This window comes from Ischnura elegans, chromosome 1 (assembly GCF_921293095.1).
Source record: "Ischnura elegans chromosome 1, ioIscEleg1.1, whole genome shotgun sequence".
Taxonomy (NCBI): Eukaryota; Metazoa; Arthropoda; class Insecta; order Odonata; family Coenagrionidae; genus Ischnura; species Ischnura elegans.
In genome coordinates, this window is record NC_060246.1 from 118,520,024 (window position 1) to 118,592,112 (window position 72,089).

A 72,089-nucleotide genomic window follows, 5' to 3' on the forward strand; every position below is an offset into this window, starting at 1 on the left:
TAACAAACGTTACTTACGCTGCTTGAAATTATAATAATTCATTGAAGTATGCCTCATACTGTCCGTTTTTGAAAGAATGAATTTCTTCAGCTGCGGGAATAGAAAATTGCAGAAATCGCTATAAAAATGTGAGGGTAGTGAGATAATGTGGGGTTTATGTACTTAAAAATTACATTCTTGGATTTAGCTCTTAATTAGTGGCTAACCGAGGAAAATCAGGAAGTTTTTATGGTTGGTATATGTGAAATTCAACATAGGTCACAGCATAGGTGATTAAAGATTAGCAAGACTTAGAATGAGCATTAGACAAATATGTCTTCGAAAAATAGGTAATATTTCAGTATCTTCGATGAAAGAGGGAAAGCGGTAGCAAAATATAAACAACGAAGAGAAATGCGAAAGCGACCGTGGGATATACTTTGTGGATAGTAGGGTTGGTAGACAAGTGATTTTTTTCGGGATCAAATTTTTCGATGCGTAAGAGTGATCAACAAATTTCGAGTGCAGGCAACTCACTACGGCCCAAACAGTGTGACTTCGTATCAATCACATTTTGCCTTTTGAAAATTGAATTTGCGGCAAATGTACTACTTAAAAAAATATTATCCATCTGTGAATGTCCCAATGATCATGTAGATAGAAATAATTTTGCCACCCCCAGAAATCTGCCACATGGGGCACTTGTCCTGTCTGCCACACCCCAATTCGGAGCCTCATTATTTAGGTCGATTGTTGGCTAGTTGACTTGGAAGATGGGGAAGAGAGACAGGGACAGGATCGGGGCGTTTGAGATGTGGTTTTGGAGGAATATGGAGGGAATACGGTGGACGGATCGAGTTAGGAATGAGCGAGTGTTAAATAGGATAGATGAGAAAAGAACATTGATGGGCAAAATAAAGCAAAGGAAGGGTAACTGGCTGGGACATTTGATGAGAGGGAATGGAATTTCGAAAGTAGCTTTGGAGGGAACGGTGGAAGGGGTCAGAAGAAGGGGAAGGAGAAGGCTGAAGTTCATTGACAACATAAAAATTGGAAGATATGGAGACTTCAAGGAGATGGCCGGATACAGGAGGGAATGGAGATAGCATTGGCGCGGGGGACCTGCCGTCGGGCAGATGATGATGATGTTGGCTAGTTCAATTTTTGGGAATTAAATGCAATGAGATTAAAACAGCTGAATTAATTTTTCCACAGTATTGTTCACAATCGGTTTATATGTTTACACGTCATTATCAAGAGTTGCCTCTCTTGAAAATGACGCGTAAATGTTGAAACCAGTCGAGTGAATAAACTAGGGTGGAAAAGTACTACAGCTGTTTCTATCTCACTGCCTATTTAGTTTTCATCACTTGAACGCGGTATCTGCCTATTTGGAAGTGTGAGGAGAGGAATGCCGTGTTTAAAGGGTTTTGTGTCGTGCCATGGCATTGTGGGACGGTAGCATGCAGTGCACAAATATGCTCACACTACGCGACACCCATGACATAGATGCGGCCGCGGCTCCCGAAAACCGACCGACATCGCGCCGTTGTCCCCTCCTGAGGACTGGCCGACGCTGAGCTGGTGTAACACTTGATTTATCAGTCTGCGGCCTTTTGCACCGCAGACTCTGGCCTCGAAAGCCCCGCAAAAGTCTCCAGAGTGTCGCAAAGAATGATGGATTGCCACCGAGGGGGGTGCGTTTACTCCCTCACCCCTCTCAAACAATCGGTCCACCCTCCCATTATCCTCCCCTTTCACGCTCCGGGCGCCATCCTCCCCCCCCCCCACTGGCTCTCCCCTGCACTGTTTATCCAGTTATCCCTGGCGGAAGGAGTCGAAATCCCTGCTTTAGCTCCCGATATCCTTTTACAGTAGGCACCCCTCGTTCGATCGCGGAATTGGAGAACGACAGCGTTATAATGTGCGAGAAGTAAGAGCTTGCCTTTAAGTATGTTTTACACTTGAAATTTTTTCATTAAGTTATTTTCGTAAAGACATTCGGAGGACTTCAGTTGAAGGAAAGTTAGTTGTACTCGGTTTCTGTTTACTATTTAATTTCCACGGTCTTTTAAAACATCACCCGCAATTTACGTCGAAACACGTCTGCAGAAGTTGGCTTGTACAAAAATTACTGGAGTAATTCCAGCCTCAATGCTGAAATATACAATTAGTGTCGGAGAACTCAATCGAGTTTAGTTATTTCAGTCATGGACGTACCCAGCGAGGGGCAGCAGGGCGTAGCTGCCCCCCCTAGAAGTAAAAGTAAATTTAGCTCAAAACGAAAGTATTTTTAGACCCAAGAAAAGTGATATTAGTACATAAGTACTTATAAAACACGTATGTAAAATAAAACTATTTCGACCAAATACTTTCAAAAACTAATAAAGCGCTGTTTTAATTAACTTGAAATTTTGGTTTCCTTAACCTTTTCTGTGTTAGAACTTCAACGACCAAGTCTTGCCCCCCTCTAGTTTTGATGCTGGGTACGCCCTTGATTTCGTAATTTTGTGATTCAGACCCACCCTGGGAATTCTGATTAATTTCCTGGAAGCAAGCGCTCTGTTCTCTAGTGGTAGGTGTACATGCTCACTTCATTCGGTAGAATTTGAAAACATACGTTGAACTGCCACGTTTGCTCTCATTATATGAGCCGTGCAGTCAAACCATTGACATGATAAAAGAAATGCTACACTTCGATTTATTCACTTTAAACACAAAAAATATAAACCTATGGTAAGTCTTTGGCATAAAAAGATATAAATGTCTATCCTAGAAAAAATTGGAGTGAAAACCACTGACCCGAACATACTTCAGTGAAAAAGATTTTGCCAGGCCAAATATTCATTCTACCACACATGAATAAGCGCGAGTCTTGGCAGTATAGCCCTACGATCTCGGGGTTCAATATATATAGAATATCCACCCCTTAGAATATTAATGCTCGAGTGAGTATAAAAACGCCCTGGTCTACAAATTCAACACTTGAGCCAGGTTTTGCGATGAAAATGCAAAACAGCGGGAGATGCGGAAAAGTGAAGTCACTGCAATAACATGGACTAATTTTTGTAAAAAAATCACTGAGATAAATAGAGTCATCATCCTGCTTCCGTGCAAAAACAGTATGGTTTTAATTTCCAATCGTTAGTGCACCAACTTTGGTTACCGTAGACGTTGAGACGAGCAGGGTACGGCTGAATTTTTATGCTTTCGTTGTTGAACACTGTGTCCACTTCGAAGACCGCTTTACCTGGGATGGTGACTATGCTGATGTCGAGCATTCTAATACCATTTTTCTCGTCGTCTTTGTCTGAGGAGAGCGTGCGGTAATTCGCGGAGAGTATCTTGTCGAGTTTGAGCTTAGCGCACTTGGTTTCCTCTTCTAAGACATCATTTAGGTGTTGCACGGCCGCCCGCGACGCCTCCTTTACCTCGGTGTCGTCCACGGAGGCCTTTTTCTCATCGACGCAAGTGCAGTACTGATCGGGAATCTTCGCATCCTCGCAAGTCCTCGAGAGAGGCACTATCTCGTGAAGAATGTCGTAGCACTTTTCGCACGTCGAGTTCATGACGGACGTACGATTTTTGAGGAACGCGGCGAGGGTGAAGTGGAAGTCGTAGGGGGTGATTAGGCGGTCCCTGTTGGTCAGCAGGTGCGGATAGAGCGACTTGATTATCCCCGAGAGATCGAGCGCTTTTCCCTCGGCCTCCGAATCTTGGGAACTGCCAGAGCTCCCCCACGTTCGGCGTGCCAGAGCTTCCTTCGTGAGAGGTGGTCGGATATACAGGAACGGGAGCCTCTCCTCCATCCAGCCGGCCGGGGATTCCCTCAGCGGTCCCCACCTCATACCGTGGTCACTGAACGCCGCGAAGAACAGCCCGCTACCCCCTTTCTTCGTGTCCTCGTCAGCCGAGGTAATGACCCACCTAGCGAACTCTGCAATTTCCTCATCGGCCAGCTCAATGTTCGAGGCCAGAGCGTGTCCTATGCCGACGAAGAAAGTCAATGCAAAGTAGGGAACTCGTGTGGAATATGTTTCCACGAAAGATTTGGCGTAATCGATCATGAGACGGTGGGTGAACGTGTGAGCGTAGCACCAATAGGCGTTGCTCATCTCGTATTTTTCTGCATGCTCCTCCCCGAACATGAAATAGTGCCTCGAGTAATGGTCTGTCGGTTGATACCGGAATCCAGGCTTGTAGTAATGGAATGTTCCCTGCGTTGGCTCGTCCTCAGTGTACATAGTTACGTAGCCTTCCGTTGAGAAATTGCGGAAAAGGAGTGGACAGGTATCGAATGTATACTTTTTGTTTGGCCAGCAGCCATAGCCATTAGGTCTCGTTGTGGAGTTGACGTCACCGTTGGCGTCATCCAAAGATATTCCACCGAGTAGCGGAAGAAGGTTTGGAAGAGTGTTTTCCCCGACCTGAAAAGTAAATAAGAGGTTTCTTAGAGACAACAAGATTAAAATATTGATGAAAATAATGATTTTGTATCGGAGTCGAATATATTCTTTCCCTAATATTTAATGTGTATCATAGTGTTAAAGGGGATATTTAAATAGAGAAATGGTGGATAGATATTCTCAATTTTAAATAATGCCAACAATCGCTGGGCCCTTGCATGCTTCCATTTCAAAGATGATGTTGCTTAAGTTTCCCAAAGCGGTTTTCACTTTTCGAGTTCGTCATTGACACAGGTGAACTTAAGATTGTAGTACGCTGTTAATAAAAGTTGTGGACAATAAGATATCTTCGTTTATCATTAGTTTTATTGTCCATGACATCTCTCCGCAAAAATTTGACTTTATTCGATGATCATGTGGAAATTTTATGTCAAGGATCAAGAAGGAGGAAAAGGGTTGAGTAAATATTTTTATAACGTCAAAATTTAACGCGGAATGAATCATGAGAGAGATTTGGTGAAGAGCGAATTAAAATTTAAATACCCCTCACCTTGTTGTAAGAGGTCATGTCGACGGCCCCCGCCTCCTCCAGCACGGCTCTGAGCTTAGGCATGGCCCGGAAGAAGTTGAGCCTGGACGAGGAGTCGATGGTGAGAAGGAAGATGCTGGGCGGTCTATTGGCTCCATTGGCCGCTGCAGCCTCCACTTTCTTCAACGTTTCCTCGGTGGGCACCACGTGGGCGTGCATCCCGATGTACATGGACTGATCATCCTGAGAGCAGTTGACCATGGTGAAGTCGGACGTCGTCGATATAGTGTCGTTGAACGGAATACACTTTCCTATCCTTCAAAAGGAAACGAAAAATGAATGAAGGTTTGAAATTATATCTAAGAAGATAGATTAATTTAATATAAATTATGGTTTGATGGGGAATTCCAGTAAAACCGATTATTTAATTCTGTTTTGTAGTAAATTTTATGTTCATATAGTCTATATAGTTCATGAGCGAACGATTTATTTTGACAATATACCAGGAATCATGGAAGGCATGGTAAATGATACATCCAGGGAGTTATGGCATTAAATAATATGATGTACAGTTTGGCGGCGATATTTTCATTGATGTTCTATGGTTTGTTTTGCTCCGTTGATTATTCTGGTTGACCCTAATGTCTCTAAGTGCAATAAGAAGAGATGTGGAAGTACTCGAATATTCGAGTGGAGTAGTTGGTACATGACTCGAGTATTTCGAGTAGCATTACGAATGTCGAGTCGAGTAGTTTTTGTTACGCAGCTGTCGAGGCCAGTAAGTTTAGAAATCTGCCGACAGGAGGCGCTATCTAGAAACTCATGTTATAATATCCTTCTTTAAGTCGATACGTCGTTCTAATGCCTTGGCCTGGGAGTTTCAGCATGCGCAGCAGTCAACCACCATAGCAGTCGACATGGGCGCCGAATACGTTTCCGTCAGACGCGGCGACCGACCGTCTTCCGACCCGGCGACGGCGCACAGTGGTCCCAAATCGAAAAAAGCTGGCCAAAAGTCGTTTTTTCGAAAATTTTCAAGGAATTTTTGAACCTTATTTTCGGATTCTACAGGATATGGTCTACAAAATACACTATTAAGTTAGTATTTTTGTTCATCAGAGCGGCTGCAGTGATCCGTCAAACATGGAGCATTCACCGTAAAAATCACAGTTGCGTGAAATCGGTCGATTTTGAGGAAGTTCAGCGTCATGCAGGACAACCTTTACGCGATATATTTGGCCAAAAACATTTTTAACTACAAATATAAACATTATTACATAGTGGGACATAACTTTTATTCGGATTTTACTATGTTTACTATTTTATATATATTTTGTAACTTTTAGTGTTTTTTACCCAAATTTTCAAATAAAATGTACAATATCGTTTAGAAAGGCACGTGAATGCACGGTGTCTTTTGCACCAATACAAAGGGAAAAGTATATGCAACGCAGTAGTGAAGAAAAGTTTTGCTACTAGTTGCTACTCCGACCTCAGCATTGATTTAACTATAATGATGCAATGCGCTGACGCGGGCGGCGGCCTGGCTGGCGCGTGGTAGGGCTCGAGGAAATCCAGTATTTATGGGTGTTATTCAACATTGTTGGATATTTTATTTCTACAAAAAATATTTACCCTATGAATAAACATCTCTTGTCATACGTAGAACGTTTTATCATTAATAGTTTCCATTTGACCTTACCTTTTATTTACGCGTGCCCATGCTCTCATAAAAAATGCTTAAGGACTCGAGCGGAAGGATATATTTATGGAACGAAAGTTCGCAGCTGTGCTTATAGTAATCCTCAAAAACATGAATGCATTCAAAACAAAAAAGAATCCCTCAAATGCTACTCCACCCTTTCCTTCCGTTAGACGGGTTAGTTTTCGCCCTCACGCGGCACATTGTCCCTCTGTCGCCTCCTTAGCGGCCTCCTCAACCACATGCAGGGCAAACGACGGCCGAAAAGGCCTAGGCTATTGATTGCGCCCATCGGGAAAACGACACCACCGCTCTCCGTACACTTGTTATGAATTGCACTTTGGCCACCGGGGATGAACGGAGTAAGCCTTTTCACCTTTCAAATGTGATATTTACTAGAAAATATAGATAATAGCATCGCGAACCTCACACTGTGGAACCCCCAAATTACTTCTAGACATCGCTTGCCCGAAAATTTCTCACCAAAACTCAGTTTTACTCAGATTTTGCCAAACGAAAGACGTGAAAGTTAGTTTCCTCAAGCGTGAAGATCGAGTCTTGAAAAAGTCGAGTATCCTCGAACTTTTTAAAGAAGACTTGTGGGGTAAAAGAAGAGTGCCCATAGTGTTTTAGTTCGATAACTCTGAAAATTTTCACGCGTCTTGAGATGCATGAAAAATTTCTTGAAAGTGGAAAAGGGTCCGTATCGTTTAAAAACCAATACTTATTGGATTGCTGGAGCAACAAGATAGAGTTAGATGAGGACGTTAATTCAAAAGTTATCCTAAAAAAATTGCGGAGAAGTGTTTTTTCTCTCAAATTATCTTCGCCGGTGGAAGGAAAGAAAAATAAATGACAGGTTTTTTAGAAGAAAGTTCGCTGACTGCCTAATGAGAAGTTGAAATTTCCTCCGCCTTTATTTAACCAATTTGAGAAGTCCAGTGAAAGGGCCTAGAGATGGAAAACGGAGGATCTTAGAGCTAGCACATCGCCAGTAGAGCATCCATGAGTTATCGAAGCAAAGGTGATGAGTTCGTGGCGAAAATAATAAATGAGGTGACAACAACCACTCTCTCAAGAGCGCGGCGAGTGTTATCAAAATGGAGAGCCAAGGATGTGAGGCAAAGTAAAATCTCCCACGAAGAAGCCCTTTCCATGATCGTTTCTGGTAATTTCACGAAACATCAGTACTTGCTCCTCCGACGCACCATGCAAGGAAATTTTCCTGGATAGCAACGAATGAAGACCTGTTTAAAAGATTACTCCTAACTTCAGATACAATGATATCAAGTATTTCTAAGGCTCAAAGAAGGAAATTACTTCAATTACCAGTTGAGGTAAAGAGTTTATTAATCCTGGAAGAATTGAGTGGATGACGACTGTGATGAGGATTTGTCGGATAGTGATCATGAATGTATTTAATTTTTTTTCGTAACAATGACTGAGAAAGATAAGGAGAAATGTTAACTTATTTTTTTGATAGTTAAAAAAGCCCAAATTAATGGAAAATCTCATTTAATTTTTCGTACCAAATCATGTGCTCGTTAAATTGATGCCTCACTTCGTAAAGAGCTTATTGCAAGCGTATCAATAAATTTGGCGTTTAACTTGAGTTATAGGAGTTATGAAATATTGTTTATAACATTTTAATGATTGTAATAATGCCTCCGTTGAAACTTGTGAAATACGGAACCCCGTTTAAAATTGCTTCCAAATCCATTGGCACGTTACAAGGAACTATAAAATTGTCTACTTAATTAGAATTAGATATTATAATTTTTAAACAATTAATGCAGTACAATAATGTTAATAATATACTTATAATATAAATTTCCAATTAATATTAACTTATTTTTCTTATCAAATAAGATCAAACAAATGAGAAAGTAGAAAATGTTCTCTTGGTTCTTTCAAAATAAGTTGTTCAAAATTTGTCCAAAAATAAACAATGCAGTCATTTTATATGCATTTATGTATGTTTTAAATAACTAATTCAGTTTTATGATATGTATAATTTTAATTTACTATCACCAGTATAATCTCAAATTCCAATGTTAAAAAAATTAATTGTTTAAACAAAATGTGAAATAGCAATAAAATTATTGCAAATACATAAAAAATAGTTATAAATTCAGAATAAGCGGGTCAAAAACAATAAGAATAGACCTTTAGGTCAAATATATACATAATAACAACGGCGTAATTAATTTTGGCCAGCTTTTTTCGATTTGGGACCACTGTGCGGCGTACCTATTCGTAGAATTCGGAGTACACCGTGGAATCGCTCATACTTTCCTATGTGGTGCTTTTATACCCTACCATACTGTCTTTACTCTAACGCCGAGAGAGTACGTAAAAATTGTTAAGATTTCCATGGAAAAATGTTTTTTTTTTTTTAAGTGTTTAGCGGACAATGCCGATTTACTTGTTTAAATGCACAAGTGATGATACATTTTAAGTTTTTTGAGTATCGCGTACGTCCGAACTTAATTTTCGTTTATTCCTTTGTTGCGTTTAGTTTTCTTCTTGAACTTACAAAACAAGAGTTGCTGAAGTAGGTTAAACGAAGTGGGAAATATTTTTGGGCCACAAAGCTAAAGCTAAGTTCTGTATTTTTCCGAAAAAGTAAATGACTGCTAAATGAGAGATAAATGCACAATGGATACATATGATAGCGCTGGGTGAGAATATAAGGTCTTTTGAGTTTTTCACACCATAATACATGTTTGAGGCCGTGATTGTGATAGGCAAGTAAATTAGAGTAAGTATATAGGTTACCTGCATAAATTATGACTACGAGGCACAGTTTGATGGAAACGTCGGAAAATCCAACTAAATCACATACAAAAGCGATTTTATAATATTGCACGGAATATCAAGTTTGACGTCGCCTGGACTCCTATCAGGCTAAGTGCTGGTAATTTTGGCATAGTCTTAGCTATCGCTGTCTCGTTGAATGTATATTTTCTGCTATCTTTTGAAATTATGCGGAAGCTGAGGAAGGGCATGAAGACTACACGGAGAAAGTTGTGGCTATGCCACTATAATATGAGGTGCAAATTAAAGGAAAAGTTTCTAAAATCCAATTATTTTATCCTAATTCTTAGTTCGTTTGCTTCACGTACGCTATTTGTTGACCAACTAGAATCCTTGAAAGAGCACCCAGTGTTTTAGTTTTCCAGAGTACGAATGTGCGATGGCCGATTTTGGTAATCAATTTACCGTGAGAAAACTTATTTGAAATACTTCAATGGGGATGGATTTCTTCAAGTAGTGTACAGTAGGGCGGATCGGAAAAATCGATTTTTTTCAAATCCATCTGGCCCATTGAAAAAAAGTTGTGGGACCGATCAAAAATAAGGCCTGAAAAATTTGAGACCTGTAGGTGAACCCCTGACCCTCGCTCAAATGCAATTTAGGGGGGGAAGGTCGAAATTCGAAAAATATAGTATTTTATGGTCATTTCCTATAGATTTTGCCGAGTTACTGCCCTTATAGAGGAAAAATTTCGTGCATTTTGACGTATCTGCCACCGTTTAGCCACAAAATGCCTAATTTGAGTCCGCGCCCGCGGAGATAATGTTCCAACGCCCACGCAGCGTCGCGGATACAAGAGCCGCAGGCCGATCCCCTCCCCTCCCCGCTCACTTCTACCCCTCCCACGCCTCCAATACAGCAAAATGCATCCCGCGTATACTGCTAGGAGGTCATTTATATTTGATAATATAAATCGGAAGATGGTAGAAGGTAATAAAGGAAGCTTAGTGAGACGACTTGTCCCTTATTAGGCGCCTCGTCGGGGTTAAACAAATCGATGTTACCAACTTTTAGAGAAGTGATGAAATATTTTTAGATCCGAGAACGCAGGAAAGGAGCCTACGGTCCGTGAAAAGGCCTCTCGAGTGGCTATAAAGGTGTGCGAACTATGGTGACCCTTCCCTTCCATTATGTGTGTGACTAAATGATTTAGCGGTACAAAAGGAAGTACTAAAACTTACGGAAAATTCGAATAGGCCAAACGTAGGGTTTTTGCTTAAGTACAAACCTGAAGCACTTTGGAAATAACATTTGAAATTATGCGATATTTTTGCGTGTAAGTGCAAGAAGGAGCATAATGTTCCCCCCAATGAATAAGTATGTTGAGAGACCAGCGGACGAAACTAAAGATGATGGCTGCAGAATTGAGTCCTAAAGAAACTCGACAACTGAGGAAAAAAAGAGAATCGCCGGAGAGTGTTGAGTCAACATCGTCAATTCTTGTATGGGAAAATAGTATCAAAAATTTTCTTCATCAATTCATCCGAAGAAAATTAAACTGAAGAGATATCATCCGATTTTTATCTCTACTTTCCTCATCAAATAAAAATTCAGGACTAAACTCAAACTGGAACTTCTGCGAGGAAAATGCGTCTGCCAAATGTGATAGAGGTATATGCAAGAACCAAGAAACAGCAATGATCGTCCCCGCAACTTTAGTTGATGCAAAAATCATAACTTCGTAAGAAACATCCAAGGTAGTTTGCAAGAATTACTTACGTAGACAGAAAAAGATGCTAATTATTGTGAATACGAAAAGAGAGGTATCAAAGGGTGTCATCAAAGGGCTACATTTTTATGGAGTGAAAGACTATACTTTTGTCTGATGAAAAAAGGCAAGAGCACTTATCAATCCAAGTTTAGAGGGGAATGTGTGATGTTAGTTGAAGAAACAGGGTCCCACTTTTGGGTTCGCCTCCCCAGTCGTAGGATTAGCAAAAGTTATAAAATCTGCGATTCTCGATTCCTTTCCGAGTGAAAATTAGATACACGAAAATAAAAAGGATTTGAATGCGATGGTGAATACCGCCCAAAAAGGAGGCATCATCCCTATGCTACAAGCATAATTCCAACATCCCTTGCTATGTGAGTAAACTCTTCTCGGGATTCCCACCGGGTTAATTTTTCCATAATGGCAAACGTTTTAAGCTCCGACTCGGGACTCATCATCAGGGATAAATTTCGTTGAATCCCGAGAAGAGTTTACCCACATCATTCGCCGGGAAAGTATCCAATCATATTTCATCCCTTACGAGACGAGGAATACGGTAAACACAAAAATCGCATTTAGTAACAACAACAACAAACTGAAACATTTACTGGGGAATACCAAGGACAAAATTGACACAAATAAAAAATCTGGAATTTATCAAATTTCTTGTTCTTCTTGTGAAAGCCTCTACATTGGTCAGACACGTAGAAATATTATGACCAGATTCAAAGAACACATGGCCCACTTCAGATACAACAGGTCAGAAAAATCTAGCATGGCTCAACATTTAATTGATACTGGACATGTAACATCAGAAAACCATCTTAAATTACTAAAACAAACACCCAACCACTTACTAGACGCCTATGAAAGTCTATTTATATACAAAAACAAGAATAAAATCGTTAACAGCGACCATGGACCTATCCCTCACAGCTCCCTTTTTTCCATCTCCAAACATGACATTTTCAACAGTTAAAATTTAAAACTTTTTCCAAATTTTTCATATTTGAATATTTGCCAATTCTCAACGACCGTTAAAAATTTCCCTCAAGCTCCTCACTCCCCCCCCCTTCCCATAGTCCTCCCTCCCCCCTCCTCCCTACTCTCTCCTTCACTTTAACCCCTCCCCCCCTTCCTTTCCCCAGTACGCCACTAGCCAATCACTTCACTCCCCTCCCCCGTTCCCCTCGGACCCCTTTTTGCCATAGGTTCCCATCTTCCGTTTAACACCCATTACTGTTTTCATCCTCCCCCTAGCCCCTCTATCTTCACCCCTTCTTTTTCTTAGTTATATATTTTGGTTGTCCTCCCGTCCCCTTCACTTTCAACCTTGAGTTGTAAGTGACTTTGGTTCTTCCTTCAGCACGCTGAAGAGGGCTACTTTGTAGCCGAAATACGTATACGTGTGTTTTCCTCGTCCCCTTGCCGAACTCCCCCGACGACGCTCTTTTGGAGCAAACCTTTTCTCCCGGAACATTGAAGCCATCCACAGGTGAGTGACTGCTTATCGAGTGAATGTGTTTCCACGGATCACTGGCTGTCTTTAACAGGCCCATCCTGTGAAGATTCCCGGTTTTCTGTGGAGCAAGAATCCTTAGCGGAGGTCCCTACAGCCCCACAAAGGATCTTGTTGTGTATGTTTGAGTGAGTGATTGTGTGAGTGTGTGTGTTGTTTGGGCCTTCCGGTTGAGAGGCTGGTGTTTGGTCCCTGCGGGGAATTTCTCCCCCTTCCCGCACACCAACGCAGCAAAATTTTTCGACTTGCAAGGTGGACGAGCAGGGAGAATTATACGGCCATTTGAGAAATTCCTTTTCTTCTTTAATCCATTGAGGCCGTAGAAGCTCAATCCCCATTTTTTCCATAGAGGTCTATTTGCTAATTGCACTAATTTGACTTAGATTTGCGGCATAAATATTGGGAGGGCAATCTAAGGACCGAATTTGCGTTGTTGCAAGTATGCATTTGGCGGCCGATACGAGATTTTTTAAAGTGCTGGATTTTAATATCAACTTTAAGGACTACTCGCTGATGACATATTGGAGAGAGACCACAGTACCTCCGGCTAATTCTGACCTTAGGGCTGTGGATTTTCAAAAATCTCTTGATGAAATTTCAGATTTGAAGTTAAATATTTCTTTTTGTTATAGATACGGACGAGAGATTCGTGAAGATATTCGAAAAAACTTTGTTGACAACAGCAAAAGACGAGGAATGACACTGATATAAGAAATACAGATTGGAAAGCAGGTAATTGAAAAATTCTTTCGTGATTGTTCATCCACAGACGATACTGAAACATTAAATATTTAGACTAACGAAGTAAGACGCACTTGGTGTGAATTTTGGTGCATTTGGCGCGTGGGAGAAACTTGCGGGGAGGGACGCGAGCGGCTTTCGCCCAAAATCCATTTAACTGTCGGACATCATATCTGTCGGACAAAACCGAAATTGGAGCGCATATCCGAAGGTAGCACACCTTTATAGCCTCTCGAGAGGCCTTTTCATGGACCGTAGGCTCCTTTCCTGCGTTCTCGGATCTAAAAATATTTCATCACTTCTCTAAAAGTTGGTAACATCGATTTGTTTAACCCCGACGAGGCGCCTAATAAGGGACAAGTCGTCTCACTAAGCTTCCTTTATTACCTTCTACCATCTTCCGATTTTATATTATCAAATATAAATGACCTCCTAGCAGTATACGCGGGATGCATTTTGCTGTATTGGAGGCGTGGGAGGGGTAGAAGTGAGCGGGGAGGGGAGGGGATCGGCCTGCGGCTCTTGTATCCGCGACGCTGCGTGGGCGTTGGAATATTATCTCCGCGGGCGCGGACTCAAATTAGGCATTTTGTGGCTAAACGGTGGCAGATACGTCAAAATGCACGAAATTTTTGCTCTATAAGGGCAGTAACTCGGCAAAATCTATAGGAAATGACCATAAAATACTATATTTTTCGAATTTCGACCTTCCCCCCCTAAATTGCATTTGAGCGAGGGTCAGGGGTTCACCTACAGGTCTCAAATTTTTCAGGCCTTATTTTTGATCGGTCCCACAACTTTTTTTCAATGGGCCAGATGGATTTGAAAAAAATCGATTTTTCCGATCCGCCCTAGTGTACAGTCTTCAGTGTACACGATGATCAATGAGTATCGATTGATGTCCACCATCGATACCTTATGATGATCTATGACTATCGTTGATCTGTGCGGGTATCCCTCTTGGCAGTTTGTGTGGCAATTTAGTGATCAAATTTGGTCAAATTAATTGAGAAGCAAATGTTCCATTAAAGGCCTAGGAGCGAAACTAGCTACAAATTATAATTTAAGCAACAACCATTAGCTGTGGTAAAATAAAATGCTCATTTCAGTGACTGCATTTTTTATCAAGAATTCTCATATGCTAATCGACTCATCGGCATCAATAATTTGCATAAATTCGTCTCTCTCGGTGATATTTATCATCATACCGAGCGTTAGGTGATATTATATAGCTATTTGAGTTTTTCATTCCATATAAGATCTTTGAGGCCATGGAGCTCAATTACTCCTTTCTGTTCTTTAGGGGTGAGTTTTAGCGCTAAGGAAGATGATCGGATAAAATTAAAATAACCATTAGCGCAGAGCTCAGTTGTCCAAATACTGGCTCAGTTTATCGTTGTTATGATTTTACTTGATGTAGGCAAAAAAAAAGCATGAGATATTCTAAGTCGAGCGACTTAGATAATCGACTATCTTTAATTATCAATCATAGAAAGCCAAATTGTATTCATATAATAATCGATAGTATCCATATAGCAATCGATAATAATATTCATCATAGTCATTGACCGTTGACAGCCATCGCTATCGAATCATTTCAATGACGTATTTCCCTCGAAATTCGATGAATAATAATTAATCGGTAATCGCATTAGCCCATTCTATGCCCAGCCCACATCCAGGGTCATGAGAAAATAACTATTCTATACTCTAGATTCGTTTTCAGAGGTGATCACCTGAATCGGTTGTCTGTACCCAGGTCTTCCTCCGAGTGCGGCTCGTCCCTGGTGATCGGCGCGGCGCAACACTTCATTCCGCCGAGGGAAGCGTTGGCCCATTCGACCACGAGGCTCGAGTTGATCGCCACGAGAGGCGGCGGAGGCGGCCAATCCGGGCAGGGTTCTTCGCCGGTTTCGGATGTCGCTTCGGACTCCGCAGTCGAGCAGCTGGGGACGAGGTGAGTCATGGGCGGCGGCGGGCCGCACGAAAACGCCTCCGGCCTCCTCACGAACGGCATGATGGCTTCGTCCCAGGGGTCGATTTGCGGCACCTTGCATCGCTTCGTCTCGAACGACTCCGCTTCCTCTGCCGAGTAAAAAGCATTGATAACAATTGATAGGCGCTTAAACACGTGGATGATGACGAGCTGAGGGACAAACTTGGACACAGAAAGAGTATATCGAATTCCGTGTGAATGCGGGGAAGCTTTCCTTGAAGAGGCTGGCCTAACTATCGAAACTGAAGTGGAAGAACGTAGACGGTGCATTAGGCCAGGCTTTTCAGAAAAATAAGCCATAGCCGCGGACAGCGTAACCATGTCTAGTTTGACAAGACGGAATGGAACAGCAGAGCGGACGGTTATGGGGACAGATTGACGAGAGAATTCATCGAGATCCAAATGGAGGAGAAGAAATACAATAGTGATGCTGATTATGGTTTCAGCGAATCGTGGAGATTTATTCTTCGCAAAAAATAGTGAAACAAGGTGGGAGAGACACTCCAGTCAATCTTGAGCAAACTGACTCAGAACTGACTGTTCGGTATGTTATAGAAAGGCGATAATATACAACCCGACGTCATTCCCTGAGGACGATAGCGGAGTTAGCCATCGAAATTTTGGAAGCAGAGGACTTGACCCGATTGGACACCCGAGAAGTATTAATGTAATTAGAAAATTTTCTTTACTTCAAGTGCCTGTCATAGTAAGCGATACTATTAATCGTGTATGTAGACATTCGATGAAGGATCGAAATACATCCATTGCGCACGTAAAACATTAGTTGTTACTTAATGTTAAAGAACACATCATGGGTTTGAGTATCTTAGACTATTTATCCAAATTTAATTATACTTCAATTGTAATAGGTGAGGATATTGCCTAGATTCCGGAACAATTGTATATGTTCATCTATATGTGTATATGTTTTGTCTTAATTTTGATGAGGTGCATCTTAAAGCCAATATCTCCATCATTGCTAACGACGTTTGTTTAATTTTTTTGCGGTTTTTGACGCAAGTTTATCTACTGCCACTAGTTTTTACGTCTGGTCTGTTGTTTATCCTTCCATAAAATGTAAGACTTCTGAAAACACCACTCTAGACAAGTTGACGGTCAATCTAGTACCTAATAATGGACTAAGAACCTCAGTACACGGTTACTGGATTTTTATGAAAGAGAGTTGACTGAGTTTTACGTTAATCATCAGCTTTTTGTCATGATGGCCCTGGTTCTTTTTATTATTTTGAATTATTTGAATGATGCTATATTTTCGCTTTCAGCTTTTGCTACGTTTGTTTAAAACCACGATAGTAACCTAATGACTATGAGATGTCAGCGATGACTTCAGTTTTAACTTGAGTTTTAACCGTATAACTGAGGTAGAAGTATTAATAGCTAGGAGGATAAATTAGTTATGAGCCATCTTGCCCCACTCGTGTTTTTGCCCCGGTATCCGCTACGAGCCACTATCGATAGGGTGAAGTAACCTAGCATAGGTTCCATGTTATGAGAGTAATTTTTCCTGGGAAGTAATTTCTGTGACTCATTTTTTCCTGGTTAAATAGCACGTTAGCTGCTTATTATCATTGAGTATATACCTACTAAAGAATACATGTTCCATAGGTTTCCAGTATGTCAAGGAATTATCTAATTAGTTGTCATGGTCTACCCTTAAGCATTCATGAAATTGATCGCACAATGAGTTGTTAATCAATAGATATTTCTATGATCTTATGAATAGCCAAGTAACAAAATTTCATCTATTCTGCTTGGTGATTTGAAGAAATATAACCCGCCAAACATGAGGTATTTTTCTTTTATCATTGCTTACGTTAGCTGCAAGGCGATTATGATGTGATTTAAGTACCTGTGGTTGGAGTAGTGTTTTCTTTGGTCCTCGTTGTTTCCATATGGTCATCTTTAGTTGCTGTGATGCTTTCTGTTTCAATCTCTGGGAGCTTCGTGGTTTGCGTGACAGCAATTGCACTCGTGGTACCCTGTGCTTCATTTGAACTTAGTGGGTTTTCTTCATCCTCCTCGAGTTTTTTTGTTCTGAGCCGTTCATAATATTTCGAGCTTGCCGTATCTATTGTGCTGATGTGCTTCTTTGTTGTCATTCCTAATATTTCTTCTTCTCCAAATGTTGTCGATTCCTGAGCGTTTTTGCCATCCTCATATTCTGAATTAAATTTGCTAATGCTACTTCTAAAAAATTCTCTTGGTGTTCCTACGGCAGAATAACTGATGAGCAAGTAATATATGGAAATAATGATGACCACTGTTATTATTAATATCTTCTTAGAATGGTTTTTTACCTGAAAAAGATAGAAAATTGGAAAATATTATCGTACCTATCAAAATTTGATGTGGTGCATCAAAAATTATTTCTTATACTGTGTTATGTAATTTATTTAATATGGTAGTTTAATTTTTGGCAGTTTACGTACAACTCTAAATTGCTAATTCTTAGAAATGATTTGCCTATGAAAATATACTGTAATGTTATTCAGGTACAAATGTGATAAAATAATTTCTATTATTCAGTGTAAGCTCTTATATTAACTATTCTCCTCGATTAATTTTTGACGATACATGCAAGTCAAAGCATCGACTAAAGGGTGTCATTTTGTGAAAGTGGTGTGTGTTGAAAGAGACACAAGAAAATGGATTGTAGAAATAGAGATACAGTTGAAATGTTACAAACTTTAATGTTAATTAAGGAGTAGATTCTGTAGATAAATACCGTCTTAATAAGTCCTCGAGCACTTGGCATATAGTAAAAGTGCTCTTCCTTATTCTTCCCATTGCTTCTCTCTCCACTCTCAACATTTTGTTTGTGCATTTCTCTCAAATTAGCTTCTTCCAAACCAAACAGTCCTCAATGAAATGAAAAGCAGCTGAGGTCATCCAGAGACGTTGCATCCAGTAGATACGTCACCGTAGATCGGTTCTGGAAAATAAAATCGAATCGAAAATAATTGGTTTGTTGAAATTGGATTTTTACTGCCATCTATCCCATAATATTGAAGATTATCGAAAAGATTTATAGCGGTTTATACATTTATGAAATTGTTTGCTGCAACAAGGAGTGGTGCTCCCATGAATGGGTCAAAAAGTATTGATTTCAGCTTCGACTGCTAAAGTCAATATTTGCACAAATCCTGTTGACTGAAAACTGGTTAGACAAAAACGGCGTCGTGATTAGTTCGTATATACCAGAAATTAATTATTATATTTCCTATGAACAAAATTTTCCCTTGGTTATTTTGATGATAGTGAAAACATATATTAGATTTAACGAAAAAATGCGAAAGGGAAGAATGAAGGAAATTGTATAAAAATATATTCAGAGCACAAATATGTCAGAAAATTTCTTTGGAAGAACGAAATGACGACTCTTTCCAACTATTTAAAAACCTGATTTCTAGATGGTATGCCTTCCAGGGACACGTCAATTCGTTTGACTACCTCGTAAATGCAGCGACAGAAATGGAAGAATATTTGAGTTTTCTATAAAAGAGAAAAAAGCATTTAGTTGTATTCAATACAATGGGATGACGGCGCTGCACCCAAATTCATGCTAGGAAATAGCGTAATAATCGGCCACAATTGAAGGGACCATGGAAATTTTACTACAGCAGAATGAATTGGAAATGCATACATATTGTATAGTTTGGATAAAATTCGCTAAAATTATCAATTACTGGGATCATTTTCTAGAGTAAATAACCATTCCAAATGACTCTATGGTTTATACAGATATTCCGCATTTTTCCAATTTCCATCGACTATATCAGGAAGGCTTCTCCTGTACATAACTGATCCTGTTCATTGTAAACTGAGATATTTTTTTTCCATTTTATGCCTAATGTATGGATTTGATCAATATCGCTTGATTTAGAACTCATGAAGAAGTCTTTAAGAGTATTCTTCTAAGAAATCGGAGAGGTAATGCGGACTTCTGAAATAAACATTTCAGTTAATAAGTACAAAAAGAGAATGATATCTCAAACCGAAATCGTGCCCTCCAATCAATGTGTTATATGTCTCCATGTATATGTAAAAATAGTTTTTGAATATGCGTTATTTCAGCTTTTTCATGTGAATATGTTGTTAGATGGTTATGGTTTTCCGGGTTTACACCGCGTTGATACATGTTTTGCGGACGACAGTTTCGGGCGCGTTCCAGCTCCCGTCTTCGGGTCCAAATGATTTGCAGATCTGTGATCCTTATTTATTTACAGCTAGTCAGACGGATGTTGATTTTTAATTCCATTGTTGGAAAAGCCGTTTGAAAGATGAGGATAAAGGATAGCCGTCTTCCCTATTGAAGTTCTTTGGGTGATTCGCTATTTCAATCGCCTCCCTTATCAGCCTGGGGAAATATTTATTTTCCCTGGTGATGATTTTCGATTCCTTGAAAAGTATGACGTGCCCAGGTTCCGACCATGCATGCTCTGCAACCGCAGAAAGACGAAAATTTTTTTCTTTTCGGTTGCCTTAAGATGTTCATTTATTCTGCACTATGTGTAAACCCGGAAAACCATCACCAATCAACTAACCGCGGAAGCCTCCGTAATAATGTTGTTAGATGTATTCTAGAACTCGATTGTGAAATATTTAATTCAGCTTTAAGTACGCCATGGGTATAAGGAATTTTCGCCTTTAAAATTGAGTAAATGAGATATCACATTCTTTTGTCTCCTGTGTTGATAGGTTATATTTTAAACACTGCTCGTTAGATTCGCCAATACCAGTTCTTTAATGGGGGTGATGATTGTCCATATCCTTCTTCTCGAAGAAGGCAATAACCCCTAATCAGCAACAGGTTTTATTTATCACTTTCGACTTGGCTCTGAGCTCCTGCGAAGTTCTCGCAGATAAGACTTCTTTCGAAAACATATTTTTCAGCGAGAAAGTTACGTCTATTTGTGAGCCATTTATATTCCTAGTGAATATTAGTTGGCTGAGGACATTGGTATTTCTCGATAATTTCAGTGGCCAAATATGTATTTATCTCTTCGATCTCAGTTTTGCTTAATTTTTAATGTGTCTTGAATTCGCTTAATTCTTAATGTTCAATGCTTAATGTTTTCGAATATGTGGGCAGGCTACTGTAAGAAAATACCCAGAAGAAATTGTTACTCTAAAACCGGTGCTGTATATGGCGCATGCCTTTTAAAAAGCATGGGTTATTCCCTCTGGACTAAAAGATTCATTTTTTTATTCGACCGTAGTTCATTACTTCATAACGCTGGCGGTGATAGGTTCCTCGTACTAGATTGCAGAGAAGATTCTTCTTGGATAATATCTTATGATTTAGATATTTTTGTGGAATCTTTCCATATTGTAATATGAGCACAGCTTATGTTTTCGACTGCTTATTACAGCATTCACAATAGGCTTATTTTTTATTTTCTCGAGTTTTCAGGAGGCTTATGAAGATCCCCAAATATAATAAAAATTATTTCCTCAAAACCAAGTTCAACATCAGTATTAGGGGAAAAAATGAATCATTAACAAAGCTAACTTTCCAAAGCGATCTGTATTGAGAGATGACACAAGTCTTTGTCTATGGAACGAAAACTACTTCCAATCCAGACTAACTGTATTATTTTTTAATATGCATCAAATCTTATGATTTAGATATTTTTGTGGAATATTTCCATATTGTAATATGAGCACAGCTTATGTTTTCGACTGCTTATTACAAAATTATACTACCGGTTTCAAAATTAATTTTAAAATGTTAAAAATTTCACAATTTTCTTTCACTTCTTGTCCATAAGCACAAGAATACTTCCACATATCGGTTCCTACAAAATGCAATGTTCAATAAAACATTATTAGTCGTAAATAGACGTCGTTCCCAATTTCTCATAAAACTTTTGTTCATTTTAAACTCTATTCATCGAAAGATTTACTTAACAGTGGAGTATGGAGGATCATCTCTGTTTTTTTTTAGATTTTACATTTTCGATAGAGAATAAGGAACACAAAATTGCAATGCATCGGAAGCCAAAATTCATTCTAATTCATTGCAAAGCCAATTCAAACGGATATAAGTACCACCAGTGATTCCAATCAACCTTTCACACAAGCACGCATTTTTCCATTTCATTGTTAACCGCTCTGTTAACATACACTTGTCCAGTTTCAGTTTTAATCATGAAATCAAAATTTTAATGCAAGTAGCTACAAGCCAATATTGTAAACTATCCATCGTTGATGAGATTTTAAATAAGAAGATCAAGCAATTATCTCTTAGACGAGCATTGTCTTTTGCTGCCTGTTGAGACTCGGGAAAATGTTGGTGCAAGATTTCGTGTCTGGGTGACCTTACATACTTCATATCACGAGCCATTCCCAGGGACACGCATAAGATCTGTTTCTACAGTCCCAACATAATAGGACGACGGCGGCTGTGTGATTCTATGGAAATCATCAATCCCCTTGAGAAAAGTGGCGTTTATAAACTTACGTGCGACGATAGCCAATGTTTTTATATTCATCGGACAGGACGAAGTTCCTTAACTAGGTCTAAAGAACACAAACACTGCTTTCACTGCGATGACGTCAATTTAAGCTTCGTGGAAAACACTCTGGATGAAGGGCACAGCGGTATCTTTCAGCCTGAGATACTACATCTGCTTTCAGAAGGACGCATTTGAGCGGAAAGAAATTGCACCACGTGCTAAAGACTAGTTACTCTATTTAGACCTTTATTACTAAATGTCATGAGCTTTCTTCATATTTCTCCACTTGTATCAATTAGCCTTCCATTCCTGAAGGACCCCACTGAGACCTGCCTCCCCTTGACCCACCACCTTAGGCCAACCCTCCTTCCACGCGCTCACGCATAAATTCCGCGGCTAAACAGACTTCCTTTTAATGCTAGACCTGATGATGGTGTAGCAAACAAAAACAGTTGTAGAATTTTGCAATAAATCAGCGGAAAACACAAAGTTGTGTTCATATTTCATTGTGACATCAATTTCATGCATCATTTCTAAATCTGTATATTTCGAATAATTAATTCGAATACAATGATTATAACTTTTTCGATCACGATGGTAAAAAAAATCTCTTGTAATGACTCGACAGACAAAACATCAGTATGAAATAAAAGTTTCTTAGATACCTGATCACTCTACCCAGTTGAATGTAGAAGTTCGAACTCCTCCACATGCGTCGCAGAACTTCCTCGCTCATCATCTCCGCCGACTAATATTTCGAGACGCTCCTACCTCTCTAAAAGGCATGCAACCAACAAGGGGTTTATAATTCGTATGGCCATGGCTGTTACCAAAATATTTGGTTAACAACCATGCAAGCATGTGCTCGATAAAAAATCCACAACACTTATCGGGCGCATTCTCACTTTTACGGCCGCGATGCAATGAAAGAAAGCGCAGGCAATTGAACAAGTGACATGCGACTGATAACGCGGCGTAATAGTCTGGGACAGAGTCTGGAAAAGACCCTTAGCATTGATGCACGAAGCATTTTATTTAACAAGCAGGAGGGGGATAGTTTCTTAAGGTACTTAAGCTCCTGAATACGGCTGAATTTAGATTTCAAGTACATTTAATAATTTTTTTTTCGAAAATGTATTTCTTATGCCATTTACTTCAATTATTTTCAAATATTTGGGTTTCTTACTTCTTTACCTCAAGAAAGGTCGTTTAGAGTACGGAATTACCCCAATATTTAAGAGAAAACAGCATGTAATGAGCTGCTGATAATTCTTATATCATCATCATAATCGTAAGTCAACCATCGTAAGATTCGCTTGACGCAGCTTACCGCTCATCCCTTCTTTTTATTCGAATTTCTTCTCTTTTACAATCTTTATAACCTGTCCTATGTAACTCATTCGAGGCCGTCCCTTACCCTTCCTCTTCCTTCTGTCCTTCTGCTGATGTTTTCATCAGGCCATCATGTCTTAAGTAATGTGGCCAACTAAGTTGTCCCATCTTCTGCTAAACGTTTAGAAGACATCTCTTTTCTCCTCCTCTTCTTAGCACTTCCTCATTACTTACACGATCGATCCATTTATCTTCAGTTCTGATATAACATATATAGACTTCATTTCTTTTGAGGTGTTGGAAATGTGGCGTATAAACACTGCGAGGATATGAATTAGGAGAATTCCTGGAAGGGAAATGTATGGCAGTGGGGGACAGGGACACTGCTGTTAGAGAGTGATTGCATTGAAATTTGGGAATTTAGATTTGGAATGAGTAATGAGTGGGTGTAATAGAATTTTACGAAACCAAAGTATAAGTAAAAAACATATAGGAAATACATTTTCATGGGTTTGTGCATGGAAAAGGCATTAGTGGTGTAATTTATTTAATTCTATCGGTTATTTACTGGCAACGGTAATGATGGTAAGGAAGTTTGCTTCTCAGTTGAATAATTGATAATCGCCTGAAAATGAAAGATTTCCTCATTTAGCATTCCAACACACCACCATACCTAATGAACTGTCCTTGCTACAAGCTTTGCGGAAAGGCTAAAGTTCAATAATATTTTTTTTAGTGAATTCAGTTTCTGGAAAACATGAAGGTCTTAGTTCAAAGATGTTTTTCAAGTGTAATTCATTCGATTAAGATTGTTAGAGCGGCATCGGTTCAAGCGTAAAAAATGATTTTTAAAAGGCATTTATAGTAGTCAACTTGGCTATTTTCAATACTGCTTCGAATCTTTATTCACCGAATTTTGACGACATACATTGACTTAATATTCACAATCTAAGTGGCAAATCGTAAATAGATATTATATATATCTATTCATAAACAAATGATTTGTAAAACGTGTCCAAAAGCCGGGAGCCTAAATATATTTGCGTAATTTAGGTGAAGTCAGTGTTTCTGTTTTGGTTGGTACTAGAAGTACCGGCGGCTATCATGCCAGTTTCTGACAGTTTTTCGCAAATATATCTAGTTCTTATTTTATCGTGAAATTATACTTTATCGTACATATTTATATCCGTCACAAAATTTTGCTTTTAATGACGTCTCAACTTGTACAAAGACCTTCGCTAGCTCGAGAAAACCGTATTTCTCCATGAGAAAATGAGAGCCCATGTTAAATTATCCAAATTTTACCGTCAAGGATCTCAAAAACGGCTTATAGGAATCCTTTTTTCTTTGGATCATTGAAAGTGCGTCTTTCAAAGAATATGTGACACAAGTTTCTTCAAATTCTCGTTACTTTTACCGGGGCGCTCAAACTACCTTTCACAAGGAGAAAGTATTTTTTTAAATGTATAGTTTACACGGAATGTTATACAATGGGTATCAGGTAATATTGACGGATATAAAAAAGTCAAATTTAAATATTACCCCGCCAAGAATACCAGGTGATAGATAAAGAATTCTGCCACAGATCGTAAAAGCATTTAATGAATCCTAGGATGCAAGAGTTAGTTAATATTACGGAAGGAGTTGGAGGGAGTGAAAATACAATGGAGTGGTTCTGAAAATCTTAGAACGGGGAAAATTCACTTACGCTGACAGCAGTGTCCCATGGTGTGGTAAGAGCTCGACGAGCGGCCAGATTGGAGTGCCTCGACGTCTAAAGGTTCTCACTCTGAAGGGAAGGTCTTCAACTCAAAATTGATAATGGAAAGGGAACTGGTTTATATTTACGGGATAAAAGTAAAAAGCGGTCTTTTTCTAACATATAATTCCACTTAACGGTTATAACTGATTAACTATAATGACACTTTCCTATCTCGATAGTCAGCTCACTTAAATGTGGTATTTGCGAATATTGCTAAGATATTAACCAACGATATTTGCTGCCAAGAAATGCGGAAAACTTGGCTGTTACTGAATAAAAATTCTGAATAATTACTTATGTATGTTACAGTTTGTGGGCATAATTTCGATATTTGGTGTACGCATCGCATGAAATACACAATCTTTACATGTATAAAAGAGGATGTCTGCTTCTCTGTCCGATTTTCGTTTCCATACAACAGCACGGATCGCAACCTCAGTTTTTACGTAGATGGATCTCACGCACCAAAAGCCCGTAATGGTACTTCTGGCTGCTTTGGACGCATCCTTTGAATCTCATTAGAATTTGTTACGTCACATCACACAACTTGTGGGATTGGAAATCCTACCGGATAGGCATCATACTCCCATTTTTCCTTCGCCTTCGCCTCTTGACACGCTCAAAGAGAAATCATAACTCAAAGGATTATATACTTACTACTCGCTGTGCTCGATAGGGGGGCTCTGCCCCCCTATACCCCCCGAAAAAGGCCTTCGGCCTTGTTTTGGTCGCTATGGAAGGTCTTATACTTTTTGTATGCCGCTTGTTACTTACGGATCTTTTACTTTTCAATTGGCTAGATTAGATATAAGGAATATTACCACTTTCAAGTAAAACGAGCGTATGGTACGTGGGTTACAATATGAAAATAAAATATTAATGAAGAGGAACGTTTTTCTGAAGTACTAAAAAAATAAAATAGATTTTTATGAGTCTGACAGAGTTTCTAACTTATTCAATTCAAATAGGTACAAATTAACGTTGAGAGCATGTTCCCCTGTAACACTATTTATACCTACTTAATATCATAATATAACGAATTTTCGAAATACAATGAACTACAGTAAACTACATTTTAATTGATAAAAATTAAAGAAAGCGAGTAAACACTGCCAAAAACATAGTTAGAAATACCAGTTTCTGATCGAACTCTTCGAAATTTGGATTCATATCGAGAATTGAATAGTACTTCTGTTACTTCTAACAAACAAGTTTGATAAGTGTAGTTTGATAAATACTATCAACATTGCACCCATCAGATCGATAAAACAACAAAGACCAAATGCATAATAAACGCGACGTAGCGTGAGCATATGAAAGAATTTCCTCCCAGAAAAACATTGCTCTGATTGAAAATCATGAAATTAGGAGTTCAATGTAGGTCACCTCAAAATAAATACAAAAAAGCGGAGAAGAGATGTGCCTGCATAGGGTACTGAACACGGGCCCCCAAAGCATCATAACAGACTCTATTGACCAAGCTAATCGGTTGTTATGATAAATTAAAAACACGTTTATTAATTATTTTTCGCATCACTCAACCAAATTCTTGAAATGGGAATAAGTTGTGACTGCAGTTCCCCTACGTAAGCTTAAGAGAGGACGATACACACAATGGAATTACGTAGGAACTAAATATCAATATCTGGAGAAAATGCACACAGTGGAGATCCTTAGCATGAATTGGGCCTAGTATGACGAATTTAGAAATGACGATTTTATTGAAAGATTATTCGTCATGATCGCAAATGATACCACTTCAGGAAAACCTCTATAAATTTTTTAATGTGTCGGTGTACACAAACATCTCCTTACAGCTTTAATATCCAATATAATGCGAAATTAAATCATCTAGTGAGTAGCAGATGACACCGTTTGATGAACAAGGCATCATAAATGTCATGATTTAGAATATATTAAGGCTAAATAACTTAGTCACTCAATGAAACGTGCTTTTTGTAAGACAAATAATTGAATAAGAAATACCTATGATTGCACTTATCCTCCATATTCTATTATTCACTTCCTACGATGCACCAGCTCACGGATATAATTGCACATTTAAAAAATTGTAACAGAAAAAGATCGTAAAGAAAAATGAAACGCTAAAAATAATTTTTACCTACCTATCTTTAAAGGAAAGGTTGTTGAGATATCTTTCTACAGCAATCGTGTATCGGCAACAAGAGAGGAACTACATTATGTGCACTTGTTAACCATGGAATTAATAGCAACCATACTTTCGATTCTATAATCGCACTTTTCCTCCATACTCTATTATTCACTGCCATTGATGCACCAGCTCACGGATAACATTGCACATTAAAAACGTTAGTAACAGAAAAAGGATGTAAAGAAAAATAAAACGTTATCGCCATCACAAAGAATGAAAATAAAATCATTTTTACCTACCTATCTTTTAAGGAAGGTTTGTTTACCTTATATTTTTCCTCTTTTCGTTTGAATACGCTTTTATGTGATCAAATTATTTTTCATACGGGAAGAAGCCATTAAAAGATTAACTTTTAAAAAATTACTAAGTAAATATCAAATTGTATGATTGTCTGAACGCAATTAGAGCAGGCGTTCAGAAATTCATACATTCTTACATTTTGCGTGGTTACACGGTGCATTTTCGCGTTCATTCTGAGATTCAGACATTCTCACATTTTCTTGTACATTCTCATGTACCGTGTAACCAGGCCTATACAAATGTTTGGGGTGAACGAGACGAGATACGACAAAAAGTCTAATGAAGACCCCCTCTAAAATTGTCTGAAACCCCAGGAAAAATTATGAAAACACTAAATTTCTCGTTCTATATCCGTATATTTATTAAAAATTGAGTATGGAGATTAGTTCAAAAAATGGCCACCAAATTCCAATGGCGGCGTGTCAGTCATACAAACAAACAATCATTTGTGTATGCAAACAAGTGGAGCTAAATTGGGAAAGAATATAACGGAATTAAAATTAAAGGATGATAAATAGAAATCTTTTCAGTTTATCTGTCCCATGAGGCCATATGACGAAGGTATCGTCCACATATCTCACGAAGAGTTTCGGCTTCATAGGGAAAGAATCCAGGGCTTTTCGTTCAAATCTTCCATATAAAGATCTGCGACGACAGGTGATAAAGGAGAACCCATGGATGCCCCTTCCGTTTGTTCATATGAACCTCATGGGACAGATAAACTGAAAAGATTCCTTAAACATCTTAATAGCCAAAATATTTCCATCCAGTTCACTATGGAAATGGAAGAAAATAACCAACTTCCCTTCTTGGACGCTCTCGTCAAGAAGAAATCAAATGGCACATTGGGACATTCAGTCTATCGTAAGAAAACGCATACTGATCGCTATTTGAATGCCAAATCACACCATCGTCCCAGGGTAAAAGCATCAGTCATTAAAACTGTATATCATCGGGCATTTTCCATATCGGATACAGATTCGCTCGCTAGAGAGAAACAACACCTCCTTACCACGCTCCAAGAAAATGGCTACGATCGGGTACTGATTAAAAATATCGCGCGTAAGGAAGAGGAGAAAAGAGATGTGGCCTTGGAAACTGCAATGGAAGACCAGCAAAAGGCAAAGGCACATGCTCTCTTGCCATACGTGGCTGGAGCGTCGGAAATAATTGCTAGAGTTCTCGCCAAACATGACGTTCTGACGCGATTTAAAAGTTTGAAGAAGACCCCAGACCTCCTCCGGAGTGAAAAAGATCGTCATCCATCAGATATCTATGAAGGAGTGTATGAAGTAGCGTGTTCCTGCGGTTTATCATACATCGGGCAAACATCTAGATCACTCAAATGCAGAATAAAAGAACATCTCAAGGCAACCGAAAAGAAAAAGGTTCGTCTTTCTGCGGTTGCAGAGCATGCATGGTCGGAACCTGGGCACGTCATACTTTTCAAGGAATCGAAAATCATCGCCAGGGAAAATAAATATTTCCGTAGGCTGATAAGGGAGGCGATAGAAATAGCGAGTCATCAAAAGAACTTCAATAGGGAAGACGGCTATCCTTTATCCTCATCTTTCAAACGGGTTTTCCAACAATGGAATTCAAATCAACGGCCGCCTGACTAGCTATATGTATATACTCGCTATGCTCGCTGGGGGGGCTCTGCCCCCCCTAGGCCCCCCCGAAAAAGGCCTACGGCCTGTTATGCTCGTTGTGGGAGGTCTTACACTTTTTGTTTGCTACTTGTTACTTAAAGATCGTTTACTTTAAAGCTGGCTAGCTTAGGTATAAGCGATATTTCCACTTTCACGTAAAACGAGCGCATGGTACGTAGGCTACAACATGAATGTAAATATTTATAAAGAGAAAAGTTTTTCTGAGGGGCTAAAAAAGTAAAATAAATTTCTACGAGTTTCTTTAACTTATTCAATTCAAATACAAAAAACGTTGAGACCACGTTCCACTGCAACACCCAATGCATACGTAATATCATAGCATAACGACTTTACGAATTACAATGAAAAACACGTTTATTAATTATTTTCCACAAAACTCAACCAAATTCTTATATCATATACGAATAAGATGTAACAGCTGTTCCCCGCTTCGTAAGCGAATTACGTAGGGACTGAATATCAATATCTAGAAACAAATGCGCCTTAGCATGAATTGGGGCTAGTATGACGAATTTTATCGAAATATTATTGATCCTGATCGCGAATGATTTCACTTCAGAAATACCTCTATTTAAAGTTTTAATGAATCGGGATACACAAATATCTCAGCTTTAATATCCAACGCAATGCGCAATAAATCTGGTGAGTAACGGATCACAGCCTTTGGTGTACAAGACATTGTGAATGTCAAGATTTCGATAATTTTCACAGTTGAATAACTTAGTCACTCAAGGAAACGTGATTTTCGCAAGACAAATAATTGAATAAGAAATACCTTTATTTGCACTTATCTTCCATTATGTATTATTCACTGCCTATTCACTCCTGCAGCTCACGGATAACATTGTACATTAAAAAGGAAATTAACGGAAAAAAGAACGTGAACAAAAATAAAAAGTTATCACCATCACAAAACACGATAATAAAATCATTTCTACCAACCTATATTATGTAAGACTTGTTTAAAAGTCTTTTTACTACAATCGTGTATCGCCAACAAGATACGAACTATAGTCAACAGCACGAATCATATTTCTAATATGGCATTTAGAGCACTTGTTAACTTTGAAATTAATAACCACCACACTCTCGATGTAATATACCAAAAACAACAACTAATTTCTTACCTTACATTTCTCCGCTTTTGATTTGAATGCGCTTTGATTTAAACAGATGTTTGTTCTTGCGGAAAGAAGACGCAAAGAAATAGACACTTCAATTATTACTTTCTTAATTTCCTACCTTATATTTATCAGTTTTTCGTTTCATTTCCTTTATCTTCTTTCCCAGTTTAGCTCCTCTTGTTTGCATAAACAAATATGTTGCTATGATTGTTAGCTTGTATGACTGCCGCGCCGCTATTGGAATTTGGTGGCCATTTTTTGAACTAATCCCTATACTCACTTTTAATTGAATAGACGGATAAATAATTGTAAATTTAGTGTTTTCATAATTTTTCCTGGGGTTTCAGACAATTTTAGAGGGGGTCTTCATTAGACTTTTTGCCGTATCTTGTCTCGTTCACCCCAAACATTTGTATACGTGAATGAATGAATGAATGAATGAATGAATGAATGAATGAATGAATGAATGAGTGGTCGAAGATATGTTATATAGATAAGAATCGCAGATCTGCCGATCATTTGGACCCGAAGACGGGAGCTGGAACGCGCCCGAAACTGTCATCCGCAAAAACATGAATCAACGCGGTGTAAACCCGGAAAACCATCACCAACTTACTAGATGGTTGCATGAGTTCGATAAAATTTATCAAGCGGGTATTGTCAGAACGATAAAAAGTACATAGATGGTTCAATCTATTCCATAGTACAGTATGAACTGGTCTATTAAATTTGTATGAATTTATTTTTCTCATAATACTTAGATTATTTTATTCAAACAAAAATATTTCAGTTTTTATGCATAATAAAAACAGAAATATTTTTGCTTGAATAAAATAATCTAAGTATTATATTACATGTTGCACAAAAAGGAAAAATGATTTATTTCAAAGTGAATTTGTGAAGAGTATTCCATACTTGTATAAAACTATTGAATCCCCTGGGGAATTCTTGCTTATTACTTTTGGTAATGAATGTTATAAGTCACAGTATTTATTCAGCTTAAACATGTTTTTTTTATAAGAGATACTTCATAACCATAATAATGATCATGAAAAGATAATGTTTTTAATTTCTCACAAGCGAAGACCACTTCATGTGATTTTGAAATCATTATTACATGTATTATACCAAAAACCGGTAAGTCATTTTTATAGTTCAGGACTAAAACCAAATTTCTTTTGCATAATGTCCCTATAAATGGGACATAACCATTTAGCAACCTCTATTTCATCTAAATCATCAAATACTTCTTTTTTGAAATATTCGTATGATTCAATCTCTGAAATATTGCACTCTTGAGTTGGCCCACACTTAAAACGGTCTTTCAAAAATACATTTTCTTTTACATCGGCATGAAAAGAAAGCTGTATTCTCCTTGCCATTGAAAGTGTTAAATTTTTACGACTACTTATGGTATTAGCAATACTTTTACCAACGCGATGCTTTGACACTAACCTCATTGACCACAAATGAATTAATGGACCAAAATTTGCTATCAGCCATGGGTAATGAAGCAGATGGTGATGCTTATTCTTTAGGCGTTTATCAGGAGACCATTTTAAATACAAAACAGAGGAGGAAAGAGAAATAATTACATGGCCTTTCTCATATGTCAGGAGCGGAGGCTTGGAATTTTTATCGATTTCACCATAATTGAATTATTTTATCCTGTTGTTTAATGTACATAAATCAATGTAGTTGTTATGTATTAAATAGTCCTAAATCACAGTGAAATCATAAACACAGCACCCTTCAAACAAATTATGCATAATGTCCACTCCAAATTTTCAGTGCAGTGAAACATAGGGACACTATGTCAAGCACAAAGTTCACGAATGCCTGTCTCTGAGGCTTTGGGGAGAGAAAGATCTGAATTGTAATTGTCAGGATTTCTCCGAAGAGAGGAATCCTCTTGACATTGGTTGACCATGACCGATCTCTTTACCTTACAAATTCTGTATGGGAAATTGGCCATGAAACCTTCCACAAACCCCAGAATCTGATGTAATCCTAAATTGTCTCCTAGCATAAGGGCTAGAGAGAAGTGCATCTTTTCATTAAACAATGGATTATTTGGTGATAATCCAGACTTTGCTATGTCCACAATTATGCCTTCATTAAACAAAAATTTGAATTCATCAATAACAGGTTTATACAGTATTTTGTTGAGTATCATTTTACGGTCAGCTGTGTGATGCAATAAAACAACAAATATATTATGTAGAAGAGAAAAGTATTCAGGGGGCAGAAACGGCATGCTTACATAAAGAGCTGTCACTTTATGTATTCCTTTGTGACTGCCAAGAGCATTACCACACTCAAAATCATCTGAATATAGGAATAATGGTAGCACTATTTTCCTAACTATTTCTCCAGAGTGAGACCTATTTCTCCACATATTACCACTAATAAAGTTGGAAATGAACTCATCTTCTATTGATATCTCATTCACATATGTCAAAATTTTTGCCATTACCTTAGGCTGCTCCAAGAAAACCTTAACCCTCTCCCTATTGAAGTTTAAATGCCTCATTCTCCGCTCCGTCCTAACCCGGCCGAAACCGGCCGCCGCCATTTAAGTCGCTCCTTCATAAACCAGCCGAATCCGCCCGGCTTGGTCTGCTCTGTTTGGGGCAGCCTTTTGAGCTTCATAGGCATCTGTTTTATCTTGAGAGTGTTTATCTTTGCTAGCACAAGCATCCTTCCTATCTCTCGTTTCATTAAGAAGAAGCAGAACGTCGTCACCATAAGCTAAAATCCCGAGACAATAAGGTGCTTTGTTCCAGCGTGGCACATTAACTGAGAAGTTGTTTAAGCTCTTACGATGGGATTTTTAGGAGGGCCAGTTTTGAAATGGTGTGATACGAAAACCCTGCCAGCCCTGCCCTGTGTTATTTAGAGTGACTGTCACATCTAATGACGATATTTCTTTCTGTGTGGTCACACACAAGCTCACGCTTTTCCTATCTCACATGGCAAGGAGGCGAAGCTCAGCTGGTCAGCTCAAATGAAAAGAAAATTAATCCCCCTCAGTTCTGTTTGTGGGTGGTCACAGGCACTCTCACACTTTTCCTATCTCATATGGCGAGGAGGCAAAGCTCAGCTCAAATGAAAAGAAACCTAATGCCCCTCAGTTCTGACCATGGCTTGGTTAAGTGAGGATGCTTTCGCAGAAGAAGTGAACAGAAGCGAATTTTCGAGTGATTCAGATGGTTCTAGTTGTTTGAATGGAGAAGAAGGATACAGTGATAGTGTCAGATCAGGTGATGTACCACTGGAGGATGACGTTACCCCAAGCACGAGTGATTTAAAAGGTGATGATCAGGTGCATGACTCTTGGAGAGACACCCTGATTTTTGAAGAACCGTCGGAGTTCAAAGAAGAGAGAGGGCCTATTCATAATTTGGCGATAGGTGGAAATGAATTTTCCTTCCTAAAATATATAATAGGGGGCGAAGTTTTTTTTCACAACATTGTCAAGGACACAAATATGCAGAACATCTTCAACATTCCTCAGGAAAGGCTGACAAAGACTGGGTAGATGGTACGTGCGATGAAATGGTGGCATACATTGGAGTGCTAGTATACATGGGAATATTCGATTTGCCTGAAAGCAAGGATTACTGGCATAGCCAAGATATTGACTGCTCAATTGTTCGTGACTGTATGACCTTTGGAAGATGGACAAACATTTCAAAATATTTCCATATTAGTGATATAACTCAGGAAAAAAAACAGGGAGAGGAGGGTTTTGATGTATTGCATAAAATTAGGCCGGTTCTTGATGTAATGGAAACTTTTCAGCAAAAGTATAAACCGGTAGAGAATTAAGTGTTGACGAGGCGATGGTTGCTTTTAAAGGACGTCATAAAATTAAACAATACATCCAAGGAAAGCCAACGAAGTGGGGATTTAAAGTTTGGGTTTTAGCAAGCTCCCATGGCTACGTTCTGCAGGTAAATGTGTACTTAGGGAAAAAAGATAAAAGAAATCGTAAAATGTTTCTTGGGACGCAAGTTGTAATGAATTTAATGAAAAACTATTTAGGGAAAAATCATCATTTGTACTTTGATAGCTTTTTTTCGAGTGTGTCTCTCATGAAATTACTACTTATGAATAACACATACGCATGCGCTACTACAAGATCATCTCGTATAGAATGGCCTCAAATACTAGGCATGGAGTAACTCAGAAGAATTTTCGTTTAGCACTTTACAGGCAGATGATAGGGAAATTCTCCTCGCGTAAAGTAGTGGGACGTAAAAGAATCCTTCCGATGGGCACATTTTCACAGAGACAGCAACACTCTTTTGTAAAGATCGTGGGGAGAAAAAAAGTGTGCGCCTATTGCAGCTTAAAGAAAAGAAAAACTCCTGCTGGTCGGAGCATAGAAACGTCATGGAAATGCATCAGATGCGATTTACCTCTTTGCAAAATAGGATGTTATCATCAATATCACCAAGAAAATGGATTTGAAGGAGGGAATTAAATTCAATATAAGGTAAGACCAACTTCTTTCAATAAATTAATATATTCTTAAAACGTATACAAATTTTAAAACAAATCACTTAAATATATTTCAAGTTATTGTAAGTTAATTAAAGTAACCTGCGTCAGTTCCTCATCGCGGAGAAAAATAGGTCTACCAGTGGGGCAAATGGGTATTTAAACTTCGTGCATGACGGGGAAATGTTTACGGCTGGTTTCGGGCGGTTTAGGAAGGAGAGGGTTAAGGGTTTTCCGCAAAGGAATGTATTGACCATAGAAATTATCAGATTTTAGGAAATGTTCTCCAGATGCTGTGGTAGCATTAAGTGTATTGCATGTACTAAATGTAACAGGAGGGATGAAGGTACCTTCCTCAGAGTATGTTTGAAATCTTTTGTATTCAGTTTGAATACCTTGAAAAGGATTTTCAAGCACAGAAATAACTTCATTTAACTCCTTGGTGGCAGTTTCAGTTCTGCCCTCTACAGTATTATTTAAAAATTTGGAAACTATGGGCTTGATAGTGGTACTGATAGTATGAAGTAGTGCGTGGCTATTTTCGACTATTGTTTGTATCTCACTGCGAGGAATCTTAGTATTGCTGTATAGCTTGGACAAAAACAAATGCAGCTCATTTTTTAAATTATCAGTATGATTATCCATCTGATCACTCTTAATAATTCCATCCTGTACATCATGCACTGGACTAATCTCACTAACCACTCTATTTATGTGCTCAGAAACTTCATTGTCATGTGTTGGCACCTCATGGACTTCACGGAAATGGCGTATGAAGGAGCTCAGGTTGCTAAACCTTTTCTCACCACACTGTCCTTCCACGCAAAAAACTGAATGATTTCTGTCCACCCCATGATACCTAATGTGCGTCCTAAATATTTTTAAGTCATTTATATGTCTCAGACACATAAAACAATTAGGCATGGCTGACAGGTAAATGTATTATAATAAAGAATTACTACAAAAAACAATAAATCACAATTAAATGAAAATTTTAAACAGAAACAACATTTACCATATTCCAAGTTCTTGTGCAAAATTTTGTGCAACAAGCAAATTGCCATCACAATCTGTCTTTAGCTTGTACACGTACATCTGAATAAAATTCCAAGCCAATTTTGACTCAGGTGGGTATTTAGCCTGAAGTACGTGAAAGGCTTTAAAGCAAAAGTCCAGAGCAGTAATAGCCGAATCAAAATTATAAAAACAATTGTTGATTACAACATAGCATGAACATGAATTCAATGCCCTATCAGTAATAGTATAGAAACTGGGTTGAAAACTCAAACCATATTTTTCACATTCAGCTATCTTCTTAAGCACTGAATTTTTCAGATCTGCAGGGGATAGCACATTTGTGACAACTCCATTGACTGCATCTTGCTTCGATGGCTTCCATGTCTGCTTTTTGCCTTTTATTGGCTTACACACTGCCAGTAACAGGGCTAGCGCTCTCACCACTTGAACTGTTGATAAGTCATCTCCTAGTTGAAGTAATGCAAGAAAATTAACTTGTTTAATTGTTGATTGTTTAAGGCATAACTTGGTGAAAGCGATTCATAATTAAATTAAAAAAGAAGAACTTTGTGCTTTCACATTAATATTTATTCACGACCATGGTTTCAACGTTAGACGTCATCATCAGGTGAACTCTACAGAGGTCCATCACATCCTTTTATACCAGGCTAGGAGGGGTAGGGAGGAAGGTAATTAGGTTGAACGGATTGGTCAACAGTGAAGAGGGAGGGGGAAAAACTTGGTCATATGGTATAAAAGAAGTTAGGGGGAGGAGGCTCCCTTAGGGAGGGCATGGCAGATGGAGGGGGGATGGTTAGGGTGAGAAAGAGGCCGAAGAGTTCGTCATGTCATTAGCCCAGGAATTTAGGAGTGGGAGGCTTAAAATTTTAAATTGTTAAATTGTAAAATTCTGCAGCATTTCACCATGTACACAAACTTCTATACCAGTGAGAATTTAAATGTGCACATGTACATTAGGCCGGCCCTTATTTTTCGTAATTGCGAAAAGTTAATTTTTCCTGGTCTCAAAATGATCCAAATGAGGTTTATATTCACGTGTTAAAATTTGGTTACTTTAAAATAACGGCAACCCGTGCCCCAAGGGCCCTAAGTACTAAGGACCCTAAATTGAGTTTTTTGAGGTCAAAAAAGTGCTATTCCTATGTAAAACGTAAAAGTAAACCCCTTTAGAACCAATTTTCTGTTTGTTTTTACCTATGTCTAAGCGTTTAGGAGATATCGTCCGTCGTAATGCAATTCCCCCCCAGGGCGCCACCCCGCACCGCAGCACCGCTGAGGTACGGCCCGCAGCACTTACTACAGACCTCCCCTCAACCCCCTCCCCTCCCACGGCAAAAACTTTGCTCACACTGGCAAGATCTAGCCTCTGAAGAAATGTGATTACCTTAGAAAGAATTTAATTGCCATAACAATACTTCCAATCCAAGAGATCAATTTATTTTCACTCTGTCCATGAATTTCGGTACAATATCCAAAATAAAATACATTTTCATTGAATTTCTAATTTTTCATTGACATCCCATATTTGACAATTAAAGTGCCTTTCCGCACGTATGGGTTGTATTGCGATGAAAAGCCACACTTAGTAATAAATTTTGAAAGCCCTCTTCCTTCAACGTGACTGCTTAAAAATCTTGAATTAGTTTCACCCCTCTCGCTGCACTATCATTTCCCACTTGATGACCCCGAATAATTTGCAAATCGTTCTTGTATGTTCATCCCATTCTCGCATGTGCACATCGAAGAATGCAATGCATATTTACAATGCATTAAATAGTTTTCTCGAATTAGTAGTGACAAAATATGGTATAGATACCTTAGTCATGTCTTTATGTTTATAGAATGCCTTCTTCGGTGGATCATATTTTCCTTCACACGACCACATACGGCGTATCACGTTTTTATTTTCACACCTAGAAATGGATCCGTCAAAGAATGACAGGCCTACCAACTCCTCACTCATGACCCCAAGTGGTTTGAAAACCTCTTTTGTGCTGCTTTCGCTATGTCCAGGCTAAGACTTTCGTAATTTACAAGTCTTTTTAGGAACTCCGGGTCACTGTTGGAAGCTAATGCAGCACAAGGAGCGGAGAACCACATCTTTTCCTTTCTTCTTGAATATATTGAAATCTATTCCACCAATAACTACATTTCGTTCTCCTCTTTATTTGCGTAAGAAGATTGTTTCTTCAGCCCAAGCACATTTATCCGAGAGATTAACTGCACTTTCCTCATCGTGCGTCAAAAATTCAATGGCACCGCTCCTTGCAATGTCAAACAAATCATCAAGTTTTGTTACGAAAGATTCTCTTCTCCTCATCTCCACTGTAGTTCGCGCTCTCTTTATGTCGTTGCACGTTCATCCATTCTTTGCGTCATTTTTCTAACTTTTCAATCGCCTTATTTTCCGTAATAACAGGAACTCTAGTTTTGTACCATGGACGAGACGCATTTCTCACGGTTTTTCTCGCACTAAGTCTTACAAATTTCGAACCCATTAGGTGATAGAGAAAACACAGTACTTCTCTCACTGTAGGTAAATTTGAGCCGAGTATTTCTTCAATTTCTTTTCCAACCAGTTCAATGTCTGTATTTAGTCTTGATTACATGTCTTTCCTTGTTGCTCTATTCTTAAAATGAACGTCACGTTCATGATAACGTATTTATTTCACCACTATTCTCCTTAAATCCGAAAAAAATTAGCACCTTCTATCCTTTGCACACTATAAACAAGAACTATCTCTCCACAGTGATCTACATCCGTGAACTGACTACCTCGTTTCTTTTTCCTTGAATATTTCTATCTACTGATGGAGCCCAGGAAGCCCTGCTCATTCCCTTCATTCCTTTATAATTCATAAACACAATTGTATCACATGCTTATAATATTTTGTACATAAAGAGCACTTTGGAACAAAGCCTGCTGAAATGGTTCGTGGCCGTGTGGCGGCAAAAAATCAAGGTTTAAGGGATCGGTACCCAGTACATAGGTCGGCGTTGAAGGGTTAAAATTGACATTATAGCCTTTAACAACATTAATCGTGACACAAGAGGAATAAACTATTCAATACTGTACCACTAGCATGTAAATGTTGTCACCAGGAGCAAAGTCTTTGCCGTGGGAGGGGAGGGGGTTGAGGGGAGGTCTGTAGTAAGTGCTGCGGGCCGTACCTCAGCGGTGCTGCGGTGCGGGGTGGCGCCCTGGGGGGGAATTGCATTACGACGGACGATATCTCCTAAACGCTTAGACATAGGTAAAAACAAACAGAAAATTGGTTCTAAAGAGGTTTACTTTTACGTTTTACATAGGAATAGCACTTTTTTGACCTCAAAAATCTCAATTTAGGGTCCTTAGTACTTAGGGCCCTTGGGGCAAGGGTTGCCGTTATTTTAAAGTAACCAAATTTTAACACATGAATATAAACCTCATTTGGATCATTTTGAGACCAGGAAAACATAACTTTTCGCAATTCCGAAAAATAAGGGCCGGCCTAATGTACATACATCAAGGCAATTTAAATTACATTTACATTTAAATTTTGGATCAAGAAATGGAAGTAGGAAAGTTATACCTTCTGCAGTGACATCAATTTCGAGCACTTGAGAAACACCCTTCAGGCTTTTGTTATTTTCCAATTTGTTTTGGAATAGGTTACAAATCTTCTCCTTTAAGGCTGGCCAAAAGGAGAATAAATTATCTTTATGATCAGGATACAGTTCATCAAAATCAAGAGATAGCTGAAATAGAAAATATACGTATTTAAAAATTAAAGAAAACCTTTAATTTTCAGTTCTGAAAAACAAAATCACTCTATAGAATGAATAAAAATAGCTGTAGCTAAAATAAATGGCCTACAGATGTCAACTCACCAACTTGAAGCCACAGTTACTTTTCAGCAACCCAAATTCCTCAAAATAATCATGAATACTACTGCTCAATTCCATGAAATTACGTCTTCTCAACAAAAATGTATCCTTCCAGTACTGAAGAGCAGTTCCAAATGGCTTTCCAGTTTTTTTGAGCCAGTCTAGTTTCAATATCATTTCTTCATCAACATCACCTGTAAGAATATTGAAAGAAATATATACTTTAAAATGGGTCAGTAATTAGGATTAAATACCAAGGTTTCCCAATGATATATAAAGCCATTTTCTTCATTGAGAGTTCTTAATAACATGCATATTTGCTCCAGGAATTAAAGAAATACCTTCACTTGAATTCCCAGCTCTCTCAGCTATGGCCTTTGATGACCTCTTGCCAATGATTTGCGACTTTATTAGATTTCTTCTAATGTTGTGGTATAAATCCACTAGTTTTCCTCTTGCAGGCACTTTTCTCTTTCCTTGAATGGATTTAAATGGTGTAAACCATATTTCTTTTTTTTCGGAAGGGAAGACGTCGATAATCCACTCTGCCAAATTCAAGAATCTAGTTGTGTCAATTCTTTTAGTGATGCATTCAGACAATTCTGATGTTATAATCAATTTGGCTAGTTTTTTCCGTGTAGATTTGTCTAGAAAGCAATTCCTGCCATAGAAAGTAGTGATACATTGACCAATCAAAGCATTACTGTGTAATAAAGCCCTCAATGAAGTGGCACAATTGATTGCTCTGGCCTCCTTGACAAATAAACTCCTATCCCGTCTACTTTCTATCACAGAAGTTCCTCCTCCTTCAGGTAATACAGGGGTAGCACAACTTTGAGGGGTGATTGCACCTGAAGAAGTGGCATTGAATTCTCCTGGTAGTGGACGGTTAACCGGAGAACCAGGACTCACACTATTATGAGAGGCCTCTATGATATCTGGCTCATCTACCTGTGAAGCAACCTATAACAAACAAATTTTTGTAAATAACTTCTCAAGAGAATTGAAACAACCTCCAACGTAAGATTACAAAAATCTTAAAATTTTAATAGCATAAAGCATTTAATAATAAATCTTTATGCCATCTATATTAATGATCATATAATAAAATTAAATCATACAGCTCTTCTAGGCAAAAATGAAAGAATGACCACTATTACTATGAATTATACAAATGATACTTAAAAATCAAACATTGAAAGTAATTCTATCATGGAATTTTAATCACTTCCAACACTCAAAATCATGTATGCAAGGTATTTATTATTAACTCATAAAGGCATAAAAAAACCTCAGGTGTACCAGTATTTCTATAGAGTGAATATTAATTGAAAACAGCCTATATGTTAAAAGAAAAGTATTGACCTCAGAATATATTACAATGGGAATATACCCCTTCCATGCTTCAAAGTTCCTTTTAAAAATTATCTTCTGCCCCAAGTTGAGATCAGAAAGTAAAATTTCAATCTGCTCGTACTGACATATTTTCAATATGCCTATGTCTATTCCATTATCTGCAAGAAAGTATTAATTTATAATCAATATTGTCAGCTGAAAATATAGAAATTAAAACATGTATACAAAAGTATAATTCAGCTGCTGCAGTAAATCTAGGGGCGGATTTAGGGGGGTCTCAGGGTTCATGAGCCCCCAAAAATTTCAACCAAAATTTTTAATTTTTATTTGTTTTAAAGTGTTTGTGTCATCGTAAAGTATAGGGAAGGTATTTGAAAATGGACGGCTAAAAGTTTCAAACGTGAGAGAAGTTACAGTGGTATTTATCAAAGAGCGTGTGGCCCTCCCTACAAAATATTCAATATGGGACAACCCTCCCTCCTACATTCCTTGGGGGGGGGGGGTATTCCATATTCACCAGACCAAGGTCATGGTTTCCTCTCAAACTTGATACTGAAGCCGCCCTTGGGTAAACCTACAATGGAACAAACTCTTGCTCTACAGCTATAGTAGCGTATACATACTTTCTAGCTGTAAAGATAAAAAGAATGTAACAGTATCCAATGCCTCGACGATTAGGAAATGCGACCAGAATTTCACAGAGACTGTGGCTTAAAAATCAGCTACGCATGGGATCCTGCTCTGGAGTTATATAAAAATAGAATGACAACTCCTTCACCTCCTCCCCTTTCAATTTTCTTCACTCCTTGAACACTTATAAATACCCTCCACGGAAAATCTATCCTTATTCCCTCAGAAAAGTGTCTTTAAACAGCCACGAAACGTCGGGAAACAAACCGGATAAATACGCGGGGCGCACCCGAAAAACATCACTAATAGCAACAATGAAGAAAGTCGGATCTGAATATTAATAACTAGGTAAATAAGATGCACAAGAACGCATTTCTTGCAAGCATTTTGCATTGCTGTAAGTTGGCTGTAACGTATTTGGTGATATCCTTTATATACATTTAGTCTAGTATAACCAAGGCCGTGCTGGGCCACCGGGACGTTTTCCGCTGATAAACACCGTCTTGAGTAAACAAAAATAATTTAAATTAATAATTCAATTTGGTAATATTCATTCAACCTCAAGAGAGTAAGTATTAAAATTTCAAAATTTATTTATTATATTCCACATCCCCACAACCTCCGGTAGTCCTCCCCCTGCATAGTGCTGGCGCCGTCAGCCCATGACCGTCCTACGCCATAAGAAGGAGTCCAGCACGGGCCTGGGTATGACGAGTTTTATCACATGTTAATTCATTATGGTCGCGAATTGGGACAGTTGCCGCGAATTTCGTGCTTTTTACTAAGTGCCTGCGCGCGCGTGTATATTTTTACCTTGTGCTTCGACAAATTTTACCGAATAAAGAATAGCGTCAAGACGCAACGCGCCAATCGGCGCGATGGACGAGGAATCTCAAGATTACGAGCCACAAGGACCTTGGTCCGAAGACGAGGGCACCCGATCCTCACCGGAATCACCGCCGGCCAGCCCGCCCCAACCCGTCAGAACCAACTCTGTTCCGGACTCGGTGAGTCCAAGCATTGCATCCACTCCTTCCATTCCTTTGCCAGATCCTAATGTAATTCCCGATAAAGATTCAGTTCTCAAAAATTCAAACTCCACAGTTCAAGTAACCTTGCCATTAGAGAAATTGTAAGATCCAAATGTAAGAGCCATTCTTGGGCTCCTTCTACTGCAACCAATAGATGCTACTGCTTCACAGGACGGTTTTACAGAGACGAGAAAGCGTAGACGTCTGTTAAACTCTCCTCCGCTATCGCCACCTCCATTGTCGACCAGCAATAGGTTTGCTCCTCTAGATCCTGAGTCTCAAAATTGCCCTCTTCAGGTCCATCTTCCGGAATCTTCCGCTCTGCCGCCAACTCCTGCAGATATTTCTCGCCAAAACCGTAACCAATCTTCAGAAAGCGGTTCTTTTCAGACCCCCAGCATCGGTAGTCAACCTAACGTCCATCAGGCGCCTCAAAATACTAGAAAATATCGTATTCCGCCTATTTTCCTCAAGGAACAATCACAATGGTCCTTAAAAAACCGTGCGATCATCACTGCAACCAGCAAACCACCTGTCTGTAATACCACGGGATCCCAAATCCGCATTCAGTGCCATTCGGCGGAGGATTTTCGTGCATTAGTCAAACTTTTTAATGAAAAATCCTGGGAATTTTATTCCTACCAATTAGCAGAAGACAAGAAAACCTATTTAGTTGTTCGCGGCCTCCTTTCTGCAACTTCAACCGACGAAATCAAAGAATCTCTCTTAGAGCAAGGACTAGAAGCTGAAGACGTAATACAACTAAGGACCACCAGACCATTAAAATCGGAAAAAGACCGCCGCGAGCGCCTTCTGCGAGAAAAACCTGATGAAACTCTTCCTCCACTTCCCCATCAGATTACTGCCGCTCTTTCAACTAAAACTCCAGTCCTCCGCAGACCAAGATAAATTCATGAAAGTGACGCATTTATGCGGCTTAGGCGTCAAAATAGAAACCTTCCGTCCTTCTCCCGGACCGCCCCAATGCACCAGATGTCAGAGACAAGGGCATACTTACAAATCTTGCGGTATGCAAACGCGCTGTGTCCGCTGCGGGGACAATCATTCCCATACAGCATGCCAACTCTTCAAACCTGCTCCTGCGAAATGTGCAAATTGCTCCAGCAACCATCCGGCTAACTTCAAGCAATGTCCGAATTATCTTAGTTTTGCGGAAAAATTACGAAGCAACCACCGACCGCCACAAACCAGCCAATCAGCGTTCAGCGCCGATTCCTTCCCACCGTTACCGTAGCAGACTGTGCCTGCCGCTCCCGCCGCCGCACCTTCCAGCTCTCCGCCATCACAGGCAGCCGACTTTAATATTGCATCCTTCATTTCGTCCTTCCTCACGCCAAACCTCAAGAAAAAAATTTCTTCCTGGTTATCCGGTCTCATCAAAAAGCTCCTTACTCCTTCCGAAACTCCAAAATCCGAAATCATCATAACTGAAATTATCCAAATAGCACTCTCCCTGATGAGCGATGGCTAATCGTCCAGCAAACCAGCTCAAGATTCTCCACTGGAATATCTGCGGAATACACGACAAGCAAGAAGAGCTTCGCGAATTAATGAAATTGCATTGCTGCGACGCGGCCTTCATTCAAGAAACCTGGCTCAACGAAAAGAAATCGATTTATTTTCCTGGCTTCTCTCAATACCGGCTCGACCGTCACAACGCTAAAGGCGGCGGTGTTCTGCTCCTAATCAAGTCATCAATTCCTTCTTCGCAACTGCCTAATCCTAACAAATCCTCCGTCGAAGCTGTCGGCGCCAAAATACGAACCACGCTCGGCGACATCCATATGTGGTCAGCTTACCGTCCGCCGAAACCGCCGAAAATTGCTGATTTCGAGCATTTAAATTCCATCCTGAAAGCGCGGACGATCATCGCCGGCGATTTAAACGCGAAACATATCAACTGGGGCTGCAATACTAACAACAAAGCCGGAAAAATGCTTCTCGGCTTGCTGCGTCGGCGGAATTTGGAAATTATCGCTCCTGATTCTCCTTCCCACTCCTCCTACCAAGGTTCTTCAGACATCCTTGACATCGCTCTCTCTCTAAATATTCCTTCAATTGGCTATTCTGCTGCAATAGATTACCAACTATCGGACCATCTTCCAGTCACCTTTACTATCAACTGTCTTCCGGCGCGCAACTCCTCCACAACGAAAAGAGGCATCAATTACAACAAATTCAGTCGCCTTGTTGGAGACAACTGTCATCTGCTCAACACTCTTCCGATTTCAACTCGTCAAGAAGCCAACTTCTTCGTCGAAAAACTCACTACCATCATCCAGGATGCCGCAAACGACGCATCATATGAAATTCCGCCAAAAAATCGTCCTGAAGCTCTTCCGGCCGACATCATCGCCATGATCCAGCAGCGAAACTCAGCCCGAAATATTTGGCAGCGAAGCAGATTCCAAGAAGACCGCCAACGCTACAATGCGCTTCGAAACAAAGTCCAACGCTCGATCAAAGAACTTCGAAGTAAAAACTGGAACAAAAAAATTTAATCCCTTCGCGGCGAAGACGGAACCATATGGCCCATTGCAAAAGCTCTCAAAAAACCTCGCCGACAAACTCCTGCGCTCAATACTCCATCCGGATTAGCTGTCACCAATGATGAAAAAGCGCAAATCTTCGCAGGACTCCTAGAAAAACGTTTCTGCAATGATCTCTCCTCTCCACGTGAAGATGACTGCTGTACCAACTGGCTTAGTTTACTTAACTGCCCAATCTCCGAACCTGAATTTACAACCCCGGCTGAAATCATCGCTCCAATCAAGCTGCTGAAAAGAAAATCGGCGCCCGGCCCTGACGGCATTAATAACCAGCTATTAAGAAAGCTCCCAAACCCGATGTTTCGAATTTTGGCTCGTCTCTTCAACGATTTATTAAAAATTTCGTACTTCCCAACAGCGTGGAAATAAGCAAAAATTATAATGATTCCCAAACCGAATAAACCGGCTTCAAATACATCTTCATACCGTCCGATCAGTTTGCTAAATACTCTATCAAAACTGTTCGAATCGATTATTCACTCGCTCGCTTACGCAACTTCACGCAAGAAAACAACATCATCCGACCAGAGCAAACCGGCTTCCGCAGCAACACTTCAACTACTCATCAAGTGCTGAGACTGGTAGAAGTTATAACCGCCGCGGCGGCGCGCCGGCTTCAACTCAAGATTGATCTCTCACTGCGTGCTGTTGGATCTCGAAGCTGCCTTCGACCGCGTATGGACTCTGGGCCTTTTTAAAAAATTAACTGATATCAATATTCCTCCTTACCTAATCAAAATAATCCAATCCTTTACTTCCGATCGATCCTTTTTTGTCCAAATCTATTCCTCTGCATCCTATTTCCATCCCATTTCCTCCGGCGTGCCGCAAGGCGCAGTCCTTTCCCCAATCTTGTTTAACCTCTACGTGAATGATACTCCTTCCCTTCCTCAAACCCGCCTTTATCAGTATGCCGATGATACAACCTTAATGGCCCAGGGATCCGATCTGCATAAAACAACCGACATTCTCCAAGACCACCTGGACGAATATGAAGATTGGGCAGCCGAATGGAAACTCATCGTCAACGCAGATAAATGCAATCATATAGTTTTCTCCAGACGACCGAAAGCCGGCGAAGGCCATAATGTTTACTGCGGAAATATGCGTATTCCGAAATGATCTACTGTAAAATACCTCGGAGTTACGCTAGATAAACGCCTCACCTGGTCCTGTCACATCCTGTCATCAATTAAGAAATCGCAGGGAATCTACGCCGCTTTATTTCCACTGATGAAGTCGAATTCTCTTCTGGCTTTAAAAACTAATCTTTTACTCTACAACTGTTCGATCAAACCGCTATTAACGTACGCCTCTCCAGTTTGGCTACACGCCGCAGCAACCCATCTGAAGCGCATACAGACTTGTGAAAATAAAATTATTAGGAAAATAATTGGGGCACCATGGTTCATTAGCAACCGCCAAATCCGAAACGATCTCAAAATAACACCAATTTTGTCATTTCTTAAAACCGCAGTAGAAAAATTTCAGCATTCTTTTGGCAAAACCAATAACGAACTGTTAATGAATCTTTGGGATTACATTATTCCAAATAAACCCAGACATAAAACTCCCAAATTTGCCCTAAAACCTTCCCATATTCCTTTCCCCACCTAACCCAATGCAATGCTTAGACTGAAACCTCAAGAAAAGAAGCCAACTATACTATAAGAAACCATCCCGTTCCTGAATCAACTAGAAGACAGCTGATTGGCTGGGAGCTAGTACTGCTGCTATAAAAGAAAACTCCGCTGCTGCTGGTAGCGAATTGTTTACTTGAAGGCGTGATGGGTTATCCACCTAACATCCGGCATTGTTGTCCATGTATTTGCTTTATGTAAACATCATGCCCCCACTCAACTCAAACCCAACGTACCTTTTCAAAATGAGGCATTGTTGTCGAACATCGTCTCTCGTCTATAACGGCTGATGCTACGTAAAAGTTAACCATCCGACACCAAGAGAATTATATGATTAAGTAGAATGTGAATTAAGTTATACATCCTAAGTTTGGTGAAAATCCGACTAAAATTTTGATAAAAGCGTTCTGCCAACCTTTTATGCACCAGATTATGCACAATCAAATGAGAATAGGTAAATAAAAAATGGATGGAATAAATTAAATTTCAACCTTCTCACCATCACTAAGAATGAAAATAAATTCATTTACATCTACCTACCTTTTAAGGAAGATTTGTTTACGAATCTTTCAACTACAGTTTTACATTGGCAACAATACATGTACATGAAAACGCTAAAATACTACAGAGGTCACAAAATTAAATACTGCGAGCCATTCATGAATTTCATTAATTATTTTTAATAGCTAATGAATTATAAATTTCAAATTACATACCTATGAACAACTCCGCCAACTCCGGGAAGCCCCAACACTTGAATAGGGTATGCAGCTCACTTTCCATCTTCGATTCAGGTAAATAAACAGTGGAATTCCCATAGGTAACTACTGTCCGTTGGTAGATTCAACATAGCGGTTTTGTAAATTCTATCAAACCAAACAATAGCGTGTTTGATATTTGTAACCAAGCATGCAAGCACGTTTGTAAAATCAATCAAAACTTCGATGAGAGTTACCAAACTGAAGCGTTACTAATTTATTCAGTTATTTTTACCAAACTCTTTCGTACAATTGACCAAATTATGTAATATAGAAATGTCCGATAAAATTTATAAAGAGCGTTTGATAAAATAAATCAAGTGCTTAATAATTTACATCAAAGTTTAAGTATATTTAAAAAAAAACTCCCTATCATACCAGTTTAATAGTTTTAATCAAAACTTTTTTTCCGTGTACTCGAAGCATACGCGGGAGCCAATCAGATGCTTCCCTTCCTTCGCGTGGATTCGTGCGACCGTATAACTAAGCATTTGATTGCTCACGTGCATGCTTCGCGTAATTGCTCAGTGTTACATGCATGTAAATTCTGTTTTACTCTTTTATCCAGCGTTCGTTATAATGCACAGCCATGTTTACAGCTGGAACGTTAAGATGGTGTTGCGGTTAGGAAGACTCACTGGCAACACTAGCAAAAAATATGAGGACACAGGAGGATGAAATATCAAAATAAAGGAAAACAAACTTGATTGCTTAGCTCGGAAAAAATCTGAATCTCTAATTTAATTGCATTGCAATAAGAATTAAAAAGTCACTAGTCCAGGAGAACTTCATTAGTAATGATGGCAAATTTTTCAGGGAGTAAGAGTGCATCTAATAATACTACCTATACTAATGGATTAGCTGTGATTTAATAGGAGTCAGCCAACTAGTGAAGTTTTAAGACTTTCAAAATAGCTTTGATAGTGAAAGTGATAAGGTTCAGTGGAACTTTATCATTAAGAGACTTTGCAAGGTAGAAAACGTCATTTAAAAATCTATGTCCACGGAATGATGTATTGTTGGCTGATTTTTCATGACGATGAGTTAATTGGCCAGATTTTCCAGCGTTACTTCGATGGTAAAACTCAACTTTTGACGACTTAAACTTTCTGACAGCACCTCTGACCATGATATGCGAAGCAAAAACCACCAATCATCAAGGAAAACAAAATGATCGTGTGAATTACTATGATATGAGATACGGTACTAGTCCGCAGTGCTCCATAATTTATGCTAACCCTGATTTTTAATTCCAAAATATCATTGAAATGAAACAATAACTCTGTCACGTTTTACTCCCACACTAACATTAGGCTAGCTTCGTTACAACACAATCTAATCTACCTCTAATATATAAAATTCTCGTGTCATGCTTTTTTGTTTCCAAACTCCTCCGTAACGGCTGGGCCGATTCTATGAAATTTGGTGTGCGTGTTCTGTGGGACTGAGAATATGTTGCTAACTATTTTTTATTCTTCTCCTGGGCCCATGAGGCCCTGGAATGGGCCCTGAGTCATTTCCATACGAAATACATGTAAAGTTCGCTTTTAGTGACTGCAGACCTTTTTCCTTTTGCATGTTTAAATTAGTTATAACGGTCACATTAAGTTGAGACATATACAATTGGAAAGAAAAATAAATGCAAATTCTTATTCTTGCAATAGAATTTTGTTTTCCACGTGATTTACGGTGAATTTAGAAAAAACACATAAAACAAGCTAAAATTTTAGCGTTTTTGGCTTGATGTCCCCTTGACGACCGTCAGTATTGTTTATGTTGTTTTAAATCTCTTTCTATCACCATAAATTATGAATGGAATGTTCCAAGAAGATGTATTACTCCCACGAATCTCTATTATTCCGACAAATGTGCCAATTGAATACAAACGGGATCAATTTCCAATTAGACTGGTATTCGCATTGATAAATGTCAACGCCAAGCGATGTCTTTTTGTGGCTTTGAGGCACAACTTGTTCTTCATACGGACAGCTATACGTGGCATGTTCACGCGTGGGTAAACAGTCCAGTTTATTTGTTTTGGCTAGAGATAGATTTACTAAAAATACGGCACACTCCATTGAACTATTAGGCTGATGATTTTTTTATTAGTCATAATTTGCGTTAGAGATGTAATTTGAAAGTTATTGATTACTGGCAGGCCACCCGGTGTTGCTGGGGAAGTATAGTTACCAGAGAAGTGGGAAACTTTGAACTGGGAATTCATGGTTTAAATTTTATTTGCGCTTGCTTTCAATGTGGAATGCGAAGAGGAACAAATAGATGATGGAGAGAATAAAATGAAATGAAATGAGCTGTTATGCGATATATTGCGCAAAGAACAAAAGATTAAAAAAGAAGGTACGAAGGTCGTCGTGCAATCGTCTCCTTAGCCTCTCTTCAACCGGAGGACGTTGAAGGACAGCTAGTAAAACTTTTGTCAACCAGTAAATGACAAATAAACTCAAAGCTTCAAAGAACATTTTATCAACGGCGCATAAATATTCGCACTAATATCTTTTCTGGCATACTATAACGACTAGAGTAATTGTTTCTGCCCCGCAGTATAATCTTAAAATAGCATTGTCCTAATTTATATTTATCTCGTAATTTATGTTAACAAAAAGGATTTTTATTCTCTGAAATTCCACACGGTTACGCCTAAATATCCGCAGCTGATACGGTCCCTCGTCTTACCGAATTAACAGAAACAAAAACACTATATTGAAATGAAGTAAAGGTTTCTCGGATTTCACACCGGGTCAGCTCTCCGCGTCTCCTTCCAACATTTCGATGAGCAACTCGCCAATCGTCTTCTAGGATTCAGGCATCCATGGATTTCTAACGACGATTCCAAGACGATGTGCGAGTTGCTCATCGAAACGTTGGAAGGAGATATGGAGGACCTGACCCGGTGCGAAATCCGAGAAAAATTTACTTCAATTGTTCGCCGGGATAAAAAAATATATCACTGCATCGTTATAATAAATTAACAATATGGTAATTCATTATTTAATTACTGTAATAAAATGGCTCCAGGAGTTACCGCCAACTGGTAAATCTTAATAATTTTTCGTAAACTTGAAACTTGTAAAGAGGTCTTTCTAAGCTGTGAGCAAAACTACATGAAGCTTGTGTTTGATTGCCGGCTTCCAATGGCTACACTAATGCTACATCTTCTTTGAGACTCTACCCTATATCGTTTTTCTTTTTTAAACAGGCAACACGTTTTTAGAACTATTTAGTTCTCTTCCTCAGGTCAATATCAATTTCGCTTCGATCTGAAGAAGAGAACTGGATCGACTTTGAAACAAGTTGTCAGTTTCAACAAAGTAACGCAAGAAACAACCCAAATAGAAACTATTTGAAGGTCACTTACCCCTGAGTATTATTCTCACTCTCATAGCGAGGAATGCCCAAGCTAAACAGGACTTGCTGGCAGCTGAGGATTGCGTCTCATTTTGCAATCTAAGTTATTTACTATCCCTCCATTCAAGAACCTGGCTCACAATCGCAACCCTTTGATGGTTCACTTTGGCAAAGCCCTTCACGCGACCGGCAGCCGTAGATACCTAGAACGTACTGTTGCTCCATACCAGAAAAATAAACTTTCCATCAGAGTCTCCTTTGTATCATAGAGCTGGTCAAGCAAGCTTCCATAAGTGCCTATATAGATAAGTTTTCCTCACCCTCGAGGATCAAGTTTTTTTATCTTTCCCTCTTCCTGTGGGGCTGTCAACATAGATAACTGCCAGATAGGTTACACTGCGCTGGTGTCTTTTTTAAGATAGAATAAACGGCATTCGGATATCAGTGACGAAAAGCGTTAGTGGAATTTCCGCTAATTAAAAAATATATATGCTGCTCTGATATAATTTTATTTGATTTTTTTTTGTGAAGCGCCATCCCACAGTTGACTTTAATCTAAATGTTTTACTTGCATACTTTGTTGAGAATATTTTATTCCGCATAAAGCAATTCTCAAACCTCATAGGTAAGAGCTCACAGAATACTCATATTTTCTCTAAGCCTGTCATTCAACTTCCCTTCTATTAGATAAATCTACGATATACAACATTCACTGCATTTAATTTCAAGTATCCCAATGTTATATACAGCCATGTTTGATAGTAGAAAATTGTTTAGGCAGTGTTAGGTGGCTTCTAAACGACACATCAGATGTTTTCTCGAAGGGTTTACTAAGACGAGGGAAATTCAAATGTCGTGGACTAGTTATGAAATGATAACTATTTTGTGATATCAATTCAAAGTTTTTTACATACGCATTAAAAGTGTAGAAGACTGTATTTTTAAATTAATTTAAATTGCCAATAGCTCGCATATTACGTGTAGCGATAATTTGGTCCAGAAACTTTCCCTCTCCTTTAGATGCTAGCTGCCTCTTCAAATAGATGACTAATTCTTCAAATAGATGACTCATGTCCCCTTCAAACTCACCAAATCTTGACGTAGTCCACAACCCAACTCACCGCATTTCTACCGTTAACCTTACTTATACACCCGAGAAAAATGTTTCCCAGACGATTGAATAACTGTTTGAACCCGGGTCGTTATGGAAATAAAAATTGTGTATGAAACAAAAACATGGTTCATTGCGATTGTGACCAACCTCCACAAAAACAAGCCTGAAATGATGCATTAAAGTTTTAGCATGATTGCATGAAGGTAGTCTCACATAAGGCACACTTCTTATCTCTTTCAGCATAGGTTTGCTTTTAGATATGATTTAAGCTGGGTTTCAGAGGCCATGAATTTAACTTACCCACATAAATTGACTTTCATTTCATAAAAGATATTTTTGTAGCTGTTCATTCGACTCTTCGAAAACATTTCAGTTTTGCGAACAAAAGAAGGGTCTGTATAAGGCTTACCACGATTTTTGTGAAAAAAATGATAAAATGTTCCCACAGAAATGCAATACATAACAGTTAAATGCAGTTATGGATTAAATGAATAATTAATGCAATGAGTGTTTTCCGAAATGAGATGAGAGTACTTATCTAGGCTTCTCGGTAGCAGAGTACTAATTTATGTTAATTAGAATTCTATTGGAAAAAATATACATATTTCCCTTGAAGGAAAGTGTTCACTTTAAAGAATATTCAATGTATTAAATTGGTTATTAACACACATGTGTCAGAGCGTAGTGCCGAAAATTCTTGTGGTGAAAAATTGGCTCACAATGTAAAATACCTACCGGTGACGTAAAACTTACTGCTGTTCTAGTGCCACCATTCTTAGCCTTGTCAAAAAGGCTTACATTTTTCATTTAATTAGGAGTAAAGAGGATTTTCGATATTCAAACCATTTGTGTATTAATTAATACAATGAAGATGAGATACAAGCCGCAATGGTTTAAGAGAATTTAGTGATGTAGTATATTACAATTAGGGGGAGGATTAAGAGAGATTTGGGAAAGGCCTTCCTATTCTTTGGCGTCTGTTCATTCCATGAATGGCGATAGGAGGGTCCCAAACTTAGGGTCTCCTATGAATAAGGCCACCCTCTCAACCTGCCACTCCTACCACCCCTGTGAGATGCGGCCTCACCATATTCCATTAAGAACAACTGTTAAAAATGATTAAGCAATCAAAATGTATTAATGAGCACTGCTCTGAGATTTGTAACTGCCAAAGTGTTACAGTTGGTACTTCTGTATCTGAAGATCAGATCCTATCGGTCGCTGAGCCTTTGTGTTTGATCACAAAAGCCTTTCACGAGACTATCTTATCGGTAAACTAATTCTCATCAGCCAAGTAATCAAAACACAAGCAATCTTTTATCCAGCGGTAAAAATAGCTAAGTAAATAATACAATACCCTGCTTATAATGCCGCCGTAAATTGTACATTTATTTTTTCGAAAAATAGGTTTAATGCAATGAAGGAAGCATCGCGTCGGTGGTTATGGTGAATGATTGATGTATATATTTCATTAATGAAATTCCCTGCATATAATGCCGACTTAATCTATATATTTAATTATACGAAATATAGGTTTAATGTAATGAGGAAAATTGACATTCATATGTAGCAACCTAATATGTCCTGAAGTGTTCTCATCAAGGAAAAACAGGTAGGAGATTTTGTGTGAGAATCAGTAAGCATGAAATATAATTTACCAATCTAGATTTCGATTTTATACTTGCAAATAAATTGATTGATGGTGATCAAGCATGTAATTTTAATCGTAAGATTACATTTTGTGGTAAAAGTGTTAACTTCGCCTTCTTGGAAAACTTTTAAATAAGGGCCAAATCCTAGGTTGCGAAAGGAGAACGTGGTAAATGAATGATGTTGTTGCCATGATTTCACCTGTATTTTCTGTTGGAGTCACTCTTCCTTCTAACATCTCAAGTTTTCAATACCTATTTTCTTCAACTTTTCTTCCTCCTAGTTACCTTCCAAATGCGCACCTTACTTCCCTCCACGGGCTCTTTTCCAATCCCCTCCCTCCTATGGTTCACGGTTTGAATGTGTGAGACTGCTGGGTTTGGCGCTTTGTAACCTGTCGAAAATGGCGCTACTATATATACCTTGCAACCTCTGGAGGTCAATGAAACCGTGTAGAAAAGAGCTAGAGTTATGTCGTTCCAAACCATGGAATTAATGCAAAAAGTAAGATCGCGTACGATCAATTTTAACTTTAAATTTAATAGTAAGGTAAGGTGGGGTAAGCGCGACCCCTAAACAGCATATATCAATTTTAACTAGCTTAGGAAATTTTTCTGGGCTCGCTAAAAATATGAGATTCAATCTATAACATATATGTGAATCAATAAAAAAGATAATTAGATTAAAAATCCTCTCTCTGTAAATTGGTAATTTTTATAATTTTTTTCTTACAAACTTGTCAAGGGATCGCACTTACCCCGTACATTGGGCAAGTGCGTCCCATGGCTGATGTGCTATATATATCCACATTAAGCAAAGCATGGGGTAAATGCGATTTGCCCAGAAATTCATCTGTACATTGCTTTTTAAAGTACCAAATTATGTTTCACCATTCTTGAGAAATCAACTTTTATCTTAGGTAATGTAAGTAGATTTTTTTGCATTTTTTGGTTATTATTACACAATATGGCATTGTTATTAAATGTGTTTTTAATGATAGTTACAATATTCGACTGATATAAATTAATTCAAAAGTATATTAAAAATAGCTAGTGTTCATAAAAGCTGAAATAATAATAATAAAGATAGTATAAAGCCAATGACAACAAATCTGAATACAAACTAGATTGCAATGAACAAAGAATTGCTTCTCTAATGTAACGTACGTTATTAATACGAAAAAGCAAAATGAAGAAAAACTCATGACCTTCAACCAATTGAACATTGAATATTTATATGTTTATTTTAAGTTGTACCCCGAGAAAGATAGGCAAAACGTTAACTTTCCTCGACGGCCGACAAAGTGCTAGGGTAATATTTTTACAACATCTTCTCTAGATATTTTGCTGGAATCCTCATTCCGTGGATAGGTGAAACTTATTTCAGTCCCACAACATGCCCTCAGAAAGCAAACCACGGGATCACCTGATTCATTAATCTCCAGAATTTTCCCTACATAGTGAACAATTGACTTTTTGCTGCAGAATCTAGCCATCTTTATCAAATCTATCTAAGCTATATAAAAAGCTATCTTTATCAAATAAACCTTCAAAATAAAAGTTGATGTGAGGACTATAATTAAAAGACCTGGTTTTATGAACCTCGGTGTTTTACAACATTTATAAAAGAAAGTTTAACGCAACAAGTGCCAGACAGAAACTAAAAGTTTAACGCAAAAACTCTTTGACAGAAACTACATATGTGATCCATACTACGACCTCGTAGCGTGGGGTAAGTGCGACAAGGGGTCGCACTTACCCAAGGCAACGGGGTCGCACTTTCTCCGGAAGGTAGGAATGAATGGTTACGGACCCCCCATCTAAACTAAATATAAAGACCCGAGTTCCAAAATTAAAAGTAAAGCAAGGAAAACCAATCCACGAAGAAGAGAAAACAAGATATAGTTCTTACCTAACACCTCCGACGCGTTGATTTTGAGGGAACTGCGGTGTAGTCTCTCCTCACAACCAACTAAGACTACGAGAACGCACGGGTATTTTTCCTAAGCATGTGGAACGAGAACTCAAGGGACAAGTATTACACAGTCGTTGGCTCTGGATCCATTACAATGTATGGAATATGTTGCACTATCGCCACTTGCTTCGATAACGGAAATATGATCTTCCTTAGGGAAGTCGCACTTACCCCACCTCACCTTATATTTATTTTGTTCAATTTTCTTCTACCGCCTCACTTTGTAAAATACGCATAGTTCACTCATTTGAAAAATATCTGATCTGGTTTTGTAAAAAAAATTAAATTTTCCCTGTAAGAAAAACCATCGCCTCTCTCATACCTCTGCCCAAAGGAGCCCGCGGCTTGTATTGCCAAAAAGACCGGCATATGTAAGGTAGGCACTGATTCATAAGACCGCCGATATTTCACTGCTGGGCTCCAGACCCTCGACGTGCGGTTAAACGTCTTCTCCCTTTGATTCTGAATCTATTACAATATTCCCAAGACCCGAACAAAAGAATTACATGAAGAAAACAGTTTTGCAATCTAATGGGTGTCCGAATCCTAAATGTTAAAACTAAAATTTTGACTTAATTAAGAGTTACTGCCGTTTGAAGTATGACCCAAACGTATAGAAAGGACCGATCACAATATGATCGAACATTATCAATTCTGGCGCTACACTGGCCTTTATGAGGTTCTAAGGCGAAATTGAATCGTTGAATTTGAAAAAAGGTTCTATTGAAACATGAAGGGACTGAGAAAATATTACCGGTCCATTTTATGCTATTTTGTTCTCAGAAATGGTAATATATCTACCGCCGCTTACACCACCCTACCCTATCTTTCGAGACATTTGTTAATAAGTAGTGCAAAAACTCAAGAGACGCAGAGAAAGCAAGCGAGAGTAGAGGAATTGCAAATATTATCGCCTTAGCATGAATCAAATTTTTCTCCGCCTGTTTGACATTGACGCTAGAGATTTATAGAAAGAAATTGTTTGGCTTTTATGAACCCGAAATCACGTTTCATTGATCGAATCCAAAGAATGGAAGTGAAATCTAAGGTTCGACAAAAAGCTATTTGCCATTCAGCTATTCTTAGTTTAAAACGCGAAATTTTTCGCATTCATTTCATGAGTTGCTGGCGTCAGTTTTAGTTCGGGTTATCTCATTTGGTTCAAGGAGGACCGCTCATTAAAGGAAGTAATCGACCACAAGAGTGTAAACAACAATAAACGTGAGCACGATGGGCAAGGTCGAGAAGTAGCTGGGAAGCGGTAAGGCGCTTGGTAGAAGTGACGTCCGAAGCTAATCGACGAAAGGGTTAAGACCATCGACCACCATTCACCCCGAGTAAATCGAGGCGCATGCGAAGAATTGAAATCGGAAAATTACAGGCCTCCAAGCAAAAATCGACATTCCAAAAGAAATTGTCGAACGAGACCAATGATACCCGCAGAAGTGAACCCGGACGCCATCGAAAATTCTCGTCTCACAGGTCTTCACTTCGTATTTCAGTGGATCCCGTTGCGGGAGCTTTTACCTCCACAGTAATGCAGCAACTAGGTGTCATTTCTCTATCCGATGGGAAGACGAAGTGTTAGAAAAACAGGAAACATGTGAGGTCTTCATGGACCGGTTGTTATAGTCTATTTTCTTCTTTAGCCTTTTTAATTACACTGGTGCCCCGGAGAAAGTAGTTAATTTTGACTGGAAAAGAAGGCCACTTCTTTATCTGCTCCTGGAGGGTGCATCTATCGAAAACACGGCGGCTAGGGAGCATCTCCCTCGTGAAGAAATATGTGTTGGGAGGTGTTGGGTATAGGTACACTAAAACCAACCCTTCGGTTGCTAGAAAACTTTTGAGCAACATTGGTTTACATGCTGAATCATTGCGTTTAAACATTTGGAAGTAAAATTAGGTTAACTTAACGTAAATAAATACTGGAGAAGTACCGGATGACTGCAAAATGTATATCCACGAAATTTTGTACTGCGAGTTCCGAAGCCACGAACATTACAAAAGAGGATCCTCAAGTCAACCTCTAAATGTGTCGTCAACCACCGCGCATTTAAATGGGTTCACAAAAACCGACACTCGCGTCGCTGATGGATAAATTGATCCGAGTTTCACGGGAAGATGAGGTAAGTTCAAGGATGTTAACCGAAATTTATTTACATGATGATGTGATCCATCAAATGCATAACTTATCAACGATATTCCTCGCAATTATTCTGCTAATTATTGGAAAAAAGTGAATCGCATTGCAGTCAAGACCGCGCCGCGGACATTTTTGAGAGCCGATTAAAATGCGACCGAAGTGGCAACAGAAATCAGCCTTTTATGGGATGGAATTGGACCTCCTATATGCAGATACCTTGTCCGAAGCCTTTAATATGGGAAAAGCGAAATGATGTACCTAATGGCTGTAACGACCATCGAGGCGACGTCGAGTCGTTACGGCCATTGGAGTAATGTACTGTCCTGCATATCTAGGATTCAAACGCTGCTTAGAGGTCCCAGAATGTGCGGATCCGAATACCTTCCCATCTTACAATTAAATGCACGAATACCTCTTCCTCAAGTCATGAGGCGCCAATCGCGACGATGAGACTTGACAAATTGAACGATGGTGATTCCTTTAAAGTAATATCCCGTTGGCGTGTATACATCTACATCTCTCTACATAATACCCCGCTAGTCACCTCTAGGGTGTTTGGCAGGTGGTGAGAATCACCAACATGCAGCATGCAAGAGGACCGCCACATGCACACCACACGGTCATAGAAATATTACGCACACTAGAAAAATATACATGCTTATTCATAAAAAAATTGCTAATGGTTAGTAATTCCTTGAGAAAATACATGCAAGGTTAGAACTATGAAAAAAAAGCAATTTAGAGTAGATACTTCTGATGCTTTCATAATAGCATTGATTTGAAGCTAAAACAGCGAAAATTTTTAAAAACTGCTTACAATGAACAATTGGGGAACGGAATTGAAGTTTCTCTCACGTATCATTATTTGATTTATTCAAGTAATGTTCGCTTAACTTAGGTATTTTGACTTGCGATATGAGCTTAATATCTGTATTCGCCTTAACAGTGATAACCTACAGGAGGAAATGTTCAATCTAATAAACTGAAACCACGGTAAACTTCTAATTCATTTTTCTCAAAAATGATCATCTATATACTCGAAAAAAAAAGAATAATATGGAAAATGGCCTCAATATAAAGTGGTTTGACCACTTTACCTTTTAAAAATCCAGTTGTTTCAAAGCCGGGCGTAGTTCAGTAGACTCTGGGTTCGTTTCTCATTCGGATAACAGATGCACCATTGGTATCAGAATTCTGGCTTAAAAATTGCATATTATGTTCTTCTTTTTAGGACAAATAGGAAGATTCTAAGCTCTTAACTTTACCGTGAGCTGGTAAATGGGAAATGTGGGGAAATATTGGTCTTACAAGGTATCAAAAAATCTCGTTTCTTATCGTTTTTGGGCATCAAATGTCGTTCTTCCTTCTTTTCAAGAGGTCTAATTTTTTTCGGAAAAAGTTGAAGATAACAGATTTAGCTAAAGTATTAAGTGATTTTTGTCGATCAACAGTGCCTAAATGAAATTGAGAAATATGATTTTGCTATTTCTGAAATGAAACTGACTTTACTATTGAGATTATCATATTCTAGGCTTTTCAACCAAAAATAAAGGGCAAATTTAATTTGATAGAAATTTTAATAAATCGCCAGTTTTCTATTTTTGAAATGCAATTCTAATGCATAAATTGAGATTGCTAAAAATTCGGTTCCAGCTGGTTATTTTGCGTTGTTACTTAAGCTTTCACGGCATTTTCAGGGTTCAACATTAGAGGTTGGTGTAAAGAAGCTTCCCGGTGCATTATGTATAAGACATCAGTGTGCAGCAGCATAATGTACCGGGGAAATTCTTCTTATATATTCCTGAGGATGCGCCCTGCAATGGCCGCGTAATCTTGAGCAACAACGTCAATTACGCAGCTGAAGCCATAAGTTTTGACACGTTACAAATCGCGCTACGAAAACAGCGCACCAAGTATAAAGTGATCCCGGTGATTAGGGGGGAATAATATTTGAACTACAAGCAGAGGCTACACATATGCCACACGTCGTAAATGAATGCTACGATTTGGGAAATTGTGAGACCTTTCAGCCAGTTTTTCGAATAAGCGCAGTCGTTTCGAGTCATCCTAAACGCCTTTCCAGTTTCCACCTTCCGCGAGTCATCCTTCATTTCTTTGCCTCCCCTCCTGGCCCTCCCCTCCGAGGCGCGCAGGCCCTCCCCTCAACAGCAACACTGCCGGCCTACCGGTCACACCTTTTCCTCACTGCTTGATTTTGAGGTCGCATCGTCGTTCTTTCTTTCTGCGTTTTGTTTATGGTGGTGCGATGGAAGAGATCGAAAAGGATAGACGCCTTATAAATGGAAGACGTGCAACAAACAGAGACTCTGTCAATTTAACATCAAATTATCTCAAAAAATTTTCCTATCTATTGAGAAAATTGTCTGAAGTTTATATTTACAGTTGCATTTTGTTTTAAAATGACTAATTTTAAGGGTGCCATAACAAGAAAGAATATGTTTAAAATCCGTAGTAGTGAAAATTTCTTTTCTATTGATAGTCTGTATTATTTTTTATTAAACGATTAACATGTTTTATTTTTCACGTATTGATAACATGGTTAGAGGAAAACTTCATGTTGATCACATTGCTACGTATAAGGTTTTACACCGCATTACAAAACAAATTATCAAATTTAATTCTAAGAAGAGAAATCTTGCACCTACCTGCCACCCCACCTCTTCTATCAAGTTATGTGCCTGAGTGTCCAACCACCCGACGCGGTGATTAGATGCGGAAATTTGTTCAGCCTAAGTTATAGTCGAGGATATTTCGCTAAAGATGAGACGACATTACAGTTTTCTACACTTGCATACATTATATATTCCATATGAGTGTTATTTTTTATTTTTTAATGTGCAAATTACGATTTTATTCATAGGATATAGGTATATTACGGACTCAACGATTGCGCTGTCAAATCAGAAGCTTGTCTCGGAAAGCGCGTGGCTGCAAGGAAATAGTTTCTTATTCTTGGAGAACCCATATCTTACCACAATGCACCCGAATTCTGCTAATCACACTCCCCTAGGTCTTTCCCATAAGCTAAAACATTGGAAAGAGCTCAAGAGTGAGTACCCTGCCGGCCGCGTGAATCCATATTGTGCCCGTAAACCCTACCTCAGTCTTACGGTTTTCACCTAGCGTTTAAGAAGTTTGGTAAGTACTCAAAGCATAGCTGTCCGTTTGTAGAAATGCCGCTTATTGCTTTGTTGCCTCGTTATATGAAGGGTTTTTGCCATTTACAGGATCTCTTCTCTTCGATACGGGTGATTTCTATAAGGTGGCTCGCACGGAGATTTCCACAAATGCTTCTTCCCAATAGATTGAAAAAAACCCTTTCACGATTTTACCGAGAAAATAAGTCAGCTTTTACTAATGAGGGACAAAGGATCTCAGGGCTACGGAAGCGAAGAACGAAGGTTTATTTCCCCTAGAGCGTGAGATTTCAGCGTTTAGGACGAACTACCACTACTGGAGGATATCTCGCAGTGATAAAAAGGTTCCCATGTTTTCCTAGATAAATATCTCAACGATGTTTTGTGTTGTATTATGCAGGGAATTTTATTCTTATTTCGATTTTCTTCTTTGGTGATTCAGATTGTTGATAATTCGGATAAGAAAAAATTGAGCGCATGAAAGTAACACGAAAAAAATACATGACGTTATTGTTAATGGAAGAGGAAATTCGTTGTCCTCAAAACGTAAATTTGCCGTTCAATGTCTTCGCAATAAGTTTAACTTGGAGCACGATGTAAAGACAAAGCAAATAATGCAGAATGTCATGAAAAAATACTTTTTCAATACGTATTTCCAGAAATGGGACGAATGTAAGAGAACCAGCAACTTTAAAAAAAACGTCGATGTTGGTGAGAGAAGGATATACCCAGCTGACATGCATAATAATCTCCTTGAGACTCCTTGCTCAGGTGGTAACTTATTATTGTTTAACTTATTCGTGTCGGCTTTACTTTCCTCCTTGGCTATTTTATATCACTATTGTCATCTAATTCCTGGTTTGTCTGGGTAAAGCAGCAAAGAAAGGCCTAAGAAACACTTAAAGAGGTCTTGTGATAGGTCTAACAATAAGAGAAGAAAATTGACTGATTTGAGGAAGCATCAGCAGCAGAGCTATCGCCAGCCACATATATGACACTGCGCTCGCAAGTGAATGAAGCGGCAACGAAGATTCTCGGAAATGACCACGACCACCCCCACCCGGGGGAAACGGACATTACAGAAATGGAAGAAAATACCAACAACTCAAAATGAACTGGCGCCAGAAGAACCTTTATCGCCGATTGTTGATTGCAATTTATCAACATTTCTATACAAAATTATTCGTAAGACTGCCAATATCTGTGGCCACCAGCTTTATCCTAGTTATGAAAGGGCTAAACGCAAAAATAATCTTCATACTCAGAGGGGATATCAGTGGAAGAAAAAAATTAGTGGACCTTCAAGGGCTTCTGAACCACACAGCCTCGCGCATAATAGCATCAATGCCAAGATTTAGTGATGATCACGGGGTCAACTATTCCCTTGAATGCAAATGAAAACTAGTTGTAGAACTGGTGAATTTATTCTTTGTGTTTCTTATGATTTTATATTTATGTTAATTTATAATGGTTCATAAAAAATTTCATGTTTTCAGTTGCATTTTTCAAAATATAAAATGCTTGCGAGTGATTTATGATGAGAGTTATATCAGAAAAAATGATGACCCAAGGTTCAGCTATTAATTAACTGAGTACTACTTATGTCTTGAGACGAAGGTTTCGGCTCCCCCAGAGAACTTTTTTCATCGTGCTGTTTCATGGCTTCTTTTCATCGGTGTTAATAAAAAATATTTCTAGCTGTAACTTTAGTAACCATTGTTTTTCGCATCCAAGTGTGATTTTCAAGCAAGCTAGTTGACATATATTGTTACATTTTATTAATAATTTATTTTGTTAGTTGAATATATTTCGCGTAAGTATATATCAAATGAGAAACCTCTCCATTTTTCGTTTGCCGCCCGTTTTTCCCTTCCGTTTCGAAAACTGCGCGCGATGATATCTTCATTATGTAAAAAGACTACATTCCGTCAAAATAACACCATGAACCACAATTCAATACTGAAATTTTATTTTAAAAATTTTGTTTCATTCCCAAACATCGAATGCAGATCATATTGAGCCATTTTATGCTGGGTATTCAAGAAATTTAACAATTTATTACACGAACAACCAACCTCTTGATAATGGAAGCCTAACCAGGCGGGACTCGACGATTTCTTGTATGGCAGGCGAGGACTTTACCCATCTGCCACCTTAGTCGATAACATGATTTTGACGAAATGCCTGCGTACATAATGTAAATAATATCGTCAGCAATTTCGGAAAAGGTGTAAACTCTAAAAGACCTTCGCATCTACAGGCCTGTTTTTTCAGCGCCTGAGAGAGGAACACGGCCCCTATAACTTGGCTTCTACTATATTTAATTGGCTCGCCGGCATTCAGGTGTTACGTATCAACTAGGACTGAGACCCCTGTTCCAGCGACCCGTATCATATTTTTCATGAGTATTAAATTTCTCCACGGAGTCGTCGCGGGTGAAGTTGGGAGGGGAGCTGCCTTCCTTCTCTCCCTCGAGGCGCTTCGGCTTCGGTCTCCATGTCCCGGCGCTGCGGCTGGAGGCCTTCGTGAGCCGTTAAATTGGGAAATTCAAATGCTAGGGCGCCCCTTAAAGAAAATCGACTCATATGTTGATGGTAATTGGGACCTAAGCAATAATTTTAATAAGTATTCCTTTAATGAAATAATTATTACAAGGAATCAATATGATTGGAAATTTTCTACTATTTATATTGTCAACAAGTAAGTTAAAAACTAACTTGACTGGTAAAGACCTAAATATAACAAATTATAGTAATTAATCACATGATGAACAATATACTTTAATAAACAACAAATCATTATCACTGCATTCCTTGCATTAATTTGCTCCTGTACACTTCTACATGGTTGTAAGAAAGGTCTATTCTTTTACGCTTAATTACTTTCACACACACCCAAGTTTTAATTTGCAAATTTCAACATTCGGACATTGTTTGGACGCAGTCTAGTTCTCCTTTTATCCACAATGGTTCATGCTGTACTGAGGAAACTCAAAATTTATGGTTGCAGGACGAACATACAGATACTTCCTCGCTACCTTCCGTAGCCGAGAAAACAGCAAGTTGGTTTACCAATACGGAAATATATTTGTGTTGGCTGGCAGCCTTGGTTCGTGCAGTTACGTTTCCACTTCATTTTGTATGGATATTCTGGTACATACTCACTGGTAGGACACATTGCCTTAAGTCAGCGGTTCTCCGCCCATGGTACTCGTACCCCTAAGGGTTACGCGGCGAACCAGTCGGGGATACGCCGAAAATAATCGGTAATGGTGGTTGCTACATTTAATAATACGCCTGGCAACAGTGGCGCGTCGTAAGTCTTAACCAGGAAATATTTATACGTATAATATGGGGTAAGTATTTAAAGCGAAGTTTCTATTTATACAATTATTCGTAAAAAAAACTGTCACTTACCCGTAGTGAAATTATGTCATAAAATTAGCACGTTACGCTTTTGGGGGTACAATATTAGTCATACTTAATTGGAGAGATACGGGAGAAAAAAAAAGTTGGAAAACCTCTGAATTAAGTAATGAGATTGGAATACATCAGCCACATAATATGATTAAATTCACTTTGTTTATTCTCAAGGTCTTCCTGCTAAGTAATTAAGAAAATGGTCCTCTGTAATAATTCCCCTAGGCTTTCCAGCCATGGAGGGATAAGCATTCTGTGATTACAGTATGTTGCAGCTCAATTTATAATTATAATCTGTTATTCCATTTGAGTGAATCTAATTACATGGTAAATTAAATTATACTTACGTGTAATGACCTTAACCTCCACCGATGCTAAGTATGGGAGTTGCCTCGTGCTCCTCAGTGGCTTTGATTTGTATGTACATACTCGGCCTTAGGAAATGTCCATTAATTATCTTCGTTTAATACTTTTTTTTAACCTTGAGTCCAGCAGTATTGCTAAATTGTATTCTTCTTCACCCTCATATCTACCACAGTACTTCTTCAGTTGAAAAAAGAGTTGATTCTGAAATTGATCAATTCTGCTGTGCTGACATGGTTTTTCCCGCTCCGTCCACAAACTATTCACAACAGGCAAAACCTCTGATGCAGTCAGTTTCTTTACTTAACGCAAATATCGCGGAATCAAATGGTTTAATAAGCTTGAAAACCAGTTTCATTAGCTCGCAATCATGACAGTTTAGCTCAATAGGGAGCTCAAGCCAGCTCTTGCCGCCAAGGAGCTCAAGTGCTCACTGGTGGCAAGACTGAATGCTTACCTCTGTTCTAGGAGCCGTTGATGCATGCAGAGTTCAGAATTCCAGTGGGCATGTCCATCCTGAATTAACTTGTGCACTTTTATTTTTACTGTGGCTTTTGCTCTTTAAAATACATTGCATGCATGTAATAAATGTTTAAATTGACCAACCAATTTTAGACAATTGTCAGTCAAACTTTTCACTGACGCGGATTCTAGCTAACCATGTTTCACCATGATTTCTAAATTATTTGTTCAAGACATTTGGTATGTTTAAAATGGGATTTGTTGATAGCCATTGCAATGTTAGGTCCTTTATCTGTGGCCACAGCAACAATGTTTTCAACAATGTCTCAATATTTCAAAATTGGAGTAAAAAATCACATTTTCACCCGTGTTAGGTCATCTGGAATTAGCATGACTTCCAGGGCAAAGGGCTGTAGTTGAAAATCTCGATCAATAAAATTCTAAATAATAACTCATAATAATACTCAAGTAGAAGTCATATCAGAGGTAATACTAATCGATTAAATATCAGTCGATCCCAGCCTTGACTTAACTTTGGCTACACACTCATAAATCCTTGTTATTACTTTATTTGAATAGGTTTTTCTGGATTGCGAAGTATGATGAGGCTATGGGTATTTAAGAAGCTTCTTGAAGCCTTTGTCTATTTTTCCAAAAAGCTCGGTTATTTCCTGCGCGCGTCGATCACAAGGCTTGAAGACAGTTTTCTTATCAATAAGTCAATTTTCTTATCAATCCTGAAGTGAGGGCTATAAAGTATGAACAGAACTAACGTACTGAAAATTATCAGATCTACAGTTAAGCCGACTTTCAGAACTGCTGCTAGTATTTGATGGGCTAATTGCAAGTTGAGTTTAATAATTTTGTTTTTCAAGTGACGAAGATAAGTAGCCGCCGATCTCATTGGAAGTGGAACTTGAAGGGCTAATCTCATGATTTGTTTGAAAATAGGGATCGTCGGCATAAGCTTCCTCTAAACTTGCGTCAATCGAAAGTTCTTTCCCACTTTGAGAGTGAAGTCTCATTCTATTGGCATTTTCTACTTTTAAATCCAGGTTTCTTTTGCAATGTTAATTACCACCGCGGGAAAAAAGAATTTATTTATCTATTTAACACTTTGCATAGTCTTACTTGTTGGTATCTATAGCATACCGTCAGCAGTGGCGGATACAGATGGGGGGCGCAGTCGGCACGCGCCCCCCCCCCCTTGCGGGTCCGCTTGTATTGCCGAACATTGCAAAACCAAAATTGTAACTTTTTTATATCATAAGATGGCATTGTATTTTACATGTTTATAATCACTTTAAATAAAATTTTCATATACTTTGCCTGTGACTTGATCATCTTTTATTACGATAAAAGTAAAGACAACTCAAGATATGTTGCGCCCCCCCTTGAGTTTTTTCTGTATCCGCCACTGACCGTCAGACGTCAGACCATGTGAAAGCCTAGTCACACCAACCACTATAGATTTGATATAAAACAAACATATGGTTGGTTCTTTGATTTTCTGTGGACACAAATGTTTGTTACAGGTTGCTGGAAACTCAATACGTATCTCATGCGCCAAATACTGCAGTACTTTCCACGATAAGCAGAGGTCATTGAAGTGCATACGCATTACTAAGTACGAGATTGATTTTTTTGAAGAAATGAAATACATGCGGCATTCAGATGTTATTTCATTTCAATAACTCACGTTGGTCTGATGAAGACAATCGTTGAAGGACAAGTGGAAGGTAAAAAGGGCAAGGGACGGCCCCGAATGAGTTATATAGGGCAGGTTATAAAGGATGTAAAAGAGAATGAATATGTAGCTATGAAGAGATTAGCGGATAGGAGAGAGAAATGGAGAGCTGCGTCAAACCAATCTTAGGATTGTTGACTAATGATGATGATGAACTGAATTGTCACAATGAACTATATTTTCATTACTTTTCCTCGTTACTAAGCTATCTATGCACGAAGTGGACAGGGATGAGACATCAAAAATCGTTGGGTATACCCTAATTTTGCAACTTTAGTCACTGTTAACGCATTCCACTTTACTTATCATTCTTGACGCTGTCTAGTGACGTCACATGCAAGAGCTCGTTTAGACGGCATACTTTTATTTTCATCCCATATTTTCTGGCCACCATCTTCAAAATATAACAGATCCAGGATTAGTAATATGAAAATACAACAAAACATCTACTGTTATTTTGTTAATGACCATTTATACCTACTTAATTATAAATGCAAAATTGTCAATATGTAATGATAGTAAGAATAGAAAAATAATTTCAATAAGTGTAAAGTAAAGGAAAGTTTAAGGCGGAGAAAGTTAAAACAAATTTTTTCTCTATGCTCTCATTAATATTTTCATCGGTATCGCATTAACAGTATCGTGGAATTAAGTCGATACTCGATGCTTCCGATACTAAAGAGTATCGGATGATATCGAGGTGTTGACAGGTATCGAATCTAAGCCCTATATTTTATTTAATTGAAATAAAATGACCACTTAGTAATTTACCATTAGAAAGGTAATTTATTTTTCCATCGCGAAGCGTTCTGCTGATGTGATAGTTACAAGGATTCTGACAGTATTCCCTTCCATCATGGACTCTCCTCTTCAATTCATTATGAAACTCACTTCCTTCAATTACATAAAAAATTCCTATATTCTTTATTCCTCATCCTCGTTCAGCCAACATTCTTTCCTCGAAAACTGCTTTCAATATCCCCTCCCCACTCAGCACTCGCTCCACCCAAACCTTCCGTCTCCTCCGAATCTCATCTAGAAGCTACCTCTCCACACCCACCATATCCAACGCTTCATCGTTCCTCCTTCTCAATGCCCAATTTACTTCCCCATTCTTCGGCGTGCCAACATCTCAAGCGCCTCCAGTTCTTCTTCCTAATTGTCCACGTTTCCGCAGTTTAGCGCTACAATTCAGATCAGACTCTTCGCTAACCTTATCTTTTAACGCTTACATCCTCTCATAAACTTCTTCCTGATCATAAAAGTCTCCTTTGCTTATGCATTTCTCTTCCTGATGTCTTCATTGCTTCATCCGTTTTCCTCTTATGTGCAGCCCAAATAGATGAATTGCTATATTTGCTCAAGCTTTTTCTTACCTACTTTTACCTTGAGTCTCACATTACTTTCTCGCGATGCTTTACAAAATCGCATAACTCTGGTCTTCCCGTGATTAATTCTCATGCTATTCATCGCAATACTTGTCTAACGCATCCACTTGGGCCTGCAGTCCGACCGCTGACTGACGAATCAACGCCTGATCACCCGCGTACCACACTGGTTTAAACATAATTAGCACTTTCTCTTCTCCAAAGTTGGAATTTTTGTAAATGAGTTGATGAAAATAACAAAATATCGCATATTCTAGTAAAGAATTGAGAACGACACACATTGACATTAAGAACAAGATATGTTTTACACAGAATGAATATCACTGTTTAATATACAAATTGATAAGCGGCGTAGTGGCATTTTCCTGTGAATTGATTCATTGAATTTTCTAATTCTTCGGGTAGGAAATAGCAAAATACTTTATTAGATTAGAACAGTATTTCTTCAAGGGCAATAGCAATACGGCTTTAGTTTCCAATCGCCAGTGCACCAGCTTTGATTGCCATATATGTTGAGGCGGGTTGGGAATGGCTGAATCTTGACGTCTAACTTGTTGATTATGGTGTCCACTTCGAAGACGGCTCCGCCTGGATGCGTGGCTATTTTAACGGCAAGCATCCTTATTTCATTATCTCCGTTGATGGATGGGATGACGCGATAACTGGCTGACAGGATCTTGTCGAGACTCAGGCGGGAACACTGCGGCTGACCTTCCAAAATTCCGTTCAAATATTCGACGGCCGCGCGCGAGGCATTCTTCACCCTCGTGGTTTTAACCGAACCCTCGTACTCATCAACGCAAGTGCAGTACTTATCGGGTATCTTCGCATCCTTGCACGTCCTAGAGAGCGGTACAGTATCTTGCAAAATGTCGAAGCATTTGGCGCAATTGGGGATGCCAGCGCGATTATTGAGGAAAGATGCTAGGGTGTGGTGGAGATCATAGGGGGTTATCAGGCGATCCTTGTTGCGCAGCAGATGTGGGTAGAGCGACTTGACCAACTCCGGGAAATCAGCATCACCACTTGCTGTACGGCGTGCCAGAGCCTCCTTCGTGAGTGGCGGTCGTATGTACAGGAACGGGAGCCTCTCCTCCATCCAGCCTGCCGGGGATTGCCTCAACGGTCCCCACCTCATGCCGTGGTCACTGAACGCCGCGAAGAACAGCCCGCTACCCCCTTTCTTAGTGTCCTCGTCAGCCGAGGCAATGACCCACCTAGCGAACTCTGCAATGTTCTCATCGGCGAGCTCTATGTCGGGAGCCGACGTGTGCCCGATGCCAACGAAGAAGGTAAAGGAAAAGAAGGGTACCCGGGGAGAATAGGTTTCTACGAAGGACTTGACATAGTCCATCATCATGAGGTGGGTTGGTGTCTGCGCGTGGCACCAATTGGCCGTCTCCCTTCTCACGACCTTCGCATGCTCCCCGCCGAACACGAAAAATGGTCGAAGATAGTGGTCCGTCGGTTGGTATCGAAATCCGGGCTTGAAGTAGTTGAACGTGGATTGCTTCGGCTCATCCTCAGCGAACATGGTGACGTAGCCGCTCCTGGAGAATGCCTTGAAGAGAAATGGACAGTCGTCGAACGTTTTACTGCTGTTCGGCCAGCAGCCGAAACCGATCGGCTTCTCCGTGAAACTGAATTCACCGCTTGCCTCTTCTAAAGACAGGCCTCCCAGAAGAGGTACCAAGTTTGGCAGGGTATTTTCTCCGACCTACATAAAGAGAGATGAGAAATTCAGCATTTTATGTACTACGATCTATCTTTTATCTCTTATGATTCTTTTTCATTTAGCAGTGCAGGCAAAGAACACCTGTCACCAACAACATCACATTTACGAACTATATTTCACGCTACTAACGTTTGCTACCATTATCTCATGTGTTGTTCATCTCTAGTGAGTTTTAAACTACACTCAGAGTTTACTGTTCCGGTTTAGAAGCAGTAATAGTTGGGCGTTGGATAGCAAGAAATATGTCCTCATCGAAACCCAATATCGCGCACCTTGTAATAAATAACTCCTCACCTAACAGCTTGCATTGTAAACTATGCATAAAAGTATATACTCTACTTCGGTCAAATTTGTAAGATATTTCTTAGAGAATGAATTTATTTTCTTTTCTGTACAACATCATATTTTTTAATCGCTGTGTCAGGAAATTAGGCATCTCATAAATTCCATAACCTCATGTTTTTGCGGCTATAATGCAATGAAATTTGAGCGCCAAACTCACTTTGACGTCTCTGAAAAATCTTCGTCTTTGATTACGTGGATTTTTGCGTAGTAGTTAAAAGCTATTTCCAAGTGATTTATCAATAATTTCTTTGTGAAGAATTTTTGTGAACCAAAACGTTTGAATTTCTCAGAGCCTTCTTATATAGCGAAGCGTCTTATATACCCGGAGACACGCTCATATTCAGAGAAGATGATCAAAATTATAATTATAATGGGAAGCAAATTCATTATTATGCATCCTTTTTCGGGATTACCTCCAAGGTTTAATGTTGGCTGATGTTCGGTTAGCCCTCTTGCTAGCTTCGTCAGGTTATCGCGGAATTGTGTAACCCCCTACCTCGACTGGTCACTCCCCTAAACCTAAGGATTGAACTGATAACCCATACCCATTTTTAGAAGATTTTTTGTGTGCCCTTTGTGTGTAATATTTATTCCTCTAGGCCACTATCTATGTTAGGTCGATTTCTTCGTCAAATTTTACCGATTTTTTTGTAATTTATCGTATGAAGGTTATTTTATTCATTTTTTACACACCCAATGATAGTTCTACGATTATTCCAAAATTACTCGCCGTAGACAATCCTGGATTTGAATGTGATTTGAGAACGTGACGATATTCAAGAGTAATTTATAGACAAGCCTCAAAAAGGGTAGGACGGGTGGAGTCAATATTTTTATAACGCTAAAATTAAACGTGGTATGATTAAGTAAAGGAGGCAGAGTGAAAGAATTTATTCGTGAAATTCTACGAGTTGAAATTTGGATAGCCTCACCTTGTTGTAAGAGGTCATGTCGACGGCCCCCGCCTCCTCCAGCACGGCTCTGAGCTTAGGCATGGCCCGGAAGAAGTTGAGCCTGGACGAGGAGTCGATGGCGAGAAGGAAGATGCTGGGAGGTCTATTGGCTCCTTTGGCCGCTGCAGCCTCCACTTTTTTCAACGTTTCCTCGGTGGGCACCACGTGGGCGTGCATCCCGATATACATGGACTGATCATCCTGAGAGCAGTTGACCACGGTGAAGTCGGAGGTTGTCGATATAGTGTCGTTGAACGGAATACACTTTCCTATCCTTCAAAAGGAAACGAAAACTGAATGAAGGCATGAAAGTTACATCTAGGAAGTTACAGCTTAATTTAATATAAATTAGGGTTTGATGGGGAATTGTGTCGTTGAACGGAATACGCTTTCCTATCCTTCAAATATAGTAAATGAAACTAGATTAGGACATGCATTCTCCATTTACGAATCATGAGCAGGAAAGAAAAGCTGCAATTGAATGTTTACAAGCAGCGGTACTGACAATTTCTATTGTTTTAATAATATTATGGTACATGTGCTGACTATCTGGTAATATTTACTATATAAGTCATTGAATGCAGACTTATTATCTGCCATTAGGAATTAACTTTACTTTTCGTGAACATT

The 72,089-nt window shown here is 39.0% G+C and overlaps 3 protein-coding genes across 3 annotated transcripts in view; all 3 read right to left on the bottom strand.

Annotated features, from left to right (window-relative positions):
- Nucleotides 1–2,654: 2,654 nt before the first annotated feature.
- LOC124168914 lies at nucleotides 2,655–51,234 on the bottom strand. Its single transcript, XM_046547307.1, has 6 exons — nucleotides 51,016–51,234; nucleotides 18,147–18,353; nucleotides 17,271–17,718; nucleotides 15,141–15,489; nucleotides 4,936–5,230; nucleotides 2,655–4,406 (listed from the first exon to the last, which is right to left on the bottom strand). Exons 2-6 carry the CDS (start codon nucleotides 18,243–18,245, stop codon nucleotides 3,078–3,080), a joined length of 2,520 nt encoding a protein of 839 aa, XP_046403263.1. The 5' UTR covers nucleotides 18,246–18,353; nucleotides 51,016–51,234; the 3' UTR covers nucleotides 2,655–3,077.
- LOC124168928 lies at nucleotides 35,671–47,825 on the bottom strand. Its single transcript, XM_046547333.1, has 6 exons — nucleotides 47,598–47,825; nucleotides 41,020–41,168; nucleotides 39,996–40,617; nucleotides 39,658–39,848; nucleotides 39,360–39,525; nucleotides 35,671–36,233 (listed from the first exon to the last, which is right to left on the bottom strand). Exons 1-6 carry the CDS (start codon nucleotides 47,662–47,664, stop codon nucleotides 35,761–35,763), a joined length of 1,668 nt encoding a protein of 555 aa, XP_046403289.1. The 5' UTR covers nucleotides 47,665–47,825; the 3' UTR covers nucleotides 35,671–35,760.
- Nucleotides 51,235–67,801: 16,567 nt separating the features above from the next.
- The window catches only part of LOC124168922, a 10,554-nt gene continuing 6,266 nt past the window's right edge, over nucleotides 67,802–72,089 (bottom strand). Inside the window, exons 5-6 of the mRNA XM_046547320.1 lie at nucleotides 71,439–71,733; nucleotides 67,802–70,143 (exon numbers count right to left, since the gene is read on the bottom strand). Of these exons, the coding sequence (XP_046403276.1) occupies nucleotides 68,872–70,143; nucleotides 71,439–71,733 (1,567 nt within the window). The 3' untranslated portion in view covers nucleotides 67,802–68,871. The remainder of the gene's footprint in view (nucleotides 70,144–71,438; nucleotides 71,734–72,089) is intronic.

Excerpts from the sequence above, each read along its gene's own strand:
- LOC124168914 (XM_046547307.1), bottom strand. The coding sequence starts at position 18,245 with ATGCACAAACAAAATGTTGAGAGTGGAGAGAGAAGCAATGGGAAGAAT. Across the intron at positions 17,719-18,146 it reads CTCGAGGACTTATTAAGACG|GTAAAAAACCATTCTAAGAA; the intron begins GTATTTATCTAC and ends TATCTTTTTCAG. Across the intron at positions 5,231-15,140 it reads GGTACAGACAACCGATTCAG|GATAGGAAAGTGTATTCCGT; the intron begins GTGATCACCTCT and ends TTCCTTTTGAAG.
- LOC124168928 (XM_046547333.1), bottom strand. The coding sequence starts at position 47,664 with ATGGAAAGTGAGCTGCATACCCTATTCAAGTGTTGGGGCTTCCCGGAG. Across the intron at positions 40,618-41,019 it reads CCATTGTAATATATTCTGAG|GTTGCTTCACAGGTAGATGA; the intron begins GTCAATACTTTT and ends TGTTTGTTATAG. Across the intron at positions 39,849-39,995 it reads AGCTGGGAATTCAAGTGAAG|GTGATGTTGATGAAGAAATG; the intron begins GTATTTCTTTAA and ends ATATTCTTACAG.